Here is a 60,948-nt window from a genome sequence, read left to right on the forward strand (position 1 = left end):
AGTGGGTTAGATGAGCATATTAGCAGGCACTCTTATCCCAGCTAGTCAGGAAGCTGAGATACATTGTGAGTTCAAAGCCAACCTAGGCTACAGATTGAAAGCCTGTTTGGGGGTTGGGGGGGGGGGGGGTGGGAAGTAGATCATAAAGAACCAAGTCGGCAGAGCTGAAGGAAGACTCAAGAAAACATGCTTCGCCGGGCGTGGTGGCTCACGCCTTTAATCCCAGCAGAGGAAGCAGAGGCAGGCGGATTTCTGAGTTTGAGGCCAGCCTGGTCTACAAAGTGAATTCCAGGACAGCCAGGGCTACACAGAGAAACCCTGTCTCGAAAAACCAAAAAAGAAAAGAAGAGAAGAGAAGAGAAGAGAAGAGAAGAGAAGAGAAGAGAAGAGAAGAGAAGAGAAGAGAAGAGAAGAGAAGAGAAGAGAAGAGAAGAGAAGAGAAGAAAGGAAACATGCTTCCGGATTCTCATACCCCAGTTCTATGAATATAAACCAACTTGATCAAACTGTAGAACAACCAAGACTGCCAGTGGAGATACATAACTAGTCAAAATGCCGAGAGCAAGAGACTAAGTAAGTGTTCAGCCCTAAACAGGACACCTGTATCAAAGTCCCCAACATGCCAAAGCTCAGGGAACATTATCAGAAGAGGAGGCATAATGAATGTAAGAGCCGAATGGGGGATGGGGGTGCACAGTGGTTGTGGTTAACTGCGTGAGACCTGCACAGGATAAAGGCAGGCAAAATCCTGGCATCAATGGGGTAGACAATTTCCACCCCTTACTGAGGAGTTACTAAAAGTTGATAGTTGCTGGAGAGAGAATCACTGTTTTTAGAGGATATGGTCTCTCACTAGTAAGATTCCTATGCTCCAGTGCAGCCTCATGCCCATGCCCATGCCCATGCCCATGCCCATGCAGGCAATACTAACTAGACTTAGTGGATTATCACAAGACATGAAGTTGGAAGAGAGACATGTGAGATAGTTGGAGGGGGAAGGGTTTAGATATGATATACTACCATATGCCTATATGAGATTCCCATATTTTAAATAACAAAGGCTGCTTACTGTGGTGCATAACTGTGGAATAACAAGTGTGGCATGCCAGGCTGAGGCATCTACATGGTATGCTAATGGTTTACCTTGTTACTGGGCCTTTCACAGAGCATGAAAGCCTAGGAAGTAAGAAAGGTCAGCCTGTACTTGCCAAGAAATGAATGCCAAACTATGCAAGGTTTCCAGGGTAAGTCTTTATATAGAGAATCAGGAATGTGAAGTGAGATTAGATAAGTCACCAGCCACATCCACCCCACTGAAAGATCGGGGTCCAAGTGTCCTGACTAGTAGACAGTCTAGAAGCCTCTACAAGCTTCGGGGACTCCTACAGCTAAAGCCAGCCTGCAATGGAGTAACAGTTCTTCCAACAAAGGGTGCCTTGCTCTGTGGCTTGGGAGCAAGGTAGAGGCAAGGCTGCGCTCTACAAAAATGCAGCCTGACTTCAGAGCACAGCAGCTTAGCCAATGGACAGGCAAGTGCCCTTGTGTAAGTCTCTTGGTTGCCGGTGAGAAGCTTGAAGCAATCCCTCTAAAATCAGGGACTAGACAAGGCTGTCCACTTTCTCCATACCTATTCAACATTGTACTTGAAGTCCTAGCCAGAGCAATTCGACAACAAAAGGAGATCAAAGGGATACAAATTGGAAAAGATGAAGTCAAAATATCACTTTTTGCAGATGATATGATAGTATATATAAGTGACCCTAAAAATTCCACCAGAGAACTCCTAAGCCTGATAAACAGCTTCGGTGAAGTAGCTGGATATAAAATTAACTCAAACAAATCAATGGCCTTTCTCTACACAAAGAATAAACAGGCTGAGAAAGAAATTAGGGAAACAACACCCTTCTCAATAGTCACAAATAATATAAAATATCTTGGCGTGACTCTAACTAAGGAAGTGAAAGATCTGTATAATAAAAACTTCAAGTCTCTGAAGAAAGAAATTATAGAAGATCTCAGAAGATGGAAAGATCTCCCATGCTCATGGATTGGCAGGATCAACATTGTAAAAATGGCTATCTTGCCAAAAGCAATCTACAGATTCAATGCAATCCCCATCAAAATTCCAACTCAATTCTTCAACGAATTAGAAAGTGCAATCTGCAAATTCATCTGGAATAACAAAAAACCTAGGATAGCAAAAACTCTTCTCAAGGATAAAAGAACCTCTGGTGGAATCACCATGCCGGACCTAAAGCTTTACTACAGAGCAATTGTGATAAAAACTGCATGGTACTGGTATAGTGACAGACAAATAGACCAATGGAATAGAATTGAAGACCCAGAAATGAACCCACACACCTACGGTCACTTGATCTTCGACAAGGGAGCTAAAAACATCCAGTGGAAGAAAGACAGCATTTTCAACAAATGGTGCTGGCACAACTGGTTGTTAACATGTAGAAGAATGCGAATCGATCCATTCCTATCTCCTTGTACTAAGGTCAAGTCTAAGTGGATCAAGGAACTTCACATAAAACCAGAGACACTGAAACTTATAGAGGAGAAAGTGGGGAAAAGCCTTGAAGATATGGGCACAGGGGAAAAATTCCTGAATAGAACAGTAATGGCTTGTGCTGTAAGATCGAGAATTGACAAGTGGGACCTCATGAAACTGCAAAGCTTCTGCAAGGCTAAAGACACCATCAATAAGACAAAAAAACCACCAACAGATTGGGAAAGGATCTTCACCTATCCTAAATCAGATAAGGGACTAATATCCAATATATATAAAGAACTCAAGAAGGTGGACTCCAGAAAGTCAAATAACCCCATTAAAAAATGGGGCTCAGAACTGAACAAAGAATTCTCACCTGAGGAATACCGAATGGCAGAGAAGCACCTGAAAAAATGTTCAACATCCTTAATCATCAGGGAAATGCAAATCAAAACAACCCTGAGATTCCACCTCACACCAGTCAGAATGGCTAAGATCAAAAATTCAGGTGACAGCAGATGCTGTCGAGGATGTGGAGAAAGAGGAACACTCCTCCATTGTTGGTGGGATTGCAAGCTTGTACAACCACTCTGGAAATTAGTTTGGCGGTTCCTCAGAAAATTGGACATAGTACTACCGGAGGATCCAGCAATACCTCTCCTGGGCATATATCCAGAAGATGTCCCAACCGGTAAAAAGGACACATGCTCCACTATGTTCATAGCAGCCCTATTTATAATAGCCAGAAGCTGGAAAGAACCCAGATGTCCCTCAACAGAGGAATGGATACAGAAATTATGGTACATTTACACAATGGAGTACTACTCAGCTATTAAAAAGAATGAATTTATGAAATTCCTAGCCAAATGGATGGACCTGGAGGGCATCATCTTGAGTGAAGTAACACAATCACAAAAGAACTCACACAATATGTATTCACTGATAAGTGGATATTAGCCCAAAACTTAGGATACCCAAGATATGAGATACAATTTGCTAAACGCATGAAACTCAAGAAGAATGAAGACCAAAGTGTGGACACTGTGCACCTTCTTAGAATTGGGAACAAAACACCCAGGAAAGGAGTTACAGAGACAAAGTTCGTAGCTGTGATGAAAGGATGGACCATTTAGAGACTGCCGTATCCAGGGATCCATCCCATAAGCAGCTTCTAAACGCTGACACCATTGCATACACTAGCAAGATTTTGCTGAAAGGACCCAAATATAGCTGTCTCTTGTGAGACGATGCCGGGGCCTAGCAAACACAGGAGTGGATGTTCACAGTCAGCTATTGGATGTATCACAGGGCTCCCAATGGAGAAGCTAGAGAAAGTACCCAAGGAGCTAAAGGGATCTGCAACCCTATTGTTGGAACAACATGATGTACTAACCAGAACCCCGGAGCTCTTGTCTCTAGCTGCATATGTATCGAAAGATGGCCTAGTCGGCCATCAATGGAAAGAGAGGCCCATTGGACTTGCAAACTTTATATGCCCCAATATAGGGGAATGCCAGGGCCAAAAGAATGGGAATGGGTGGGTAGGGAAGTGGGGGGCGCTATGGGGGACTTTTGGGATAACATTGGAAATGTAATTGAGGAAAATATGTAATAAAAATATTAAAAATTAAAAAAAAAAAGTCTCTTGGTTGCCTGATTGCCTCCACTCCATCAGCTGACAAACAGGCTCACAGAGGTTGAATCATCTACTGGTAGCCCTAAGCTCTCTCCTGTGGGTGTCTGAGCTATTTACTGCATTGCACGCCTGATTCCACAATAGTCACAGAGGACTGGGGGCATGAATGAATGTCCTATCAAGGTTTCTCATAGGCAGTGTGGCTGAGCTCCTGTATAGAAGACAAGAATACTTGTATGTGTTCTGAGTCTCCTAACACCTACAGCTCTGAGCAAGAGCAATCTCCTCTACCACATGCCTTTCCTGGATATCCTTAACCTGCTCCATTGTCACCTATGGCACTCTGGGTATCCTTTACAGTCCCCACCACTGGCTGCCTATTTTCTGCACACATTACGTATGGTCTGAGAAGCACACCAGGCAGCCCAGCTGAGACAACAAGGCCAAAACTAAAAGTTTAGTCTGCACATCCTGCCTGCATGCCCCAAGTGTATGCAAATAAGCCACTATTGGCCAAGCAAAGCCTCCACTGCAGGGAGAGGCTTAAGGAATCCCCTCGCCCTGATTTTTCCGGTCGCCCACAGCTTGCCCAAGGACATGCATCTCTGAGTTTGGGGAAGTGCTTCAAATGTCCTCTTATTCTCAGCTGACTTATTCGATGCCCAGATTGTCCCATGGCTGAGAGAAAGCCCTCTCACAGACCTCTCATTCATAACAAGACATGCAAAATACGCTCATCATTGAACAGCCCAAACTGTCTTTTTGGCAGTATCTATCAAGACTAAAGCCTCAGATCAAACCTCACCGCTTTTAGGGATAGATCCTACAGAATTCTTACAGGTGTACTCAAAAACACTTCGTAAGACATTCGCAACATCTGTGATTATGAAAGGGGGAGGGGCGTTATGGTCTGATGGCTCAGCAAGTGAAGGCATTTGCTCCCAAGCCTGATGACCCACATGGTGGAAGGACAGACTGACACTTTTTTTTCTTAAATTTTTTTACTTATTCACTTTACATCCCACTCACTTCCCTCTTCCGATCACCCCCTCCCACAATCTTTCCCCTATCTCCCCTCCCCTTCTCCTCTGAGCAGGTGGGGGACCCCCTGGGTATCCCCAACCCTGGCACTTTAAGTCTCTGTGAAGCTAAGCACTTCCTCTCCCACTGAGGCTAGACAAGGCAGCCCAGCTAGAACATATCCCAGTACAGGAAACAGCTTTTGGGATTGCCCCCATTCCAGTTGTTTGGGACTCACATAAAGACCAAGCCACACAGCTGCTATATATGTTCAGGGAGGCCTAAGTCTAGCCCCCGTGTAAGTTCCTTGGTTGGTGGTTCAATCTCTGAGAGCCCCAAGGCTGACCCTCACTCTGAAGTTGCTCTCTTACCTCTACACATGCAGAGAGCATGAAACATACATGCTTGTGGAGACGCAAGCAAATAATAAATTGTTCAAAGAAGGGTGCTGGAAACGAAACACCCATTAACACATAAGTTAGATAACTATGGCATTCCATACCATGAAGTCAAAAGTGATTTTGTTTAAGATTTCAAAAAAGAGAGACTAGGAAGATGGCTCAGTGGCTAAGGGACTGAAGTTCGGATCCCAGAACCTACCTAAGAGCCAAGCATGCATGGAAGCCTCCTGGAACGCTGGGCCTGGGGAAGCAGAGGCAGGGAGTGCTTCACAACAACCTGACTAGCTAGGCTATCCAGAATCTGCAAAAATGATTCCTGCTCAATTATCAGAGAGGGATGGGAAGAACACTCAGATCAACTTCCAGTCTACACACACATGTGCATACGCACACCTGAATGCCTACACATGTAAATGGGTATACACATGTGCAATGCATGCTATATATTCACACGCCAAAAATAAATGAGGATTAGGGTCCAGGTCAGTGGGAAAGCATTTGCACTAAAAAAATAAATAAGAGTAATTATGATAGAACTGGGTTTAGTGACAGAAGTTCATAAGGTACTTTAAGAAACCAAGGTATCAGCTGGGGGTGGAGCTTTAAAACTAAGTTGCATATTACTCAATGAGCAGAAGGAAAGTCTGAAGGTGACTTATACAACACCAGAAATGAACAACCGAATGGCACACTTAAAAATGGTGAGGATGAAGGGGGTGTGGCCTTTGGTCTCAGCATTTTGAAGGCAGAGCCAAGTGGATCTCTGTGATTTGGAGGCCAGCCTGAGCTCCTGACCAGCCAGGGCTACATAGTTAAAACCGTGTGTGTGTGTGTGTGTGTGTGTGTGTGTGTGTGTGAGAGAGAGAGAGAGAGAGAGAGAGAGAGAGAGAGAGAGAGACCTGAAACCCCAGAGAGAGAGAGAGAGAGAGAGAGAGAGAGAGAGAGACCTGAAACCCCAGCCCCAGTGCCATCTGACAGGGGAGTCACCTGGCCTTGCTGGATTCCAGTACAGCAGAGAAAACAGGACCCCCAGCTTCCATGAGAGATCATGCCTCCAAGAACTAAGAAAGTGACCAAGAACACCCAACACTCTCTTCTGGCCTCCACACACATCTGCTCATGCACACTGCACACCCACATGCACAACAACATGCCTAATGTCACGTTCAACAGTGACATTTGCATAGTTTGCCACATGCACAGTTTGCCAGCTGTGTTTATAAGCTTATGGATAATAAATTCTTTGACTATAAATCAAAGTATAAAAGAAAGGTTTGCTTGTTTCCAGTTGGTTTGGGGGTTTGTTTTGTTTTGTTTTGTTTTTGTTTGTTTGTTTTTTGTTTTTGTTTTTGTTTTTTGAGCCAGGGCTTCTCTGTGCAGCCCTGGCTGTACTGGAACTTGCTCTGTAGACCAGGCTGGTCTCGAACTCACAGAGATCTGCCTGGCTCTGCCTCCTGACAGTACTGGGATTAAAGGCATACACCACCACAATCAGCTCCAAAGGCTTTTCTGGAGAAGAAACTGGTATCCTTGAACAAGGGGAGGAACTGCAGGGCACTGTCCCTTCTCTCTGAATGACCAACAATTCTGTGTCATCTCTACCACACTTGAACAGCGGCTACTGGGTCTGGTTTTGCTCCAATGGATTTATTTCCCATCCCACAGATATCAAGCGCCTTCCTTTTTGGAACCTTAAATAAGCAGGCCAGCCTCGGTTTCTCTCTAGCTGAGAGCTCAACCTACCCTGCTCCTCCTGCAGGCAGAATAGGAGGCACGGTTCTTGTCTATGAAGAGTGTCTCTTTAGAATGGTTTATGGCCAGAAAAGGAGGCAACCAGGTGCCAGAAACCCAGAACCTCCTCCCCTCCCCCTCTTACTGCAAGAACAAACACTCTTGCACCACAGACTCTGGCTAACCAAGGTCTAGGCCTCAACCCCAGAAGAGGTCATGGTTTCTTTGAAAAATAAACCTGTGACTGTGAATTCAGAACCACAGGTTTTATAAACCATGATGAGACTGGGAGAACATGTCTCAGTCTGAAACTTGAGGCCTGGTTACCTCAAGGGACGGGAGCTGTTTTAGCAACCAGAGACTCACAGCTGCCAAGTCTGAGCCATAGGACTAGAGTAGCCCTGACCGGAACTCATCCCCACAACCTTTGTGGATGCTCTGAAGCCCCAGGAACCCGACTCCCTCAGGATTAGAGAGGCTGAGAACAGTTCCTATGTAGCCACACAGGGCCTCAGAGGTGGCAAAGGGGGGAAATTCGTTCCAATATTTCACTTGCAAATCCTAATAGGGGTATAAATTGAGAATAAGAAACTTAGCTGCCCCTGAGATCATGAAAGTTAGGCAAATGAATCCATTTGCATGGCGGCCCTTGTCTCTTAATGATAATTTAGCATACGCAGGTTCGACTGCCCCAGGCCCCCTCCTGAAATCCTACAGGCTTGCTGGGTCTTGACAGATCTCCAGGTCAAAAGCCTTGGGTGGTAAATTTACCTTCCTAGCAATAATTCTCTGTAGAGCTTGCATAGATGCCAAGGTAAGCTTAGCTTAGAGATGCTGTTCTTCAAAATATGAAAGATGAAAAACAAAAAAAAAGGAAAAAAAAAAGCAAAATATGAAAGATGGAAGCTATGGGCATTGACTCCCAAAGGCTTCATAGCTACTGACTACTGGGGATTTCCACGTTAGGGGATGTGGAAAACAGCAGAGAGCCATGGCCTTTTACAAGACATGGTAGTTAAGGAAACCCTCAGAGGCCACTCTCCCCAAACCTTCTAAAAATGGCTCAATTTCATGCAAAGCCAGCTTTTTCTAGTGATTCATAAATCGTCTAAGTAAAAGTGACCTCAGATGAAGGCACACACTCCAGATATTATTATTATTATTAATTATTATCATTATCATTAATGAACTGAAAAACTAATGGGGAAATCCCTACTAAGAGTATGTTCCCAATTTTTGGTTAGGGAGAGCAAACACTTTTAAGAATGAAGAGTCCAGGCTGAAGAAGGGTAAGAGAAGAAATGCTAGAGCCTCCCTCAATGAAAGGGGCAAGCCAGTTGTCAGTGGGCAGGGTCCACAGGGCCAACCAACCATTAAACAAAACTGTGCCACGAACAGCAGTTGTGGAAAACAAGGACAAAACAAAACAAAAACAAACAGAACAAGAGGATTGTGCCTGCCCTCAAGGGAAAGAGAAAGAGCCTCCCTCATTTCGGCCAGAGCACCCTATGATGGTTAACCCCAGGACCATATAAGGAAGCTCTCCCGGGGCTGTTAGCAGCTGCTTCTCTGAAGGCAGCATGGTCTTCCCTCAGACTCCACTGTCACAGGGGCTGGACCCACTGCCAATTCCTCTACACCAAGCCCCTGAGCTGACACACACCAGGTATTGGCTGCAAGGGGGACCAAAGGTGGCATCTTGGCTCACTGGTGGCTGAAAAGTCTTCACCACATCACCGGTAAGCATGTGGCTTGAAGCAAAAGAAATGACACTTGACTTTCAAACTAGAAAACTGTCCATCCCCACGCCCCGCCTTCAAAGCTGGAAGGCCAGCGTCAGCTTCCTGCTGCTCACTCATCGTCTCACTCGGAAAAGGCTGGGGAAGGAGATCACGGAGAACTGGACTGCATAGCCCTCACTGACAGCAACAGTTTGTTTCTCGGGGTCCACGTGTGAGAGCTGAACACACTTGGCTCTGAACAGCTCCCGCAGGGCATGCTGGCTTCACACTCCCATCCCCCTAGGCACAGACAGTGCAGTGCCTGCAAAGTGAACGCACGTTGGCCTGACTCAGTGCAGGGGGTGGGGGATGGGGGAAGGAGGATGACAGTAATAGGCCGGCCCCTGGAGCTGAAGCCTCATGTCCTTTCTAAAGAGCAGCTGTTCTCAAACTCAGTCAGGTCTCCCACCCACAACAGCCAGATGCCTTGTCGAGGCAGATCCAGGAAGGGCTGTGTCGTCCAGGATAGAGGTAGAGGCTGCTCCCCAGACGCAACCCCACACATAACAGGACCCAGTGGTTTGTCTACGCTCACACTGGTGTGGCCACTTTCCCTAACCTCCTTCCTACTTCGAAAACTCTCCACCTACAACTTACCCATTCGGGCTTACACACCTGCTTGCTCTCTCGTCATTCAGAGCCCTCTGTCTTCCTGTCTCCAACCCAGCCAAAAGAAAACCCTAGTTGCTTACCAAATTAACCTGACGGTAGACTTAACCCTCAGCAGAGACCAGAGGAGCAAGACACAGGCCGACCCTAGACCCCTGGCCCTGCTTGGGGGAGCAGTCCCTGGAAGGAGAAGCTATGTTTATACGAAGCTACCCTGGCAGCGTACTACAGAAGACATTAAATCTGTGGTCTCCTGAACCCCCACCACCACACCCACAGGGACTAGTCTATCCTCACAGGGACAGAATCCAGTGTGTTTCCCTTATACCCAGAGGGCTTCCTGTGCACTCTGAAGGAGCCCTAACAGCAGACGCAGGAAACCAAACCCACAGTCACCCAATCAGCTGTGTGGCCTTGGACAAAGTGCATCTCTGCGCCTGAATCTCTTTATAGATAAAGGAAAAGTGGAGCAATACCTCAGAGGACTTATGCTGGGATCAACCCAGCACCAGTACTTCACTCAGTGAGCACCCAAGGGTGTCAAGAATTCCCCTTGACATCTTCTTCAAGTATCCCCAGACCATTCAACCCCAACCTCACACCCAGCTCATTAGAAGCTAGCTGGGTTAGAGAAAGAAGGGCTACCAAGCAGTCATGGGAGCTGACAGACTGGAACAGCTCCTGCTATTCCAGAGCACCCATACCAAGCGATTCACAGTCCCCTGTAACTCCAGCTTCCAGGGGATCAGACACCCTCTTCCAGTATCCACAGACATCTGTGTATATGTGGCCTACACTAATGCTGTCACGTGGAAATGACAACAAAAAGAAAATGTTTACCACCCCCAAGTTAGAGACAGAAGCCCATAGGGGTGGAGCTGGGGGGGTGGGGACAGAGGTGTGGCCAGACCTCCAGCCTTTTTTCAGTCATCTTCCTTGGAAGCCAGTATTAGACCTTGTAAGCTGGACTGAGAAAAGGAAGCAAAATACAGGGGTGATTAATACTGGTGCTCTGAGATGAGGAAGCTGGAAGGCAGTTCTCTGTGTCAGAACACTGGTTCCAAAAGGACACACTCTGTCGTTGGAACAGTGTGTACGTATGTCATTGTCCGCAGTAGGAGTCTGCAATCGGAAGCAAGAGCCACGGGCTTCCAGGCTAGCCCAATCTCATCATACTGGTCCTCAAGGAAATCCCCCAGGCCGTGTAAGAGTGGTCACAGACCAAGAATAGGGGACATACAGAATGGCCGGCTTCAAAGACAGAGACGGGGGCCCAGGTCAAGGAATGCTGGCAAAATAGGATGTGGCCCTGCAGAGATAGTGAGGCTCTACCAGGCTTCTTTCCCATGTAACCAGCAAGTAACGTCACAGCTACAAGGACCTTCTCAAGCCTCTCACTTAGACGGCAGCTTCTGACAGCTTCCTTTCTACCAGCCCCACTTGCTCCCTCACCCTGGACCCATTGCTCTGACTCCCTTGTAAGTACAGACAAAGGGTTCTTTACAACCAAGAGTGCTCGCTGGGTGATTCGACAGTGCTCCAGGTAGGGGAGCGTTCTCGGGTTGAGTAGCAGAGTAAGGATCCCTGATAACTAGGGTGGGTGGCAAGCGCATCTTCCAGAGAGAAGGCTGGTAGAAGACAGAGTGCTCCAGGCCCCCTGGTCCTGTGCTCTAGTCTGAATCGACAGCTGTGAGGTTGTAGGCACAGTGCTTCCTGCTCTGGGTTGGAAACTAGCCACGCTGCCCTGCCTTTCTCCCCTGCCTGAGAACAGAAGTGACAGAGTCAGCAAATCAGCTCCTGCTCTAGGCTCTGCCAAGGAGATTCAGCTATCACAGGGTTTCTGAGGAGATTAGGTCACTCAAAGCACTTTTGTTTCTGCCTGGCCTGTACTGCCCCCTTCTGGACTCTAAGATAATACACCACCCTGTTTTCCTGGCTCCAAAGGAGATGTGCTTATTGACACAAGCCCTCCTCTAAGAGGGGCTATTCCCATGCAGATGTAGCCAGGAGGCTCTCTTCTCCCTTCTCGGGGCACAGGGCTCTGCCACCCATCATAGGAAACACTCCACACACAGGCTGGGAGAACACAAGTAAACGGTCAAGGGCCCAAGCCTCAGAAGAAAAAGAATGAAAAACTTTCAACTATTAAATTTGTTTAGTAAAGACAATTTTGCTCATACAAAACAAGAGTTTACAACAGTCTGAGTGTTGAACACACCATCAAAGACATGGGAGGAGCTGCAGACGCCTGGGCCCTGCCCCAGGCCCAGAGACGCCCAAGAGCCCCTCCTCCACCAACCCCTGAGGGAGACACCCCTCCTCCAGCAGGAGGGGCATGGGGGACCATGGCACAAAGACTCTTCCCCACCTGCTCCTCCTCAATCCTGGGGAGCCCCCACCCAGGTTGAGTAGTTAGAGGGTAAGGTGGCTAGTGGGCAGGGACAGAGTCAAGACATCTTTGGTGCGAAGACTGTCCCATCCACCAGACCACATGGTGGAAATCCAGGAAGACCACACGTGGTCCTGCCCTTGTCAAAGGGAGGTTGGCAGGTACCCCAGAGATCAGGGGAGATGCATGAAATGCAACTGCCTTTCTAGGCATATAACCTTCCCAGGCTCACCCGTGGGAGTGGACAGCCCATTGAGAAATGGCTAAAAATTTCAGAGAACTCAACAAGAGTGGGTTAATCGTGGCAAGAAGGGCAAGCAGAGGCTACTCAGTGGATCAGTGCCTCAGGGATCTGGGACCAGCAGGGAAAGGGGTCCTGAAGGGACCCAGTCCTCCTGGTAGCTGTCAGTGCCCCCGTACCCCTCACTGCCTCCCCTGCCCAGCTAACACAGAGGCCACAATTACCTGGCTCTGGATCTAGACAAGCTACCTAGGCATTTAGGCAGGCTCAGTTCAAGCAGGAGTCCCTGTAGCCCCGCCTTCCCTAGACCCTCCAATGCCCAGTCGCTGGCATGGATCCAGGCATACACACACATGCACACACATGTGCTGCTCTGTTGTGCACACTGGTGATGTCTAAGGGCTTCAGCGGGAGGCAAGAGCCACCTACTGCCACTCCACTGCCTTCTCCCTGGAGCTCCCAGATTCTAGAGCCAGTGGGGACCCCATGTTACAGTGGGAGGCCAGAGGGGACAGATGGGGCAACCTAGGGACATTCCCTATAACAACTTCCACAACACCTGTGGGTAAGCCTCAGCCTTTGTAGATGGGAAAGGACCTGGGGAAGGAATGAGGAGTGGGAAAAAGGACAAGAAGACAGGTTCCATAAAAACTCTACACCAAATTACAGATAAAATGCAAAGGAGCAATGGGCTCAGGAGCACCTCACCCCTCACACATCCTCCAGCTCCCACCTCAGGGGAGCCAGAGCCAAGGGCAGAATAAAGCCGGAGGCATTTCTGGGCGCCACGCAGCCCAAGAGAACAGGAGGCAGCATTGGGCAACTTGTGTCTCTTTGTCTAAAAAATATATTCATGTAGAGTTATTGCTTGTCCTCCAGTGGGTGGGAGGCAGAGCGGCTCAGTGGGCAAGCGTCGCATCCTCCACAGCACGGGCTTTCTTCCGCCTCTTGAGAAGCAGAGGGTTGGATGCGTCTTCTATCTTCTTTATCTTGATCTGCTCATAGTCAACACGCATCGTGGCCAAGGCACTGGTCATCTCCTCCTGGGAGCAGGGAAAGAGGGCAGAGGAGAGACACAAGCAGTGAGGGACAGACAGGCAAGGCAGGAAAAGGGTACAGTGAACGCATATCAGTTGTGGGTCCACACTGCTGACAGACGGCATCATCCCCCAGCACTGGCCACTGTGTAGCTATTCTCTCAGGAGCCCTCTGACAAGCTCACAAAAGGGGAAAGAGTCCTAGGCCAGCCATCCTGTAGGGCCTGCTCCAGTAAAGCCCTGTCTGGGGCTTTAATGCCCTCATCTGAAAACTGAGGGGATAGTACCTGATGCCATTTCAGGACCCACTAGAGAGCCCCAGGGAGAGGAAGGCTCATAGGAAACAGATGGCAGTCTGGCCAGAACCTTTGCCACAAGCCAGTGAAGGTGATGGTTCCCAGTCACCTTTTGGTTGCTATGGAAACACTGGGATGAAGAACACAGATCCAAACTGTCCCTGCCAGGCCAGCACTCCTACTGGGGACTTCCTGTGAACTGCCTTCCCAGTCTCTTCCTCAGTGATCCCTCACCTTGACATCCTCCCATCGTTCCTTGTCCTCCTTCAGGACACGGCTGGTGTGCAGTGGAGTCTGAGGGACCTTCGTAGATTGCTGAGGAGAGAGAAGTGGGATCAAGTGACAGTCGACCATACTGAGCAACAGTCCCTTGCGCCCAGGTCTCCCCAGCCTGCAAAGCTTACCATGATCCAGGGGTGGTTCATGAATTCTGTGATGGTCATTCTCTGGGTGGGCTCTGTTTTTAGCAGATTCCGGATAAGCATCTTCACTATGGGGTGAGGCAGAGGACACAGCAGGTCAAGGGACAGGGCAGTTCAGGGGATCAAGACAGCTCAGGGGACAGGGACAGCTCAGGATCTATACTTTTCCCTGCACTCTCCTGCATGATCAGGCTCAAAGGAGACTAAATGAAGATAGATACCCAAGGAGCAATGGCTCCAAGGACCAGCATTCTGGACAAGCCCTGCACATAACACATGGCTCTGACCATGCCTCAGGCACTTCCCACAGGCAGAAAACACCCCTGAAGGCATAGGAACAGATCCAAGTCCCCAGTTCCAGCACACGTGTGAAAAAGACTGACACCTACACGTGCACACGCTCGCACACACTCACTCTTTCCCCTGTCCCGGAAGGCCAGTTCCTACCTTCTTCTGATACTTCTGACCACTCCGGGTTAGGAAATTCATACTGGCCCATTCGAATACGAGTCTTCATGCCCGGAGAGATGGCAAGGCCGTGATTGGAATAGAAGGGGGGATACCCACACAGCCTAAGGAAGAGAAGGGCAGAGCAGGTGTTATTTAGGAACCCTGCACCACGAATCAGTTAAGAAACAGACTCTGCTTGTAATAGTCCCAGAGAAATCGGACTGCAGGACCCAGGAGTCTAAGTGCCAAGGATGCCACCTAGACGGCTAGCCCATTAGCTAGTTTCTACCACCACTTAGCAACCAGAACCCACCAAGCATCAAGTGAAGCAGGAACTCAGAGAATTCCCAGGGAGTCCCCCATCCAAAGGGAAAATGCTAAAGTCTGCCTCTCCTCTTGTCCTGCAGAGGTAAAAGCTTCCCCAGCTCCCTAACGCACTGCAGCCTAGCAACCATCCCACACACCAGCCCACTTACAAAATATACATGATGACACCCAAGGACCACATGTCACAGGACTTGTCATACTTCTCCGGGCCCAGGACTTCCGGAGCTGCAAAGCAAAGATCACTGTGGGCTGTCCTGGCTCTTTGAATGCTGAGACCTCCCCTGCCTCAGAGTCCTTCATCCCTCATAAAGAAAGAGCGGCAACAGTGGGGGGCGGGGAAAGAAGAGGACCCTCTCCCAGAAGGGACTCTGCAGCTACGAGCTTAGGGTGCGATCACTGCTGAGCCGCTGAGAACCTACAAACATGTGGTACGCACTTAACTTCACGAACATGTCCTGGGAGTGTCTTCGTGGAGTCAGCTGGGACTTTAGTCTGAATCCCAGACTCCACGGAGAAAGCCTGGCTCTTCTCAGGAAGAGTACACAGGTCCCAAGTGCTGCCCTCAGCCCAGCAGAGCCTTTGCATAGCACTCAATCATAGCTTAACCCCGGCAACCCACTCGTGGTGGGGCCCTGTCAGATCTAGTACATCTAGGGACATAAAGACCCAGCATGCCTAGGTCTATGGTCTCCTGAGATGAGCAAAACGAGGGGTGGAGAGAGAGCCTGGGCAAAGACTCAGTCCTTGGGCCTCCCCTAAACTCACCCACATAGTATGGTGTATAACACGGAGTGGTCAAAGAGTTGTGACTGGTGGTTTCCTTGGCAAAGCCAAAATCAGTGAGTTTCAGAATGGCATTGGGCCTTTTGGAAGTATATAAGAGGTTCTCAGGCTGTGGAAAGAGACATGAGTGGATAAGATCCCTGTGGAAATGCTGAGGAACCCAAGTGGGAAGGACTGTGCCTTCCGTTCATCCGCTCAACCACTGCATCCATCCAGCCCCTCTGCATCGGGCAGCGTGAAGGCATCGGCTCCCTGCTACAGAGACTGCCGCGTAGAGCCATGGGGACCGCTGCTGACTCAGAAAGCCATGTGTGGGACGGTGAGGTGCTGATGAGCAGTCAGTCACAGGCTGAGTGCAGCCAAACAGAGTTTCCCTACTAAGTTTGTGGTCCCCTGTCCCAAGCTCCACAAACCACAGACTGGGCTGCAGACCCATCCTACGCTGACAGACCAGGCAGTCAGGGTGCGAGCATGGGGTTTATATAAGCAGGCTTCACCTTGACATCCCGGTGAGCAATGTTGATCGAGTGCAGGTACTGGATGGCCTCGCCGATGCTCTTCATGATCTCTGACGCCTCTGCAGATGAGAGAGAAAACCCAAGCTGGAGGCCTGAAAGCTCAGACCCCAACCTGCTGACGCAGGCCCAGTGTCCCACACCCACCAACTCATCAGACACACAAAGGAGCTAGGAGCTGGCCCTGCCATGGCTAAGGGAAAGAGGCTCATGGCCAGCAGTGAGCCTGAGAAGGCAACACCCTCCACCACTCCTGTGACAGGGTCCTTCAAAGAGCCTACAGTTGCCTCCTGCTGTACACCCAAAGCGATGGCCACAGCAGACCCTCTCTACCTCTTTCTGTGAATGCCTGGTCTCCTCGGTCCTGGATTCGACTAAAGAGCTCTCCACCATCAAGACTGAAAGAAAATAAAAGGTAGAGTGAAAGATCTGTCAACCAGCATGTCACCCCACCCCCACGCACTCCACTGCCCCCAAAGGAAGCCAGATGCTGATGTCCCATGCTTCAAGACCCATAGAGGGCTGTCTGCAGAGGCAGAGGCACCTCGGTGTGGCATTGGGATAGGATGGTCAGAACCCTGCAGGCTACTTACCACTCCATGACAATCAGCAGGCATTTCCTCCCAGCATACAGGTTCTCATAGACATCCACGATGTGCACAATGTGTGGGCACTGGGAGGCCCTCCAGTGCAGCTCCACCTCTCTACGTGCCTTCGGACAGTCCTGGAGCATCTGCAAGGCCAACACCTCCTGAGTGACACAGGGCTACGGGAAACAGCTGGCCCCACCAACACTACAAATCTCTCTCTCTCTCTCTCTCTCTCTCTCTCTCTCTCTCTCTCTCTCCTCTCTCTCTCTCTCTCTCTCTCTCTCTCTCTCTCTCTCTCTCTCTCTCGCCTAAGGTCACTCCCACAGCATCTTCCCCAACTTCTCCCCTTCCAGGACCCTAAGATGACTCTAATCACTCAACACAACACTTCAGCTTGACCCTCCAGAGCCTGAGACAATGCTCATTCCATCCACTAAGAGCATGAAGTCTACAGAAGGGAAGGCAGCAGCAGGTAAGTATTGGAGGACAGTGACCCACGGAGTCAGAACAAAAGGAACCACTTCAAGGAAAGTGAACCACTACAAGGTCATGAAAGGGAGCGACTCCAGAATCCGCAGGGACAGAAACTTCAAACCTATAGCAGACTCAGCCCGGTGGTCTCTGGAGTCAGCCCGATGCTGGTCGGAACCCTGCTGCTTGCCACAGCTGCAGCCTTGAGCCACATTTGTGTCCCTTCCTGTTCCCGGGACCGGGTGTCCAGGAGCATGAAGTCAAGCTAGACCCTCATCAGCCTTAAAAGGCCAGATTCTGGTCAGTCTAAGTCGGCTACTTGTCTCTGCCCTTTAGCTACTGACTAGCTTAAGAACAAGCCTAATGTCCAAATGGCTCAGAAGAACTTTGATGGCAATTTACTGAGAGACAATCACAGAAACAGCACAGGACCAACACTGTCTCCAGCACCTGGCAGCTAGGAGCATGCTGTCACCATGGTCCCAGTAAAGGGTCTGGCCACAGCAGTGCCCTGAGGGAAGCCAGTGAGAGACAGCAGCTCCCAGGATCCCTGGGACATCACCAAGCAGCCTGTTTCCTGCCAGGCACAACCAGGAGACAAGGCAAGAGAGTGGGGATTCAGGGCCAATTGTGGCTCCTCAATGAAACCAGGGAGTGTGACCCTGCTTCCAAAGCAAAACAAATAAATAAATGGAAAATGTTCCTGATTGCTTAAACTCTTTTAGGAGAATTCCACTGTTAGAACCAAAGGCATCCTAACAGACCTCTGCTTTGTACAGTCGAGTAGCCACTTTTGCTCACAGATATGCTATGAGGGTTAAACTGTGCTCAGTAGTAACAAGCTATCATTTTTACTAGAAAGCCTACTCAATGCAGGGCACAGAAGTCAAAATCTGTAAGACAAAGACCCGAAGAGATCTACCCATACGTCACACTCTCCAACAGCTCTGGACATTCTGCAGTCTGAGCTGGCAGGGAAACAGGCCCGAGAGCAGACGGACAGGCAAGCAGCAGGCAGGCGCAGGGGCCTTTGATAAGGTGGAGACTGGGCACTGACTAGAATGAGGCCAATGTGGACAAGCAGGGAGACCAAGAAGAGAGCTGAGGTCTGGGAAGTGGGGTCAGACAGCCAGAGACAAGCTCGGAATCTCCAACAATAACACTAATGTGCTTTCAGGCTATAGTCACGCTGACCCATTTCAGAGAGTAGCCTGCCCAAGGCTAAACTCCTAGGATGACAGCCACAGCCTGCATCAGGCCTGACAGACAAATTCCAAGTCTTTCCACCCTATCACTCAGAGTCTAAGAAACTGTCAGAGGCTGAAACTTCTCAAAGTGGCTTCAAAGAGGCAACTTCTCAAGCAGAAACCCACAAAGAAGACAGCTATCTCCCATGTGCTTTGTGTCACACTGCCACCTTGTGGTCAAATGAGAGCATGGCACAAGCTTGTTGGGGTGGGGGTTCGCGAGGTGTGCATTTTTATTTTCCCATGTTGTAGGAGGAACAGAAAGAGACACTGACCAATTCCATGTGCACATAATAAGTAGTGACTGAACTACTGTAGGCCACACATAGCACTGAACGTCAAAACCAAAACAGACTGACAATCGGAAATGCCAGGCTAGTGCAGCAGGACAGATACCGGAGGCAGGCACTGGAAAGATTCATAATTCACGTCTCTCTTCCATTCTCCACCAGAGTACAGAACGAAAGTAAAAAGAATCCCATGGGGGAACCCACACCCTCACTCTGCCTCCACATCTGAGGGCAGGAGATAGATATCAGAGATGAACAGTCGGGGGAGCTGTTGGGCCCCAAGTTCAGGCCACGATGCCAAAGTAGACAAAATCGTAAAGACAACAGACAGTGCAGGCAAGCATTCTGAGGAAAGTCGATCCGCAGACTGCACACTGGGTTTGGGATCCAGGAACACAGCTGTCTTAGGATCAAACAGGACCCGAACACTGCTATCCACAGCCGGGGTTCGTCCATGGCACTGGGCGGGCCCGGTTCCACCTCACAGACAGGAGTGTTAGGGCCAACATACTCAACAGTTCCAGCTGAAGGGGGGTCATCCCTCCTGGCAAATGCAAGTCCAGTCGTGCCACACCCATACTCCCAGCACTTGTGGCCCGGCAGGAGGAGTTCTCTGCCAGCCTGGGCAATATAGCAAGTCCAAGGCCAGCCTGGGCTAGAGAGACCAGCTCACAAACGCAGCAAAACAAAGCAGCTCTATGTAAGGTTCTCTTCTCTTAAGCTAAAACCAACACTTTCCATACTGGTGCCTTCTCTCCACAGGTGAAATAAAGTTTGATTTCTTTAATCAAATCCCTCCTCTCTCTTCCTTCACCTAGTAGTAAATGTATTTTCAAGCTCTCTCCTCCAGGGAAAATTTCTGGAGTGTGGCAACTGCCTTACTATCTAAACTGTGTCCCCCCTGCACCTCCACAGTGGGACAGGTGGGTGCATGCACTTGCTGCAGGCAGGCCTCTCCCCTCCGGGTGAAGTCAACTGGATAAAGACTAGGAAAAATCTCAATTCTTAGAGAAAACTAAAATTTTACAGGAAAACAAGTAACTGAGATGAAGTTAGGTTTTATCCTCTAGAAACTTGGTTAGGTTGGGCAGATTAGGGATAACTATGAGAAGCACTGATTTTTAAAATACGTATAGAGGAGGTTTTGGTGGGGTTTTGTTTGATAGGGTCTCCTGTATACCCAGTGTTATCAGACCATCACTGGTTATGAATACTAACTGAAGCTATGGAAGCCTTCATAGCAGATGACCATCACTGGTTATGAATACTAACTGAAGCTATGGAAGCCTTCATAGCAGATGACCATCACTGGTTATGAATACTAACTGAAGCTATGGAGGCCTTCATAGCAGATGACCATCACTGGTTATGAATACTAACTGAAGCTATGGAGGCCTTCATAGCAGATGACCATCACTGGTTATGAATACTAATTGAAGCTATGGAAGCCTTCATAGCAGATGACCATCACTGGTTATGAATACTAATTGAAGCTATGGAAGGCCTTCATAGCAGATGACCATCACTGGTTATGAATACTAATTGAAGCTATGGAGGCCTTCATAGCAGATGGGCGGGTGGGCAGGCTAACGTCAAAGGGTGGGGCCACGAGGTGCCACAGACACTTGTAGACAAGTGTAGCATACAGAACACTGGAGAGAAAAAGCAAGAATGCACAAATCTCAAGTATGGCTAAGTAAAGACAGACAAGAGAGGTGGCCTGAGCCATCCAGGCAGAGAGGTGACAGGAAGCTGCTAGCACACCCCAGCAGAGGAAGAGCTGGGCAGCCAGGAGGGTCACATGGGAAAGGTCTCACTCCCACAGTGCAGTGAAGACACTGGAGAACAAAGGGCTCAGGACCTTTGCTCTGGGGGATGGACTTTCCTACAAAGAAGAAAACCACTGCATTGAGAGAAGGTGTACATGGGAGGAACTGAAATCCGTGACACCCATGCTAAGCCTCAAACCAATTCTGTGCCTTGACTCAGCCCTATATGGTGTCTCTGAAATAATCTTGCAGAAAAAGTCGAAAGATGTGTGTTCCAAACTAAGGTGCACAGGCCAAGGAGGCCTGAAAGGCAGGCAGGGGTCAGGATCAGGTCATGGAGCCCACAACCCAGAGAGGAAGTTTTAGGTAGGGTCAGTGAGGGAGGTGTGGGAATTGTGCACAGGATTAAAAACAGGGGCCCTAGACTCTGGTTGTACACCTTTGACTCCCTTACCTGCCCTCCAGGAGATCTTCCATCATGGGGTCTCCTGAAAAGATAGTCTAAGTCAACCCAAAAGCCAAAGAGGAAAGAACAGAGAGGAGCTTGGGCCTGTGGCATGACATGAGGATAATAGGAGCAACAAATAAGCCGCCCCCACATACTTTATACCTCAGAGACCTCACACGCTGGAAACCAGGGAGGGGGGTGTCTCTGAACTCCACTGAAAGCGAGGCTCCTAACCCCTGGTGCCTCCCATCTTCTCATGTGCTGAACAGGCCCATGACAGGCCTGAGGGGGCAGCCTATTAAACACATGTAACAAGGACAAGAATGCACACTAGCAAGACCGGCTTGGCACATGACAGGCACCACATCAGGGTTCTGCTATTATTACTCAGCTGCTATTCCTGTCCATCAGTTCCCCTGAGGTGGGCAGCTGGGATCCCAGGCACACCCACTTCCCTCAGGGGTTATTCATAGCCCTAGACACCAGGCAGTGGGGACCCAGGATATGGTGCAGCCTTGAGTTTCCCTCCACACACCACTTAAAAGGGACAGCTGGAGCGGGGATGTGCCGAGTCCGACTCGGTGCCAAGAGTGATGCACAAGTCCAATTCAGGCCCCAAGTGCGCTGCTGTGTTGTTAAACAAGACCTCTACATTCCCAGGAGGCAGCTGGGGGCCTGGAGGAAAGCCCTGTGTGGGGCACCAACTCACCACTCCCTTAAGCCAGGCCACAGTCCCTCTTTCTGGACCACAAATGCTTCTTTTGTACCACATGGATGCCCCAAAGCATTGCAGGGTAAAAGGAAAGGAGGACCTGGAGCCACTGTAGGCAAGTCTCAGCAACCTCTTTCGTGAACATTCAAGTAGCAGGCATAGCTTAGGGTTGGAGTTCTCCAAATTAAATGTCTAAGTGCTTCCAATGTGTCATCTCACCTGGCTCAACCCATCTGGAAGGGAGCATCCTATTTTATAAATGAGGTCCTCCATTATGGAGTAAACTTTCCATAGGATTCTCCAGCCAGCTGTGGCAGGACTGGAATATGAAACCCCTGTAAGTAGCACTTCCTGCCAGACACCTAGACATACACCTCTGCAGGCTATCTCCTAAGCACTCAGCCCCCAGCAGAGAACCAGCTCACTCTCCCACGGGTGCAGGCTTGAGGTCCCAGTCGTCACCCTTCCCCACCCCAGGAAGTAGAGTAGACTGGATCTGCCCAGCCACTGCCTCACTCACTCCAGCTCCATCCATTCCTATCCTAGCACCATCCGCAGCTCTTCCCAGAGAGAGGTGAAATGCCACACCTCCTCAGTGCTCCACCCCTCCTTCCAGCATGAAGCCTGGAGTGGTGGAGCTTCCACACACAACACAGAGAAGCTAACTTGATTTTAGTTAGATAACTGTAAAACAAGAAAGGCCTGGGCAAGTCACGGAGCTGTGACACCAATACATACTGTCCTTACATTATTTGCTATTTCCAACAGATCCTCAAGGGTCCACACCCGTAAATCCAAGGCTAGAGAGGGTCCTAGGGACGAAACACACAGAATGCCTTCATTCTGAAAAATCTAGAAAAATACAGCATCAGATCCCAACCATGGGAATTAATTATACAGTAAAGAGATATACGCACACACACACACACAAGATGCTGCTTACAGAAGCAGCCACGGTGATGAGGGAGTCTCAACTCCCAGAACCACTGACAGATGCCCACAGGCTAGAAAGACAGACCACAGTTCTCTCTGTGCTCATCCATCCCTGCTCCAGAGCACAAGAGATGACAGCGGATGCGTGTTCATTTAATTAGTCATAGAGATAAAGGAGCATGCCGCCACCTCTGCTAGAGTAGAGCTCAATGGGAGTGGCAGATGAGCCTCCCTAGAGACTGATCTCAACATAACAGCAGCCACGGAGCCTACACTCCTCAGAAGGCAGACAGACAATGCACACGGAAGGACTGCAGCAGCCCTACGTGCTGGTACTTGTACGCATTTCATACATTCTACCAGGAAGTCAAAGTCAACTCTCTCCTTGTTACTGAGTTTTATAACAGAATGGGGCTAAGGCTCTACCCAAAGTAACACTGACAATGAGGAATCCTAGTACCAAAAGCCATAAACACCCTCGCCACACTACCCAGAAGTGACCTCCACTGAGGGTGACTCTCCGTGCTGTGCCCCGCCATGCTCTGGAACCACCAGAAAGGCAGTGGCAAAGGACTGAGGCTCAACAAAAGGTCACCCTGTAAATGACAAATTTTTCAGAGTTGCCACACAGGATGGATAAATGCTAACTGAATCCTAGCAAAGATCACCTGTCCAGCACAAAAACGACTGAAGGTGGTTTAGAGAGACAGAAACAGTGACGGCCAAGTTAAAGGCCTGCTGCAACTCGTACAGAGAGGACTTATGAGAAGAGCCGATAACTGTGCTGGCTGACAAAACTTTCACATCTGAACAAACTCCTAGACTTCCAGAGATTCAGGAAACAAATTCTCACTCAGGACTGAAAGAACTCTGGGAGAAAGCTGGCCATACCTCTCAAACCTATCTCAGATCCAACAGTGGCCCGACAAACGCTTTTCTTTAAGCACCTCGATGGCAGGACGCCTACTAGCACCCAAATGTCTACAAGCAAGGAGGCTGTAAAGATGTGAAGCCAGCTGTGGGCCAGAGCATGGCACTCTCATCAAGAGAACAAGGTGGTCTCTTGGCTGTCACCACTGGGAGAGCACACAAGGATCCTGGTGACACCCCGGCTGTGTTCAACGTCCTCAACTTAAATGAAACTGCATTTGCACTTCATAAGTCAAGACAAGATGCAAACACACCAAACGTTAGTTTAGGTTTATTATAAACGGGAAGTATTACAGGTAACATTTTTCTTCTTTTGTGTATCTCTTAAATTTCTTTTTTAAAAAAAAGGGAAAAGGGGGGGGGGGGAATGATACTAAACAGAATGGCCGACTCCCCTGTGTGTTTCTGTGGTTGTTTTGTTTCTTAAGACAGAAGAAAGTGAAGCTGGTGGGAGCACTCAATGGGTAAAAACAAACACTGTCAAGCCTGACGACCTGAGTTCAATCCCCAGACCCATACGGTGGAGAGAGAGAACAGACTCCCACAGCCACAAGCTATAAATGAGAGAGAGACAGAGACAGAAACAGAGAATATTATGGCCCCGTGGATGCCTACGGTCTCCTTGAAGGAATATTTGTAGTTGACAGTGCTGAGCTGGAGAGATGGTTCACTGTTTGAGAGCACTAGCCTTAAGACTAGAGGCCCTGGGTTCAATTCCCAGTACCTGCATGATGGCTCACAGATATCTCTAACTCCAGCCATGGGGATTCAGCGCCTTCTTCTCATCTCTGAAGGCACTGCACACACATTGTGCACAGACATGGATTCAGAAAAATATTCACATACATAAAATAAAAATAAAATCTCAACAACAACAACAAAGAGTTAACAGTGCTGATGACCAGTCAGTGGGCCCTACAGGAAAGGCAGATTTCCCCACTCCCTTTTTCTACTCTTTATATTTGTCTGATTCCTTAATGTCTGTATGAATTTCTTTTAAAGAGAAGCAGTATTGTAGGCCTTTTATTTGAACCCCTCACCTGACACTGGGGCAGAGTTACGTGCGCTCCACAGGCCAGGCATCCTTCCTTCCAGAGGACAAGAGCAGAGCTGAAAGACAGCATGGGGAGGCAGGAGGAGCCCGCTGCACATGTACACAGGACTGTAAGAAGGCAACAGGACAACTTCCTGGAAAAGGGAGCCAAACTATTGCAGAAGGCAAAATAAACCAGATCCAAGCTCCACTGCCCACAGCTTCCTTCTGAGCTGTGTAGACATGCGCCCTGCCAGTGCAGACAGTCTTCTCGGGAGTCCTGGTTTGAATGAGGAATGACCCCAGAGGCTCGGAGTGTTTGAACACTTGGTCCCCAGCTGGTGCTGCTTCTAGAAAGTGAAATCAGAGTTTGGAGGAACCTTCAGAATGTGCAGCCTTGCTGGAAGAGGTTTATCACTTAAGGTGGCTCTGAAATCGTCCAGTCTCCCCACTTCCTTCTGCTTCCTCGATGCCCACGGACATATCACAGCCAGCTTCCTACCCCTGCAGGCATGACATGCCTTCCTACCATTATGGACTCTAGCCCTCTGAAACCATAAGCCAAATAAACTCTTTAGTTGCTTTTGATGGTAGTTTAGCTGGGAGGTTGAAAGACTAGAAACATAGATGTTCTCTCTGTTCCAATAGATGATTATGATCTAAAGACAAAATGAAGAATTTTCATTTATACTCAAACTATCCTATGCCAGTAACACCTCAGACAAGACAATATTGCTACCTTTAGACCTAAGAGCCCCACAGGATTCAACCTATTGCTGGCTCCACTTACAAAGATGGCAACTGAGGCCCAATGGAGCCACTAGCCCAAAGCCAACCAGGAAGTAAGTGATAAATCTAAGTCAGCCCCACACCAACCTTCAAGTTCTCCCGTGTATGTTTGTAGGCAGTGGTTTGCTTTTTCCCTGAGTTTTAAGGAGTTTGAACATCAGATATTTACTCCTGTTGTCCCTCGTCCATCCTGGTCATCCCCAACTGTGCTTGTTAATCTTACGCCATCTAAGAGGAGGGAACCCAAGCTGAGAAAAGACCTCCGTAAGACTGTGCTGTAGGCAGGCCTGAAGGGCATTTTCTTAACTAGTGATTAGTGAGGCAGGGTCCGGCCCATTGTAGGTGGAGCTGTCCCTAGGCTGGTAGTACTGGGTTCTATAGAAAGCAAAACTGAACAAGCCATGGGGAGCAAGCCAATAAGTAGCACCCCGCCATGGACTCTGCATCAGCTCCTGCCTACTTATGGGTTCCTGTCTGGACTTCCTTTGATGATTCCTTTCTTATGTGGAAGCATAAAAAATAAACCCTTCCCTCTCCAACTTTGGTTTTGGTCACGGTGTTTTATCACAGCAACAGAAACCCTAAGACACTGTCCCTGCAGTGTTCCCAGGCCTGTGCAGTTTCTCATTATCTCACACACAGAGACAGACACACAGACACAGAGCTACTCCATTTCTGAGGCTCAGTGCAAAACCTGACGTAGAGGAGTGACTGGCACTGGGCAGGGTTAACTGATTAAATGGACTGACTGCATCAGCCACAGCTTCCAGTAAGTCACAAGGCATCATTGCCAGAAATCAAGGCAAAGCCGGCTGGAAAGGAGACATGCCAAACTCTTCAAGCTGACCTTGGGCTAAAGTTCAAGGGATAGGAAGGAAAATGACGAATTTTTCAGTATTTAGTAGGTGAGACTTATAAGAATCAGAGGAGATCTTTTTATTTAGAGAAGAAGGAGGTCAGGAGCTCAGTAAGTTAGCTCTGCCACAGCAACGGTCAGGTCCTGAGTCAAATGGGATATGCAACAGCATCTTTTGGACTCCACCTTAGCTGAATAAAGTTCATGGCACACAAATCTAAACAGGTCTAATGGGGAGGGGAGGGGAGGGGAGGGGAGGGGAGGGGAGGGGAGGGGAGGGGAGGGGAGGGGAGGGGAGGGGAGGGGAGGGGATAAGAAAAAGTAGCCCTACAAACTGAGAGTCAATACTCAGGAATTTGTGAACACTCAAACACAACAGCTCGAATGCTGGGTCAAGAGAGACCCAGCAGGTGGAAGTTGTCTGTGTAACACACGGGAGAATGGCTGAGAGAGAGACATGGCCCAGATGCAGGACAGAGCTAATGTCCCAAACACAAGAATACACATGGCAGAGATGATAACTTCTGTTCTAAGAATGGGGCACTTGGTAATGTCTTGTCTCACCTTACTCAGACGACATCCCTCGCCCAGCTGAAGGCAGAAGCAAAAGCACAGCCACTCTATGCTGACTACCCAGGGAAGACATGATGCTTAAACACAGACTGCCCCTAGCAAAAGCAAGAACAAGGCCACCGCACTGGGAGAAAGCAACCTTGTTCAAATTCAGAGGTGGAGAGGGGGTGGGGAGATCTGCAGTTTTAGGCCAGTATTTGAACCACTATTTGGATCCTGAGGGAAAGCTGCAATGGGAAGAAACCCCAAAGGGAATCTGCCTGAAAAGGTACAGCCACACCTCGACAAGTGAATCTAACACAATAACCCAGGACAGAGGAGGCAGGAGGCCCTGACACAAGGATCAGTGCAAGTTTAACTTTTATTTGCCTGATGTAATTTTCATCTTCTAGGCTTACTGACTGTCTGCTACCTGAGGCCTCATCATGGAAGCTTCCAGCCTCTGTACAATCTAACCTAGGCCTAGAATGTTTTCAGCCTCCGAGACTTGCCGCTGAATACGCTCACCCTTTCTACCTTTCTGTACTCTAGCTGACTGGTTCAATTCAGCTATTCTGGCTCAAACTCCTCTACAAGCTGACTGATTCAAACTGGCTTCTCTCAGCCTCTCCTGAATTGCTCTGCTTGATGTCATATTAACTTTGGCGATATGTTCTAATCTACTGGCTCCTTCTCATTCTCTGTCTTTATCTGGGTCTACATTATTCGCGCTCTCTCTCTGCATTCTGCCTCTGTACAACTGCCCCAGTAAAACTGCCTTCCCTCTTCTCTCTGCACTGGTTTCTTAAGTAGCTTCCCTTTCCTCTCTCTTCTCAGAATGATTGGGCATATCTTATCCTCTCAAATCGTTCTGATACATCACTTTGTCTGCCACTCAATTAGACATCACTTTCAAATATGGGTGCTTCCTTCTACAAACCAACTTCACCTTCATGGTTTGGGATTAAAGGTGTATATTAAGGGTGTGTGTGTGTATTCCAGCCAGAAGGATTAAAGGTGTGTGAGAGGGTGAACCACACCACAACTACAAACAGGTTTTTTTCAGTAAATAACACAATTTCAGGGTCCACAATCTGACCAAATATCCTGAAATATTTCCCCCTTCTTGTCTAAGCTAAAACTAGTACACAGATTAACTTTTTACAACAGAAACAATTACCAATCCACAAACTTAACAATCTGGATGTCCTCATGAAGATCTGTTGATGCAATGGTCCTAACTGCAGCTCTGATCATCTATCTTCAGCAAATGTTCACTTCAGAGCAAGGTTTTCCCTCTGATAAATAACTGTCCTTCAGCTGGTGTGTTGAGCCTTTTATGTTGTCTGCTTTCTGTCTTTCTGCGTCTCTTCCCTCCTTGAGTCATTCCATTCATGTGGAAATTTCCATCACTCTGATAGGATCTTTATCGATTTTGATAGAACCAATAGCCTTTCATAGGCAAAACCTCTTCCCCAACTTAACACACTCCCTGAGTTCCACTTTGATGGTAAAACATCTTTAAAGGATACAGGTGGATCTAATTCAGCAGTTGTTTTCTATAATCCAGTGTCTTTCATCTGATCTTATTTCCCCTTTCTATTTACCAAGGTACAATTAGGTCTTTATGAATCCACACATAAACTAGACATTTAGGCACTCGCCTTCAATGCCCAACGCCACACCAGAGAGCCAGGCCTCTTACCCATTGTCAGTGGGCCGTGCATCTTGTTTTGTTGTTGCTTTTTCGAGACAGGGTTTCTCTGTATAGCCCTGGCTGTCCTGAAACTCACTCTGTAGACCAGGCTGGCCTCGAACTCCGAAATCCACCTGCCTCTGCCTCTCAAGTGCTGGGATTAAAGGCGTGCGCCACCACTGCCCGGCTTGGGCCATGTATCTTAAGCCTCAATTGCATTAGGTACCACAGCTTCACAATTAAGCAGTTCCTGTTCTTTTGCATCTCCTGTCTTTTGTCTCTCAAGATTTTGTAGTACCATGGCCAATTTTTCTTGTTGTAGAGCTATTTTTCCAGGAGGAAAAATAGAAGATTGCAATTGAAAGTAGGTAGGGGTTTACCCTGATGGTCACAATTGCAATGAGTACTGTGCTGACTTTTTCAAGTGACATTTCTATCCCCAACTCCTACCCTTGCTCTCAAATGACCTGAAATGGAAGTTCCTGTTTTTTCATGCAGGAAGAGTCTGTCTATATAATTAAAATTGTCTTTTGGGATGGCTGTGATTCTCTCAAGATTTGCTGTCTCCTGCGTTGTTGTCCGGCTTCTGAGCTTCCCGAGCGTCTCCGGGCATCCAGCCCAACGTAAAGACTCGATGCTTCTTCCTCTGGAGAGGATCCCAGGCTACTGTCTCCTCTGCGGCCTTTTGTCAGGCGTCTCCTGGCCTCCCCCTGCAGTGTTCTCAGATGTCTTCTGCCTTCTGCAACATTAGAGGTTCTCTTCTTCTCCAATCAAGTTGGATTTTTCTTCCAACCAAGCTGAATGCCAGATGTAAAATATATCTCTTATTCTACTGGAAAGATGAAAGCAAAACCCTCCCCTACTTGGGTTTTTTTTTTTTTTTTTTTTTGATCAGTCTTTGGCAGAATATCTTTCCTAGGGCAAAATGCAACAGAAAAAGTATCCTTTCCATTGAAATTTTAAAGAATTCTTTTGAAACTAAATATACTTTAGTGGATAAATATACCTGTATTCTCCTTTCTCTTTGCATATATTTTTTCAAGGTTTAAGTGTATTTATTTTTAGATCATAAAGGCCATTCACTTTGAATTTCAGCCTGCCTTTTGCAAGTGGCTTTCAAATTTAAATCACTGTAATTCTTAAGTGCCTGCCTCTGCCTCCCAGATGCTGGGATTCCCCACCTGAATATGAATTCCTTAAACATGGTATGTGGTTTCTCTAGTGTGCAAAGATACTAATTAGAAACTGTATCTGAGTTTTGTCCCATGGTGATGGGATTAAAGGCACACAACACTACCTTGTTCACTGTAACTCTGGAATTTAGAAAAAAACTCTGTTTTCTAGGCTCCAGATCACCTAACAGAGATTTAGAAAACAAGTTTGAACTGTAGTAACCCTTTGAATATCATAAAATACCTTAAATCTCTTACCTGTGGCTTTAAATACCAAACAACAAAAATATTCTTTTTATTTAAAAAGAAAACTCGAAAGCTGAGGTTCAAGATGGTGTGGGCTACATGCAATCTACAGTCTGACATTCGACCATGGAGTTAGGAGACAAGACAGTACGGTAAGTATGCCTCTCGGAAATTATCATTTGAAAATATTATTTATTTTTATTTTTTCATGCCTTATCAGATGAAAGACATGTGTTAGTCTTTATAAGTTAATTTGGACTGAATGACCAAGCTGTTTGATGAACTATCAACTCTCCTATTCAAGAGGTCTCTCCTGTCTGAATCTAAACTTTATCAATTTTGATGGTATCCACAGCTTTTTTCTCCTGTGGAAACAAAGTCAAAACCTCTTCCCGAACGTAATACATATTCCAGTTTCCATTTGCGGTTCACACATCTTTAAAATATACAGGCCTATTTAACTCAGCTTTTCCTACTGTCCAGTGTCTCTCAGCTGATTTACCTCAGCTTTTCCTACTGCCCAGTGTCTGTCCACTGATTTAACTCAGCTTTTCCTACTGTCCAGTGTCTCTGCAGCCCTTGTGCCCTGCTTCTGGCCAGCCTGGACAGTCTGTGACTGCTCCTGATAATGCCTTTTAATATTTTTCTCAGAAATATTCTTTATTTTATGGTTTGTTTCTGAGGTTGGAGGAATGTTAATCTGTTTTTTCCATTGCTGCAACAAATCACATCCCCATAAATTCATGAATACATTAGCAACATGTGGCTTTCATTTTCCTCTGTCCTTCTGGCCCTATACACTCACCCATCTTGCACTTTGTTTTACCTGAGATAAAGTTTCAATCCCTAGAAACTGAATACTTACCTGCTGAAGAGGCCAATCTGGACACCAAGATCTTGGTGAAATTATTGTTACATCTGCTCCTGTGTCTACTAAGCCTTCAATTTCAATGCCATTTATTTGTATTTTTAGCTTTGGTCTCTGATCATTTGTAGCAGTTTGCCAAAATATTTGTTTTCTGGTGTCCCCTGAATTCTTTGTTTTATCCACTGACACTCTTCTGATCTTGAGGATATCCAGAGCAGAATTGTATTTCAAAACAGGCACTAAGTCTTTTAATTGCTCTATGGAAGAGTTTCCCCAACGGTGTCAGGAAATGATTGAATGGAATTTGGTACTGGGGTCTTTGGGAGGCTCCCTAGGGCATTTCCCAATGGCAAAGGGTTACCCTGCCTAGCCCTTGTTGACTTATATTCATTAGTCCAATGCTGGGTTATACCATACCTTCTGCATACTCTAAAATTTAGTCTGAGGCCTTCTTTCTGGATTATCTCTAGAAAAATTATTATTTCTAGAAACACCTTGCCTTTCCAGATGACTTTGCTTTCTACAATTAAAACATCTTCCATTTTGATTTTCCTTTAAAGTTTTTTTTTCTTTTCTTTTTCCTTTTTTTTTTCCGAGACAGGGTTTCTCTGTGTAGTCCTGGCCGTCCTGGAACTCAGAAATCCGCCTGCCTCTGCCTCTGACTCTGCCTCCCAAGTGCTGGGATTAAAGGCGTGCGCCACCACTGCTCAGCCCCTTTAAACTTTTAGGAATTACTTTCCCTATCAGAGTAGCATCATAAATGTGAGCTCTAGTATCACCTAATCACAGGGAAAGTGAGGTACTGAAAGATGGGTCCCAAGACCTAAAAACTGCTAGCAAGAGTGGGTGTCAGCTCAGGAAAAGAGAGCAGAGTGCCTCTGCACGTGAACTAGACACTGCAGCCAAAGTCAAAACTGATCAGGGAGGAAGTGCCCCCCTGTTGGGAACAGAAATTGGGGGGATGTCCATGGCTACTCTGCCCATCTGTTCTAGCACGACGACTCGATGTCAGACTAGAACATGCTAAACATGGGAAAGGAAGCAATCCGCAATCAAGAGTGCTAACACTGTACCCACTAAGAGGTACAGAGTTAGTGCTTGTTTTAAAGTAAGACCAAACACATGACTGTTTTACATGCACCATCTCTGGTAAAGCTCTGGGGCAGATCATCAGCTAGGCCTTCACCATCCAGCCTGGGCTCCCTGAGAAATCACGGCCAGTGACTAGCATTTCTTGTCTCAAAGAGTTACTAAATTATGCTTAGGCCCCCATGGTGGTGCTATTTTGGGAGGTTCTGGACACTTTAAGAGGTTGAAACCTGACTAGAGAAGGCAGGTCACTAAAGGTAAGTCCTTGAGTGGATTCTGTCACCAGCTCCCCATCTTGTTATTTCCCATAAACAGCTCTCTTTTACTACGTTCCTCCAAGCACATGGGGCCACGTTGACTATGGACTGGACTCTCTAAACCCTTCCTCGGATGGTTTTTGTTAAGGTGTTTGGTCATAACAAAGCAAAAGCTAAAAACACTGGTGTTACTCACAATAGGTATCTTCTCCCACAGACCAAGGCAATGTCTGGTCCATTCTTTGGTTCCAAGTTGTAAGTCCCCAATACACGGCACGTGAGAGGTAGTCCATAAAAATCTGCTTGCGGATTAACTCAGAGAGTCCACCCCATGACAAAAACAAGGAATGCCATCCCTGGCTTTGTCTAATATTTTACTACTGAGCTGACTAACAACATCACCGACAACAAGCTTATGAAATCTGCAGTACGGAAAGAACAGACAGAGACGATCAGGCGTGGCCTGGGCAACAGGGTTTCTTGTTTCTGCTTTTGCTTTAAGACGCAGTAGGAGAAAAAATGAGGCAAAAATCACCTCCAAGACCTGTTAGTATTTCCTGAGTCACTACAACAGCAGAGGAGGAAGGAACCTTGTCACAGGAGTCGCTCCAGATACCAGGGAGCAAAGGCTCTGTCTGCCTGCCTAGGGTGGACCCAGCCAGTCTGCCACCATCTGGGCAGTGGCCCCAAGGAGGTTCCTATCGTCAGGCCTCCAGTCCCCTTCCACACAGAATGGGACAATAATGTATCTTCCTCAGGGAGGGGCTAACAAAACTGGGCTTAGATCTGTGCCTCCTGCAGTAAACGTACTTGTTGTTGGTTTTTGTTATTAAGCTATTTCTAAGAAAAACTAAGGGTGTAAAGAATTGTGACTAAAGGCATAGTTCTAAAGTTCATTCAAATACCAACTTCAACCTTGCCTGGCCTTAACCAATGACTTCATTTTCTCAATCTACACTACCCTCAGCCACTTAATGCAGACAGTGATAGTATCTAAATGTGTATCAAATATGTATCAAAATATGCCATAAGTTTCTCCGTTAGAGACAAGGAAGAAACAGAAGCACAAACCTTCCCAGATGGCCTGCCGACCAATAACCAACTGACCGTAAAAAGATTGGTCACTGCTCACAATACTACCATGTGCACGGTGACCTGCGCACTCGGGAGCTCACAGCGAAGTTTGTCCTCCACACAATCACTCAATGCTAATACACCATGGCAGCCGAAAGCTGAGCCACGCTGCCGAGGACTGGTCATTCCATCTGTAGTCGGTGAAACTCATGAACGTTAGAAAATGAAGACCACACAAAACACGTAACTTGGAAGTATGTACACTAGAGATCCATAATGATTAGCTTTAGGAAAAAAGCAACAGCTTGGACCTGTTTTCAAACTAGGCTGACCCTCCCCCCATCAAGACCACTTCATTCTACTTCCTGATCAGCAGGAACAAAAGACTCCAAGGGAACTAAATGTTGCCCCACAAACCTAGCAGAGACCCATCCTCTGGAAAGTGATGGATTGCTTCACGGATGTGCATGTCCTGTGTAGGGGCCACGCTGTCTTCTCTGTATAGTTCCATCTTTAGTGAGTGTGGTACCACCAAACTACACTGATGCTTGCCCCAGGGCACACTTGGCAGTTATCTGGCATAAGTGTTCATTATCACTGCTTTGGGGAGCACACGGCAACTGCATCTAAGCAGTGAAAGCCTTAATGTTGCTCATTCCTACAAAGCCCAGGACAACATCAACTTCGACCCTACCCCCACTCTCCCTGGCCCCTAGCACAACGATGCGTCTAGTCAATAAGACCACAGCTAAGAAAGGCTGGTTTAAACCAGGGTGCCGATAAAGCTAATTTTAGCAGTAGTTTTTTCATCAGCTAGAAGCAGCGATTAAATGAGACAAGAGCAAACAGAATGTGTGCAGCTCCTGTTTTGGGTATCAAGGATTCAATGTGACATCACGCTGAGTATCTTAACAGCAACGTCAGTCAGTCGGATGGGCAGCACTGTGATGGACAATAACTCATCTGGCACGGCACAGCACCACCCACGGTCTGCACTGCACACACACATACCACACCCAGGGTGCCGCAGCTAGGCTCTAGGCCACACAGAGAAAACTATGCCCCTGCTCAGAAGAGGAAAACCACGCTGTGGCAGATCTGAGGACCACAACACAAGAGAAACAGTCCACAAAACTAGAGCAACAGGCCTGAAGAGACAGCCCTCAAAGGGGAGTCAGGGGCCCAAAGCAGACTAAATTCTATGTTTCTCAGTGGCAGCAAGCAGGTCAACAATGATAAAGTCTTATAAGACTGCCATTTTCCTCTTCTGGAAAAAGTTGGGCAGGCTCCAAGGAAAGCCCACTCTCTTGGGGAGAGTAACTCAGCTGAAGAGTGGGCTCGCCCTAATCTCAGACAGTCAGAAGGCAGGGCAGCTGGCCAGGAATAGGCAGCCTCCAGTACCCATGCAATCACACGCCAGCTACTTCCCCGGGAGAGATGAAAACACTAGGCTCACAAGAAAAAGACCTGTGTGGGAAGCTCTTGGAGCTTGAGTCCTCCGTTCTCAAAGCTGGAGACAACCCAAACGCCCATCCACAGGAGAGAAGATAAGCAACTATCGTGCCCACACAATGAAACAGGACTCAGCACAGGGAGTAACAGACCGCCAGCACATGCAACCATGTGGATAAACCTCACACCACAGGTCGTTCACGCATGCACACAGGCATGCACATACATATATACATACATGCATACACACAGGCGCGCACACACACACATACATACAAGAGTGGAGTGGTGTGTGTGTGTGTGTGTTCATCTTGTCAAGGGGTATATATTGGTACCATTGAGAGAGCATGGAGGAATTTACTAAAGTAATAAGCTTTTTGCTATAGAGACTGGGGTTTTATATGGAACCCCTGTTAAGCTTCATCAAATTAAGATTTTTGTATCTCATTGCTATTTAATTTTACCAAAAAAGAGAGAGAGACAGAGACAGAGAGCCGCACACATTAGCAAATACTAGATTCTAGTGCAAATGCATACTGGAAGTACAAGGTGTCATGCGCTGGTGTCTAACCCACTCTGAAGTCCCTGCAAATACGATGAACTGTTCGGACAGGTCAGCTCAGAGTGCAAAGGGTGACAGAACAATATGGTAAATGGCCAATGCAAGAACGAGGTGGCTGAGCAGATAATGTTAACCACACATCATAGTAAGGCAAAAAAGAGAAAGAACAGCCAGGCTCCTGCACCACACGGGACCAAAAGGAGGCTGGAGGTCACAGGAGTAAAGTATACAGGGTGCTCCTTTCAGCCCACAAAAGGGTCACTCAACGTAAGAACTGTGGAAGGCCAGGCTGACCTGGTGACATGCAACTCTAGCCAGCACAGAGCAAATGCAAGGCACTCAGACCTTGGATATTATCAATTCCTACTCCTATGGGACCAGCTGCATCATTATGTGACAGTCAGAAACAAGTCCCACCCATCCTAGCCTGAGCGGAAGAGATCAACGCCCAGTGCAGGGGTGAGAGCATGTTTCTGTCCAGCTTTGACAGCTCAATATTTATAACATCTCTAGAAACCACTTTTCTAGATAAAAACCAAATACACAGATGTCAATCAGACCTCTGCTCATCTCCAGCAGATCAGATCTACACAGGCCAAAAGCAGGAGCCTGCTGCTTCACCAAGGACTCCTCAAGAAGTAGCCTCAAGTCCAAGCAGCCCTGGACCATGGATGCTCCACTCCGCAGGTGAGCCACAGCAAGCATCTGAATCAATAAGTAGATGCCCCCTCCCTTAGCCCCAGCTTTCTGTGTGTGTGTGTGTGTGTGTGTGTGTGTGTGTGTGTCTGTTTCTGGCACAAAGAATATTATGGAAGCCAAAGACAATTAAAGAAATAAATTTTCTGGGTGAAAAAAAAAATCACATATTTTTCAAAAGTCCAGTTTCAATAATTTTAAGATTACCTTCTCTGTCCCCACCCCTGACACAAATCATCTAAATCTGGCCCCACAGATAACATGTGATGGACTTTGCTGAGAGATCAAGAATATGTGGGAAAGCAGAGCAAGCTGGTGTTAACTTAATGCTACAATTAGCTTACTGAGAAACTACAGACAAGTCACTTTCACCGTTTTCTTCCTCGTGTGATCTAAGACATGCCTGGTGCAAGGAGACCCTGTGGGTCTCCCCAGAAAAGCACAGGACACCAGTGAACCCCTCCTGGCTATCAATGCCTAAAACCAGCTAAGATCTCTCTCATCCTCGCCCTTTTGGTTTCCAGGGACCTGAATCATTTGGAGCTTCAGGACTCGGGATCTTAAAAGAGGGAATATGCATTTCAAATAAAAATGTCTCACAAAGCAAAACAACTGCTAGGCCATGGGTATGAGGTAAAAGATAGGTGGAAGCCGGGCGTGGTGGCACACGCCTTTAATCCCAGCACTCGGGAGGCAGAGGCAGGCGGATTTCTGAGTTCGAGGCCAGCCTGGTCTACAAAGTGAGTTCCAGGACAGCCAAGGCTATACAGAGAAACCCTGTCTCGAAAAACCAAAAAAAAAAAAAAAAAGATAGGTGGATGAGTGACAGCTCAGAGGCTATGGTGGTTTAAATGAGAAACGTCCCGTACAGACTCAGGCATTTCAACACAGGGTCCCCAGATGTTGGCACTGTTTGAAGAGATGACAGCCTAGTTGGAGTAGAAAATATTAACTGGGGATCTTTGAGTGTTTAAAAGCCCCACTTCCAGTTTGTCCCCTGCACTTCAAGATATACTCTCTTAGTTCCTGCTCCTGCTAACGTGCCACCTGCTAGCTATCATGCCTCTGTCTGCCATGATGGGTTCTCACCCCTCTGAAACTGTAAGCCAAAATAAACTCTCCTTAAATTGCCTGTGTTTGGCCTTTGTTTGGTCATGATGCTTTATCATGGCAACAAAGTAACCGGTACAGAGGTCAAGACCCCAAAAGAGGAGCCTGCAGATCGAGGAGAAAGTCCCAAGGGAAACCCCTGAGATCCTCATCACACAAAATAGCAGGATGTCATCTAGATCCAGATGGGCCACCGTGCAAGCACGACACTGACACAGGCTAGGCCTAAAGAGGCAACGGTGCTACAATGTCAGCTCTTCCCCAGTACAAGCACACTGCATTCTGACTCAAACCCTAGGACAGTTAAAGGTAATGGCCAGAAGATGATGGACAGGCAGCCACTACAGCATTAGGCTCAGTCACCGCCCTCTTTCCTAGCCTTCAGGGGCTTGGTTAAAGAGCTGACACTGCCTGTCACAACCTGGAAAAAGTGAAGATTTCTAAATACATAAAGCTCCATGAGGGGGATGAGTTTCCATCATGACCAATTCATCTGGAGGATATCTAAAGGTCTTCCCATTAGCAGTGACGCATCCCCAGTTGATTGGGGGAGCCGTCTCACACTCCTCTCATGTGTTCAGGCCTTCTCCACCCCTCAGCCCACCTCTACCTCAGTGAGGAGGTTCCTCTCCTAGCAGAGAACAGTCTTGGGGAGTTGCAGCTCCTGGTCTTTCCAGATGCCCTGGAGGTTTGGAGTCTGCAGGCACAACCCCAGTTGGCAGTAGTGGCTAAGTCCACCACTTCTCATAGCATAGCTGGCCTCCCCAGTCTCTGGACAAGTAGTTAGGACCAGCGTGGGGCCTTTCTCCACAAGGATTGCCACTCCCCCATTTCAGTAACTGGGCCTCTAGTTACATATGAGACCAGAGAACATGCCAGAGCCGAAAATGAAGGACACCCCACTTAGTTCTTGCTGAAGACATACTAACCCCTCTGTAAAAACTCGAATGGGAAAAGGCAGACTAAAAACAATTAAACCAGTACAACAGAGATAGGAAACCTAGCTAAATCATGCTGAGACCTCCCAGCAGTGCCAGCATACAACCCCAGGAAGCAGCTGACTCCTACTTGTGCCTCAGTACAGATTTTCTTAGAAACAATCACACTATGCCTTTAATCCCAGCACTGGGCAGGTGGATCTGGAAGTTCAAGGTCAGCATGGTCTACAGTGTGAGCTCCAGGACAGCCAGGACTGTTACACAAAGTAACTCTGTCTCAAAAACAAAAACGAAGGAAGGAAGGAAGGAAGGAAGGAAGGAAGGAAGGAAGGAAGGAAGGAAGGAGAGAGAGAGAGAGAGAGAGAGAGAGAAATAACCAGACTCCCTACAGGTTGCTCAGGAAGAACACTGAAGCCCTCAACTTCCTCTGGAAACCCTCTTGGCCTAGGTTTGTTCCAGGTAAAGAATCCAGTTAGGCCTTTTCAGAGATTTCTCAGGGCACCTGACATCTACAAATCATTCATTCACCTTCAACCAATACCAACAATGCTCTAAAAACAATTCCAATAAGGACTCTGAAAAAATATAAGAAAGGGCTGGAGAGATGATTCAGTGGTTAAGAGCACTGGCTACTCTTCCACAGGACCTGGGTTCAATTCCCAGCACACAGATGGTAACTCCAGTCCCTGGGGATCTGACACCCTCTTCTGGCCCCCACAGCACCAGGCATGTATGTGGTACTCAGAAAAAAAAAAAAACACACACAGGCAAAACATGATACATATAAAATAGAAAAACATTTATTTTAATTAAAAAGTATTTTTAAACCTCCACAATCCTTAGTCAATCTATCTCAATGTATTTCACAATTCTGAATTTCAGTATGAAGAGTGAAGTGAAAGCCTTTATCTTCTGTTGTTCAAAGCCAGCAAGGAAGAGAGAAAACCTCCAAGTCACCTGCTTCTTCCTAGCTGTTCCCTCAAGGGTCAGTATAGCTGCCTGGCATTGTAGTCAGAAAAGAATGCAGAGAGAGAAAAGCAGGCTAAATCTCACTCCTCCCATGGCCAGGATTAGCAAGCAGCTGCCTAAGGACCCCCAGCCCCTCCTTTCCCTCCTAATACCAAGAAGCTCTGGGCAGCCTGAGCCTCTAACAGGAGTGTCTGCCAACTGCTCATTCACCCCCACACTGCAAACTGCACTTCCCAGGCTCGACAGATGTAGCTGCTATTCATTGCTTCCAAGGCAGGACAAAGCTTCCCCAGAAATACAAAGCAAAAGGGCTTCAGGCAGAGCCACCTTTAACAGAAGCCACCTGCTGGATCCCTCGTCCACCATCCCCCCTCCCGACAGCACACATGCATACATACATACACATGCACACACACAACAAACACACCGCTTTTTCAAACCTCTGCAACAGGTGTTAGCTCAGTTCAGGTGACTGTGAATCACTGGGCAGTTCTTTCAGAGAAGGAGAAGTTATTGTTACTTCTCAGACAGTAGGCCATAAGATGCTAATGATGGAAGAGACAGAGACAGACAGAGAGACAGAGAGACAGAGACAGACACAGAGAGAAACAGACAGAGATAGAGAAGCAGAGCGACAGAGATAGGGAGAAAGCCAGAGAGACAAAGACCTTTGGGTCCAAACCACAAAGCATAACCGACTGCTGCTGAGAACTTCTCAGGCCTTTAATGTGGAACACACACTTGCAGAACAGCTCCCACCCATGGAACCCTCGAGGATTCGCCTTAGAGTTTGGAAAAGTGAGCAGCCCCTTCCTTCATAACACTGCCTACTCCCTAAATTATACCTTCCAGTACGTGGGGTAAAGAACCACCTTGCTTACGGTTCCTTTTCTATGACTTCATCAAGAGGGAAAGGAGCAGGCCAGTGACTGCACATGCACACACACACACACACACACACACACAGCACCTCTGCTATTTGGGTCGAGTAGTGATGACGCTTCTGCAGGAATTATTAAAACCTAGGAAGACAGACAGAATTTACACATTATTCACATCACATCACAGTAGTCTATTTTTACTTTATGTATATGAGTGTTTTGTCTGCATGTCTTGTCTGTAAGTGCAACACATGAACACAATACCCAAGGTGGCCAGAAGGTGTCAGAGCCCCTGGAACTGGAGTTTCAGACAACTGTAAGCTGCCAGGAAACAAACCCAGATCCTCTGCAAGATAACAAGTGACCTTAAGCACTGAGCCAGCTAGTTTTATTCCCTTATGAAGTCTTCCTGCCTCAACCCTCACCAGCCACCTTACACTGTCAGAGCACCTGCATGGCTGGACTCCATGTCCAGACCTATGATGAACGTCATCAACACCATAAGCATCACATGACCTAGGTGAGCTCAGCCACCAGCACCCCTAATTCCAGCAGAGAAACCTGAATGGAGCAGGAGGAAGATCACAGTCCTTGACAGTAAGAATTCCTGGGTACTTCTCATCCAACCATCCTATTGAGAACCACATAAGTAATGGCACACAGACAGGAACACACACTCAGACATAGACAGGAACACACACTCAGGCACAGACAGGGACACACACTCAGACACAGACAGGAACACCCACTCAGACACAGACAGGGACACACACTCAGGCACAGGCAAGGACACACACTCAGACACAGGCAGGGACACACATTCAGACACAGGCAGGGATACACACTCAGACACAGACAGGGACACACACTCAGACACAGACAGGGACACACACTCAGGCACAGACAGGGACACACACTCAGACACAGACAGGGACACCCACTCAGACACAGACAGGGACACACACTCAGGCACAGGCAAGGACACACACTCAGACACAGGCAGGGACACACATTCAGACACAGGCAGGGATACACACTCAGACACAGACAGGGACACACACTCAGACACAGACAGGGACACACACTCAGACACAGACAGGGACACACACTCAGGCACAGCAAGGGCACACACTCAGGCACAGGCAAGGACACACACTCAGGCACAGCAAGGACACACACTCAGGCACAGCAAAGACACACACTCAGACAGGCAGGTCACCACCATTGATCAAAACCTTCATATTCAAATTACACATCTCAATTTTTCTTTCAAACTTGAAAACAGTATTCCTTACTCCCCCAAGGGAAACTATTTACTAAATAGATCCCCACTTTGGGTGTGGCAAACATAGCACTTATACCTTGGGATGGCCCCCTCTTTGTTTTCTTGGGGTGGAAATTTTCTACTTTGCTCACAATGAAGCTGACCTTGAAAGATATCTCCTGCTCTGTGTGGTGGAGCACAAACAGTTACATGCAAAAGTGTGTACACAAACACAGAGAGAGAGAGAGAGAGAGAGAGAGAGAGAGACACTCTCAAATACTACCCAACAGGGAGACCTCACAAGGCAGCTGCTGTTCTCTGAAAGTTCAGACTATTCCTGGCACATGTGTTTCTCAGAACACCGTTGACAGAGCTGCTGGTTGTGGTTAGTGTCTGGGTACCATCAAGAGGCCGGGGAATTCCTCCAGCTCTGTGCATCCTGGAAGGGAGGAAACCCTACATTAGTCCTCCCTCAGTCATCTTGGTTGCAACAGAAGAAAACTCATGGGCCATCACCAAGCAGTACTGAAGGAACACTACAAAAAAATAAAACTGCAGGGCTAGAGAGATGGCTCAGTGGTTAAGAGCACTGGCCACTCTCCCAGAGGGCCTGGGTTGGATTCCCAGCATCCCTATCTGATGGCTCAAATTCATTCAACCAGTTCCAGGGAATCTAACACCCTCTTCTGGCCTCCACAGGCACAAGGCATGTACTTCCACACACGCAGACACAATACCCAAACACATGATAATCATAATAACAACAACAATGTCACTCAACAACATTAGTCCAACCTGGGAGAGAGACACTGAGTTTGAAGGGAATGCTGAGAGCCTTTCTTCCCTACTCCCCAAGCAGTCTCAGCCCAGAGAACAAAATCAAGGTCCCTGCCAGGTGCTGCGAGCACCCATCCCAGACTCCTCCCCATCCACTCTTCTCAAGGCTCTGGAAAGTTTTTAGCTTTACTCATTTCTTTGTCGCTGTAGCTGGACTATGTTAACAGGAGCTGCTGCCGAGCCTGGTGCTAAAATACTTGATTTGAAACTCTTTACTGTTTAAATACCAGCTTTACCTCTGAAGCAGCCGAGCCTCGAGTGCTGCTTGCTGGTTATTGGCTGCTAAACATCACTTTTCCCACTGGAGCTGCTGAGCTGCTGAGTTGCTGGGCGCTGAGGGTGGGATGCTGGTGTGGGACAAAGGCTCCTGCTCTCCTCAGAGCCTCTTCAAAACTCCCAAGAGAACAAAAAAGCAAAAATATGGATTATCTCCTGCCATACCACTGCACCTTGAGGAGTTCTGGGCACTGGGCCTGCATGTGGGAACACCAAACAGCAAGCACAGTACTTGTCCCGTGGAGCCGAGCTACCCGAGAAGAAGTGGGGGTGACAGTAATTCAAGACTGTGCAGACCATGATCAACAGCCACTGACTGGTCCATCTACAGTTGGGTTTGCCTGGAATGGTAGAATTTGGGCAGGTAAGATCTTGTATGAGTCTCAGAAGATGGACAAATCCCCAGTAAGAAGAATGCAGAGGGATAATCATATGGAAGATGTCAAGAGAAAAAGGGGGTCTGCATGTGCAGCAGAGAAGGGGACTGCCTGGAAGACTGGAGGTGCAAAGAGAGATCAAACCCCACTCTTTGTGATGTCAGTTGGGGGCTTTGTGCTTAGGAAGTAGAGGCGTCTACTGAAGATCTCTAAACAGAAGCCATATGGATGGCTGAATCCCTCAAGGTGTCAGAAGGAAGTAGTTGGGCATCCCTGAGGGCACATGCTAGCCACGCAGAGTGACAACAACAGGAGAGGACATGGAGGGGTGAAAGGTACCTGTGGCCATTCCAGCTGGATCCTCCAGGGATGCAGATCTCTCCTCAGTCTCATGGCCAGGCCTGACAGCCAAAAGGATCCTGGGAATGCCATTGCATCCCCCTAGAACCCCTGGCTACTGATGCTCCCTGAAAATGTCCCTGCAGTGTGCTAGCTGGCCTATCTGCTGAGACTAGACACAGACATGGGCTGATGCACTTTTCCATGGGTCTGAGGGAGACTAAGAGGGCCAAAGGATTTTTACAAGATCAAGAGCAAACTTTTTTACTCAACAAACAGAGTTATTACATTATTTTTAATGTGTAAGGTTTTCTTGAAAAAGAATAAAGCCCCTGTCACTAAAGAATTTTTAAAAAATCAGCTAGACAGATGAGTGGTTGCCAGACGTGGGCAATTCTGACTTGGGGATAGTCTAAAAATATACATTCCTAGTCAGGGAGAAAGATGATTAATAATAATAATAATGACATAGCTTATGAGAATGCTATCATATAGGCTAGCAAGGTGGCTCAGCTCAGCATGTAAAGGCACTTTCCATGCAAGCCTGAGGACCAGAGTCTGATCCAGGACTCCATAAAACACAGGACAACAGCCCAGAAAGCTGCATCTTCAATGGTTATCCACAAGTGAATCTGATGGTCAGTTTGGGTTAGGGGCCACAAGACTAGATGAGTATGTCTATGATGAGATGTTATAAAAGATCCTTTCGTATGACTGGTTTCTAGCTGCCCTTCCCCAAGTCCCCTCCGTGTACAGATGAGTCCGGATATAGAATGACTGTATCCAGAAAACGTTCTGTGCGGACAGAATATCCTCTCCCCTCTCATTGTGCTGCATAATCCAGCAGCCAGCAGCCCATTCCTGGGGCACTGCAGATGGAAATAGTGCTTATTTCATTTCAATTTAGATAACTACATCTGAGAACACGAGAGCTGTTCTCATATTGGCCAGCAAGGTTTCTTCAGAATAGGACTTATGTACTCAACTATGGAATCCAGGGGTCAAAATTCTGACCCCACTCCTTCTACTCCTCTCCAGCCTGAAGACAGGATGATTAAGTAAAAAAAAAAAAAACAAAAACAAAAAACAAAAAAACAAAAAACAGCAAGAAAGGAGAAATCTTATGTTCCCAGGGCTTGAAGTTCAAGAAACAAAGACTCTCACCAAGAGGACTTTTACCTTTTTCTCCCTAGGAAGACAATTAATTCAACCTCTGCCCTGGGCAGTTCAACACCCTACCAGTAAGGAGCCCTCATTCCAAAAGAGGCCCCATAACAGCCTTAGAGGACCAAAGCTGGGACCTCAACACTGGTTTGCACTGGAATCCTGGGATTGTGTTGAAGTACAGAAAGCTAAGACAAAGGACATTAATCTGAGCAAAGAAATAAAGGAAGTCAGTTAAGTTCTCAACTTTTCAAGTCTCACAAAGTTTTCATCATGAAAATATATCATCTCTACATTCCCAAATACAACTGGACTCCTGCCCAGCTCCAGCCCAGAGGCCTAAATCAAACATGACCAAATTCCACATTGACATGAGTGATTGTTCAAGCTTTGATCTCTCGGCCTCACACACACTGCTTATGCACACAGTCCACAGCTACCAAGAAGGTGGTTACTGGAGTTGAGAAACAATGGCTGCTTCGACCTTATGAAATACCACATGAGCCCAGACGCAGATGGCAGGGAGGGTGGGCATCAGGGCCCACATCTTCCATTCAAACAGCCCTCAACATCCAAGGAGGGCCAACAACCTTCTGAGAGTGTGAACAGACATGCGGAGAGCACAAACAGGAGCTTTCTCAAGATTTTCAGGCCAAGTCATGGCTACTTCCCTCTCTAGAGACAAGCTGGCCTGCTGCAAGGGCAGGTTCTCAGAGCTTGAGAAGGACAGAAAGTGCAGACAGGAAAGAAAGCCCTAAAAAGACTACATAAGAAAAAGACAGGGAGGTGGAGGCGGACAACGGACAATAAACCATCAAGGACTACACTTTTTTTTTTTTGAAGTTTACTGGAAGATGGGTTTTTTCCCTACTTCTTACTCTATAAAAAGAAAAAAGAGAAAAATGTTGCAACTTCCTTTGTCACAGCACATGCTTAGGAAAAAACCAGGCCTAACCCATTGCTTCACTTTCTAACTGTGTTAACGACTGACCTTCCTTCCGTAGCCCTGCCCTCTGCTCGCCACGTGCTGAGAGGACAGGGCCCGGAACTGCTGGTCCTCCACCTGTATGCCTAGTGGAGGACTTGGAGGCCCAAGGAGGGAGGGAAAACCTCCCCTGCTTCAACTCCAGCCCAGCACTCCTTAGGGCTCTCACTTCTATCCAGCTCTTCAGAACAGTCGATTAACAGAAATCTCTCTCCTTGGTCAAACAAAAAAAAAAATCTGTCTACAGATTTGCCCATACCCTCCAGAGATTGGATCAGGTGTTGTCCACGCAGTGTCCTGAGCTGTACCATGAAATGATCCCACCTCAACACACCCTGTCTTGAGGAGCCACCCATGGGTCTCTGTCTCCTTTCCTGACCACCTGTGGCCCTTTCTCTGCCACCTATCTAGCACCTGCTCCCTGACCTTTCCACTGATTCATTAATAAAACTAAGAAGCAGAGGAAGAGCTAGATTGGAGGGTAGACTGGAGTGGCCATGCTTTTTCTCATTGATTTTATACACTCTGTATAAGACTGTAAACTCCAAAGACAAGGCCCACAAACCACCCTTACCATTATAGCAATTTGTACAAATAAGCACTCACAGATATTAAAAACAGAACACTGGTTGCTAGGTCGCCTATGTTCTGAACTATAATGCGACCATGGAAGAACTCGTCAGAGATAGAACTGGGAACCACAAAAGGACCAGGTTTTACTTAGGCGCTCTCAGAGCCCAGCAAAGCCCTCCATGCTGGCTATCTCAGCACCCAGGATGTCAAAGCAGAGAGACCGTAACTTTGAGGACAGCTCAAGCTACATCGTGAAACCCTGTCTCAAAAAAAGAAAAAGGGGGGAAAAAGGTTAGAGTCAAGCATCCCCATCATCCACTGCTTCTGGCCTCGGCTATTCCTTCTGCCCGATAGACCCTCTTCTACCAAGTACATTGGAGATTCACCCATGATTCACCTCCTCCAGGAACCCTTTCCTAGTATGCCAAGTGAAACTAAAACAGCAGGCCAGAGAGATGGCTCAGCGGTTAAGAGCACTCACTGCTCTTCCAGAGGACCTGGCTCACAACCACCAGTAACTCCAGTCCTAGAGGACCCAACACCCTCTTTGTGGGCACCACATGTACATGGTGCATGGTTATCTAGGCAGACAAGACGTCCATATACATAAAAATAAGTTTTTAAAAATTAATATGAATATAAACAATAGAACATCACACACAAAGAGACAGACAGGTAGACAGGCAGACAGACAGACAGGCAGGCAGGCAGGCAGGCAGAGGAATACTGACTCCTAACTCCCTTTTTATTTTCTACTCTGTGCTCACTAATATCTGACAAGGTATATCATTTAATTAGTGTGCTCCATCTTTTTTCCCTACAGGAATACAAGCCCCCTGCAGATAAGACTGGCTTTGTCTGTTTTATAAGCAGATATGTCCCCAGAAGCTAAAATTATGCTTAGCACTTGGTGTTCAATAACTGCTAATGAGTTAATTATTCTGAACATGTTTCCTTTTCTGTAAAAAACTGACTTACTTTGTGGTACCACTGCAAGGACTAACAAAGTGTGCCCAGCATCAGCTGCATTGTCCCATCCATCACACCTGCTCCATAAGAACTTGTTATTAAACCAAGAACGCCTAGAGCAGCTGAGCTTCCCACAGAGGTCTGAATGACAGAAGGGAGATATGAATCAAAGCCAGCATGTGGCTCTGATGTAGCCAAGGGAGGCTACAGAAGTAGTTCTTGGCACTGCTAATTTTCTTTTTCTTACTTACATCTTATGGAGGTAGGGGGTAAGACACTCACATGCCACAGCACACGTGTAGGGCCTGATGATCAAACTTAGGTCAGGCTTAGCAGGGTACCCAGTGAGCCATCTCACCAAACCTAATTAATTCAGTTATTCTGGATCTGGGGGGTTGGGGAGAATGGAAGCTTACCCTAAGGCAAATCCTACTTAGAAATACAAGATCTGTCGCATACTGCTAAAACAAGAATAAAATACACACACACACACACACACACACACACACACACTACATCTTGGAGCCTCCAACCTCCTCTCATCTCACAGCAGAGATGCAGATGAGGTGTAAACCCAAGGAATAACAAAGATCACTTTCCCATTCCAGGCTAATCCAGACATCTGGGCCCCCTGATGGCCAGTCAGCAGGGAAGACAGGAGGCATCGTGGGGGAAAGCAAACATTTACAAACACTGGGTGAATGAATAAAAATACTACAGCCAAGAGGAGGATAAAATAACCCTGGCCTTCAACAGCGATTGAGAATGGCTCCCTGGGTGGCTCTCTCTACACTTCTTCCCCAGCATCAAGTCACTTTCCCAGCAGTGGTTCGTAGTAACAATGATGGAGAGGCATTCAGTGCACAAGTGTTGCTAAGTCAAGTCTGAGCCTGATTTACAGAGAAACCAAGGGAAATCCAAACATGGCCTAGGACTTGCTCGGGGCCACAATGGTAGGGCTGGAAACCAGGTCTCTTGGGTTCTATCTCCTATGCAAGCTTCAGGACATGGGAAATAAGTAGCCCCATGAGACTGAAAGCTCTGACCTCAGACCCGGCAGTGTGATGTTCACCGCTGGTCTGTCTTGCGACACACAGGCACAAGGCCAGCGGACAGAAAACACTCGGCTGCATCTATGTCCCTGCTGTGGGTCTAGAGCTAGCCAAGAACTGTAGGGGAGTTGGCACACACTTCACATGTATGGCAGGAGGGTCTTCTTCACAGAGAAGACAGTGAGGGTCCCTAGAGCAGCAAGAGGGGAGGGCTAAGCACTAACTCTTGTCATTCTCCTGTGAGGAGTAAGAATCCCACCAAGGGAAACACAAGGTACCTCCTTGAATCAAAAGATCTGAGTGGATGGACAAAGAATCCCCCAGAAGATGACCCTGGAGCAGCCGCCAGGAGACAGCAGGGCCTCATACTGACAGCCAAGGGCTTTACTAGGCCCCCAGCTTAATCTCAGAGCCCAGCCAGCACTGTCCCATCCGAGTGCGACCACTAGTCCAATCCTGAATTTTGTTTTTAATGAGAACATCAAATCACTATGCTGAGATAAGAGGATATGGTTGGTGAGAGGGGTCAGTAGATAAAGGTGTCTGCTGACAAACCTGGTGACTTGAGCTCAGACCAAGGAACAGAGAAGGCGGAAGGAAAGACACCACAGGCACACACATGCATGAATATATACCAAATAAATAAGTGCTTTATAAATTAAAAAAGGAAAAGATTTAAAAAAAAAAAGATGTAGGTTTCCAAGAAATTAACTGCATAATCTAATACTGAAACCAAACATCTTGCCCGTGGAGAAATAAATGCACTTAAGACGTTGAGTAACAGGTAAGGGTCTCTTCCTTTTGACAGTACACTTTCTTCTACGTTTTGTGGGGCAGAAGGAGCAGGAAAGAATTCTAGGGATGGAGCCCAGAGCCCTTTGCATACATGCTAGGCACATGCTCTGCTATGCATACATGCTAGGCACATGCTCTGCTACTGACCGATGCCTCAGCTTCAGGACTCACTTGGATGTGAAAGACTTCATGAAAGATCAGCCTTTGTAGGGTACAGAAAAAGCCAAGGGGGGAAAGAGGCGATGGGAGGGGACAAAGAAGATACAGAGATGGAAGCAAAGGAATGGGAATAGGGGAATGAAACAAGTAAATATTCAAACAGAGGGGCTGATTAGACCCAGACCTGGGAAGCATCTGCCTAAGTCATTGTATCAGGCAGGCAGAAGGAACCCAACAGGGAAGCTGTATGGTCACAGCCTGGCTGGAGACAAACTAATCCGCAAAGCACAGTACCGGGAGAGACCCCCCTCCACGGCTGACCGGTCCCAGCGTTGGCCTCGGTACTTTACTGTCCCCTGCTCCTCGGCATTTCTCTCTATTGCTTCTTGTCTATTTCACCCCAACTCTATCTTATTTCCTTCCAGAGAATCTGAGCCAAGGTGACCCAGTCCTCGACATGAGCAGAGCGTGAGCACCGGGTGAGGAGTGCAACCACTCCTTTCTTTCAGCACAGAGGAAGGGAAAGAGAGCAGAGGGCAGATGAAGCCACTGAGCATCCTGGCCTGCTCTTCGGGACAGCATGATGCTTGTGAGCCTGGAAGTCTGAGAAGGATACCATGTGTTCCACAGGAAGTTAACAAAAGATTACGGTACATTTTGCTCTCTCACTGTGCCTTAGATGCCAGTAAAGGCATGAAATACCCCCTTATTAGACTGGCCTCTCCAATACCATTCCAGGGCACGGGTGGTCCCCACCAGTCTACCTGCATTCCTAGGATGCTCTGAGTTCCTTCCACACAGGTCCTTGGCCATCCTCTGCTCCCTCACTGCAAGAGAGCTCAACAGAAGCTAGGCATGGCCAGCAATCTGCAGACGCTTCCTTTCCTGTCGTACCCCCATGGCTCCTGCAAAGCCTGCTCCTTAGGAGTCTATTAGCTTTCTCCTAAGAATTGGAGGCTAAGGATGAAGGCTTCAATGGGAAAGAGGGAAAGCCTGATATTCTGAAGACAGGGGCCTCTTCTGTCTCAGTTAAGAATAAAACTCTTATCAACTGTATACTCGGCTCCTCCCATCTAGAGGCTAAGGGGCTGGTGTAGAAGAACTGAAGCCCTGGGGACAACAGACCAGAGAAGACAGGTAGTTAACTCCACAGAGGCAGAGGACTTCTCAAGTCCTGTCTCTTGGCTCCTAACACTCATGCCACATACCCTTGCCCCTCAAATATACCTTGATTCCAGGAAACAGACATAGAACATGGATCTGAGCCATGGCTTGTATCAACACCACCTGTCCAAGGACTGCGATGCTCAGATGGAAGTGAAGGAGATATCCTGCCTTTTGTCTGCAACTAAGAGACATCCTACCCACAGCTTCCTCATCTTGCTCCACAGAAGCCCTAGCAGTTAAAAGAAAGAGGATACACTTAGGCGATACCTCTGCCACTGCAGTGAGAAAGTAAAAGGTCTTCTGTCCTTGGTGTCCTTCTTAGGTGGCTAAGCTACAAGGCCCTGGCCCAACTCAGCAAGGAGGTACTCAGAAGGCCAGGGCCCAGTTACTCCTGGAAGTCAATAGAATGAGGTCATACTTCAGGATGTGGTAACATGAGGCCACACACTGTGGGGTGGAGAGTGTAGCTTAGGAATAGGACAAGAAGACAAAGATGCAGCAAACTCAGTCCCAGGCCAGACAGGATTGACACTGAGGGCAGACTCAGACCCACTGGCAAGAGCTAAGAAGCAGGTAAGCATAGCAGAAGGCCTAACCATATAAAAGCTTGCTTGCCTTCCTCTGCCTGGCCCTCTCCTGCCTGGGGAATGGCAAGGCAGCCCCTTGGAGCCTTTGTCTAAGTGAATCAAGATACCTCGCCCTCAGGACAGAGATTTGTCCCACTACCCACCAAGCTCAGGCTGGAAAGGGAAAGGGCACAGAGGAGGGCACAGGTTAAAAATGAGATCAACAGTTCAGCATGTGGCAAGAAGACCTGGGGCAGATACCAGGGCCTGGGTATGAAGAGAGAAGTGCAGCGTAGCCAGTTTATTTTTAGACACTGAGACAGAGGTTGCGTATCAGTCCTGGGCCCGAGGCAGGAGGCCTGGCTGTAAATGGTCAGTGTGGTCTGGAAGGCTCCTAATAACACAGATAGTCAAAATGCCATCAAAGGGACCAACTCAGTCACCTGCCCTGAAGCAGATGGAGGGCAAGAAGCTCCGAGAGAAGAAGCAGGGGTCAGCCAGAGGCATGAGCCAGGAAGAGTCCTCTGGATTCCCTCTCCTTCCCAGGGATAAAAGATGGGTTACCTTTGCTTCCGTCAGAAAGACTCACCTAGGAGCTAAACAAGGCAGGCATCAACAGCAGAGCTCCCTCCTGTCTACTGAGGCAGAAGCTTACACGGATGCCCAGAACTGCTACCTGCAGCCACCACTCTCACCTCCCAGAGGAGTCCAAATTGGCACTAGTCAGGAGATGCCTGAAGCCATCCCTCAAGAATAAGATGCCCTTTCCTGTGACCCTTCTGGAGAGCTCAGGTCCCCAATGATGTAAACATGTAGCTTTTCTGATCTTAAAGGGGAACATCCCATACAAACAGAGGTTGACCTTGAACTAAGGCCCAGGCTCCACCACCTCCCAGCTGGCATACGGAGATGTTTACTGGACCACAGAATAAAGTCTCCAAGAATACGACAATGCCAGAGGCCAAGCCCAACCTCATGATCCCTTTTCCTCTGCCCTCCTCCTCCAAACAAATCAGGACAGCCCAGCACACAGGATCCCATATCCATGCTGAGCCACAGGAAGGAGAAGGCAGTCTCCTCCAGCCGTGCCCTCTCCACTTGCTTCCTTAATGGCCAGCCCTCTCTGAAGACCAGTGGAGCAACACAGAAATCCTACCATCCTCATCAACTCTGGGAATCAGGCCCCATTTACAGGCTCAGAACAACCCCTTGCCCATTACAAGAGACCGTGGCTGAGTGAATGATGTCGAATGCCAAGACAAACACTACCCAGCAGTAACGTTATGGCTACAATTCAGCCATACTTACCCCCAAGTCAGGTGCCCCAATGCAGGACACAGCCTTAAAAACTGATTGCAGTGGCCTACAAAAGTCCCAATGACTTCAAATGACAGAATCTGGGGAAGGAAAACAAGGGATCCCCATCTCCACCCTGTACCCCACTCCGCTGGCATTCTTTAATTTCAAGGCAAGAGCTGACATTGCCTGTCCTCTTGGCTGAGCCGCAAGCTGGAATACTTCCTAAGCTTTTACGTGAGAGAGGTCAGCTGGTCAGTAAAGATTATCAGCTGGCTGGACGCATTACACCTATCAGAGGGCATCCACACTGGCCCAGGTACTGCTAACCATTCAACACAAAGCAAGTCAGCAAGTGTCTCTCCTGACCTTGGTGTCTGGGCTCCTGAATCGTCTCTTCTACGCCTGCACACTGCCAGGGCTTGCCTAGTGACAGCTAGAGCCCAGCTCTCAGTCAAAGCCACACAGTCAGTTAGTAGAGCATCAAACCTAGACTATTGGATAGTCTACTGTGGATTTTTGTTGCTGTTACTGTTTAGTTTTGGGGTTTTTTTTTTACCTTTTTATCTAGCACATAACCCCTAAAAACGGGCCCATCTCTATTTATATTTGAACTTATGTATGAACTTATATACCTCAAAATATAAAATATTAGTGTTAAAGACCCTAAGGGGTATCAGTCCTAGTGATTAGAGAAGACACTTCAGTCTTACTGGTGTAACAGTATCTAGCTGTTCTGACATGACCCCCTTTCTCTACCACTGCCCCCATTTACAAGGGGGGATGTGGGAAAAGCATCTTGTGAGAAGAGCCGGGAGCTGAGTTTGAGGCTGACAGCTCTTCAATACCAGCATCACTTCCTGCTGGCAACCAAACACCCTAAGAAACCCACACCAAGAGCAGGTTCCACAGCATCTGGCTCCATTGCCCACAAGCAAGCAAGATGTTGGGACACACCACAGAGCCTTTCTGTAGGAGCCCAGCCTCTTCCTCAATGGGATGGAGGAGGTGACAAGATGACCAAGAAGTGTCCATTATCACTCAACTATCAAGAGCTGTTGCCATCCCTACAAATAACTCTCCCCTGCCCACTCACCTCCATCCAAGGCAGAGAACCACGCAAAAGATGGCGGGAGGGGAGCACTGAGACCTCACCATGACCCTTGGGAGGGTGTGAAACAGAGGAGGCAGGACAGTGAACACTCTGTACCACAAAACCAGCCAGGGAGAGCAATGGTTCCAAGCAAAGCAGGTCTGCTCTGGCACCTCAAAACTACCTAGACCTAGGTGCTGAGACCTGCCATGCCCTCTGGCACAGACCCCTCCCATCCCTGGCTCCTGGAGAGAACTGGAGGTTGACTCCACCTCCATCCCCAGGATTTGGTTCCTGTTCCCACTGTCACTCCTGCTCCACTGATTACACCCCAATTCCTGTCTCTCTAACCGTGAATGCCTTCATCCTCCTCGGGAAAGAAGCACTTTGTTTCCCAGACCCCCACACACACCAATATGTGGCCCTGAGGCCCCATGAGGGTTTTTCTCCTTACTGCCTCACTTTTAGACACCCAACCATAACTACTTTAACTGCAGAGTTTTCAGATTCCATGAAAGTCCAAAATTCACAAATGAAAAAAGGGCCATTGGAACATTAACTAACCCACTTCTTTCTAATCCTGCATCGAGAGAGACCCAGAGTCCTGCTTCAGTGGAGAGGTTAAGACCACACCAGGATGACGTGATAGCTATGTTCTCTGAAGGCCTTTCTGTCTAAGTCTACAAATCCCAACTTCAATGATGCCTACCTACCTCCCCAAAACAAAACACTTTAAAGCTGATTTGACCCCAAGACAAGTCAGTTTGGTCCTGAGCTTCTAGCCCCACTGCTCCTGGCCTACTTGGTCTCCTGCTCTTCCCCTCAGCTCTAGCCACAGCCAGTTTCAAGACTTCTGGCAGACCCATTCATTCCTCAGAGGCCCAACAAGTTCCCACTGCCACCAGCCAAGGCTTGCCCTGGCAGCAGCAATCCTCCCTCGCAGATGTCTGCCTTTCAGAATCCCTCTATTCCTGGTCACACAACTTAGCCCCCAGTCCAACAATGACTAGTAGTCTTTCCTGTGAGACCCAACAATCTTCTGAGTATTCAAACTGAGGCTGGCAACTGCATTTTCCATTTGATTTTATGCCTGCACTCTGGCAACTTTTATACAAATAGCTATATGCAAAGAATGCTTGCTATATTTGACACTGCTGCCCTAGACGACATTTACAGATCTTGCCTTCTCCAAATAGATTTCTTGACCCCAAACATTTTATAGGGCATTAATGCCTCTACCCTCTAGCCTAACAAACCTATGGTAAAGGCTCCACAAGCTGTCAGCTCCCTGGAACCAAACTGGATGGCATGATCATGAGACTTTCCTTACCTCATGTTTCCACCCAGCAAATGTCAAACTGCGACTGCCCCCTGCCAGTCACGCTATCAGGCCATCTCTCCAGTGAGGACGCAGAATGAGGACATTACTGGAGGGGGGGGCATAGGCAGTGAGAGGGGGCTGGTGTTGCCCTTCAACAATGTCCAGGACAACGGTGAGAGGTTCTAATCTCTCCATCATGTTACCAAAAGCAGCTACGTCACTGTGGCACAACCCAGAGAGAGAGGCACGCTGGAGAAAGGGAAGAAACTACAGGACCTTGCTTCCCCTAGTCTACGCAACGGAAAGGTAAACAGAGATAAGTTATGACAACATCCCGGATTTTGTAAAGCAATAACACGCTTCACCTAATCAGCACTGAACAGCAGAGTGGGACGATAATACGAGCTTTAATTAAATTTGCTCAGCTAATACCTAAGCGTCACCCTGACACAGTAAGGCAGGATGCAGCCGTGTAACCCACATGGAAGACAGACAGATGGACTGAGACTGGGTGTCCCTACCAAAGAAATGACAGAATTCCCTGAAGAGTGATAAATAGGATGACTATCACAAACTCCCTAACGGGGACAGGGGGCCTTGTTATACATCCAAAACTCAAGGACCTGCTGGCTTAAAAGCTGCCTCTCCAACTTGAGCAAATGCAGCTGAAAGGTGGTATATACCATACCCACCACTGTCCTCGGGCCAATAAATGGGGCCAATAGGTCAGACTGAAACAGCAACCGGATACTTGCCTGTCAATACCACTGTAGTTAGAGGCAAAGAGGGGCCTGAGACTAAGAACCAGGTTCAGTTCCCGCCTCGGTCAAGTGAATGGCATGAATTACCACTTGCCTTGGGCGAGTTGTTCCTTCCTTCTGGGCCTTGGTTTCTCATCAACTAAATGAATGTGTTGAAGGGTGATGATCTCTCAACTGGCTTCTAACTGGCTGGAAGTGTGTGCGTGACTCAGAGGCTGGCAAGCAGGGATGAGAAAGCAAGGTGACAGCATCTACCAGAGCATCTAAACATCTGCTTCCCCAAGAAGATAAAGGAAAGCAACAGGACCAGCTGGCTCCTTCATTTATTTATCCTTATTTTGTATGTATGGGTGTTTTGCTTGTGTGTGTGTGTGTGTGTGTGTGTGTGTGTGTGTGTGTATCAAGTGCATACCATGGGCACAGAGGACAGATAGGGTGTCAGAGCCCCTGGAACTAGAATCACAGGTAGGTGTTACCCACCTGAGTCTTCTGCAAAAGAGCTCTGGTTTCACTTAATAGAACAAAGAGCAAAGCCTATGAGCAGCCTTCACTCCCCATCCTTCCTCAGGGCTACAAGACAGCCTTCTAAAACCCCACAGTGCCCGTGCTGGCCACTAGGCAGGGGGTCCATACACTCTATAGAGCACACGTCTCTGCTTAGCACCCAGAGAGATGGATCATCAACCCAGCCTGTTCCACTGTATCCTCCCCTCCCATGCTGCCCATAAAAAAAAAAAAAAAAAAAAAAAAGGCTCCTTGTGTTGAAATCATTTCACTCCTCAGCACCTAAAGTTTTTAAAGTGTAAAATGTAGGAATCTCGGGCTGGAGAGATGGCTCAGCGGTTAAGAGCTCTGACTGCTCTTCCGAAGGTCCTGCGTTCAAACCCCAGCAACCACATGGTAGCTCACAACCATGTGTAATGAGATCTGACGCCCTCTTCTGGTGTGTCTGAAGACAGCTACAGTGTACTTACATATAATAAATAAATAAATCTTTAAACAACACAACCACAACAACAAAAAAGACGTAGGAATCTCGGTGGTGCATGTCACTGAAACAGGATTTCTTTTAACCAGATTCCCTCGTGGCTGGATTATGTCTCAGCCAATATTTGGGTATGCAAATGCTGTTGACACGGCTGCCACTCTCCAAACATCTTGGCTCTCCGTTCTTCCTCTACTACTAAATCTCAACACAAAGATGTACTCGAAATCTGCAATTTGCCAGCTGAGTCAGCCGTAGCTCCAGGAGCAGGAGCAGGCTGCTTTCGTCAAAACAGACTGAGTCCCGTAGTCACCCACTTCTGACTAGAGAAGGGGAAGCATGAAGACTGCTTAATACGCGGCTAGGCTCCTTCCTTTCAAAACTATTCAAAGGAGAAAAGTACACGAACTTCTGTCGACTATACCAGCAATCTGAATTGACAGCCAAGAGCACTTCAGAGGACTGTGTGTGTATTCAAACAGAATAGGAAGGGGTGAAGCAGGGTTTTTTGTTGTGAAGTCTTTATACTGTGTTCCAACTATGCAGGAGAATGAACAGCTAGTAGCCCCAGTCTGCTGATGGGTAAAGGCAGATGGCATCGCAGAGGAGAGAGAAATCTTTCCGGGAAAGAACACCTGTCACTTCCTCAACAATACAGTTAACTGTGGTCAAACTGTTCCCTTGCCTCCAGTCCCCAAGGTCAGAGCCACCGTTCAACCCAATCAACTCCTTTCCTCGATTAGCTAACTCCCCAAGAGCTTATAGTTTGTTCGCTTGTTTTTTTTTTAATGTGATGTAGAAGATGAAAACAGCAAAACATCGTAAAAACTGAACTTATTCTCCCCCTACAAAGTACCAGGTTTTGGTCCCATTGACCGTGTATGACAACGGTCTCACGCATAACTCAATCTATCTGTACTCTATAATAGCTGAAACAAAGCAAGTTGTGTGGGCTGAAGGGGAAGAGAAAAATATAACACAGGAAGTAGTTAGCTCCTCCAATCATTGAGACACCCCAGGAGAAAGAAACCTGACAAGTGACCTTTAGAGATATGGTGTAACCTGAAACCCTTGAGAGAAGAAAACTTTGCAGTGACCCTGAATGACAGCCTCCCCTGCTTCACTCGGACCTTTTGAAATCCCCATTCTCCACTACCACCGACAGAAGCAGAGACGGGTAGACCCACAGAGATTAAGAGTGGGTTTCCCAAATGCAGGAATAGTATTTCCTGCCTTTGAGTCTCCGGCTACCAGGGACCAGTGTACCAGCACTGGGCCAAGCCTGGCTTACAGACAAGGTTTCCTACGGTGAGGGAGCAATGGAAACAGCGCGGCGCAGCCTAAGGGGCAGCGCAGGCCAGGCGCCGGCGGTTCCAGACGATCGCGGGGCACGGAGGCGGGGTCCCCAGTCTCCAGTGCCGCGCCGCGCCGCGCCGACGCGCCCCACCGCTGCGCGCCGACCTCGCGAGGCCGAGGAGAGCGAAGTCACATTCCGGCTCCCAAATAAGGAGTAGGGTTAAGGAAACCTCAGAGAGCGAACTTCTCCAAACCGACCGACCAACCAGCTCAATGAGTAAAGGGCCTTTTGTGCCCGCAGAAAGGAAGGAGGGAGGGAGGATGAGGCCACCGTGTCCTCGGCGCCGGGGAAAGCGAGCAGAGGCCGTCCGGGACCCAAGAGTGGCCACCCGGCTAGATCCCATTCACACCCCAACATGGCAGTCCCCGTGAGTCCTCTCGGGTGCCGGCCACTCGCGGGGTGACCGGAAGCTGCACCGGATCTCAGCGCGATCCCGGCGGCCCAGACTTACCTTTAGGGCGAATTTTTGCTGGGTTCTCTTGTCGAAGATCCGCAGCACCTTCCCGTTGATGCCCAGGCCAAGCACTTGGCTGGTGACCTTGTAGTCGTCGGTGATGGCGTTCTTTCGGATCTGCAGGCCCGACTTGACGTGGAACTGGGGGAACGGCGGCGGCGGCTGGGCCGGGGCTGGCGGTGGCGGGCTGGGGAACGGCGCCGGCGGAGTCTGGCCGGGAGAGCCCGACAGCATGGTGCCTGGCGACTCACGCGCAGAGGCAGGGGCCGCGGCCGCCCCCTCCTCCGGCTCGGGCCCGGGTCCCCGCCACGCCCCGCCCGGCGGCGAAGTTTGCTCCGGGCTGGAGCCGGCTGCCCCGCCCCGGCCCGGCTCCAGGCTCGGCAGGTCGCGGGGCCCCGTGGGTCCCGCTGTGCGCCGCGGGCGCCCACCAGCCCTGCTCCCTCCCCCCGGAGACGTGTGCTCCGGGGAACGCGGGACGGCAGGGCCCGGCCGGAGGAATCGCCGCGCCGAGAAGTACCAGCCCGGGGGCGGCGGCCGCGTCACAGGCTGCTCGGCGTCCTGGGCTAGTCCTTAAAGGGGAGGATCGAGGGTGGGGCTTGAGGGGGAGGCGTGGACATGGGGGAGGGGTGGGCCTTAAAGGGGAGGAAGTCCAGTGGCGGGAGAGCTTAGGGACTGCGAGCAAGCGGACTTGTGGAGAGCATCGAGATATCCTAGTTCTTAAATAGGGCCGAGCAGAGGGGAAAGGGAGGAGGGCAAAAGAAAAGCTGCTGGATAGTTCAAACAAAACCCTCACTCCTCCAGCTGCTTGGATCTAGAAGACAGGTCATCGGAGAATTGGAGGAGGAGATGTATTTTGAAAGAAACGGATAATTAATAAGAATCTTTCTACGTGGACCCTGTGGGTGGGGGGTGAGGGGTACCCGGGCAGAGCGAGAATCCGGGGGCCAGGGGTGGGGGAGTAACTGAGACTGTTTAGCCTAGGATCAGGTGTCAGGCAATAGTAACAATTTCCTTAACATACTTGTGAGTTTTCCTTTTTTTTTCTCTCATGGACTTACTGGTTTTCAGTGAGAAGAATGTACTACTGTGATACCACGAACAATTTAATTATTATGAATTTGAACATATTTTTTATGTAAACCCAAAATGACCCAAGATAGGAAAGGAATTGGGCACTCAAGTCTCCTGTTATCCCGGCTATATGCAGGAGACTGAAGCAGGAGGATAACAAGTCAACAGGGCCAGCCTGAATAACAAAGACAGACTCTGTCTTAAAATACCCACAAACTTCATGTCTCTCTGGGAGGTACACTTATATATTTGTGTTCTTAATTCATTGCGATGATTATAGAGCAAGGGGAAGGGCTGGGGAATGGTTCTAGGGTTGGGGAAATGGTCCCTGAGGCTATAGCCAATAAGTAGTCCTGAAGCAACCTAGTTCTAATACAAATCTCTGAGGAAAATGGGACTAACTGGCCTGTAGCACTGCTGAGATCCACAAGGGTTTGACTGTTACAGCAGTTAAGAAATGAGACAAAGGAACAAAATAGATACAAAGCTCTGGTTTACTTACTAATACAGACAAATTAAAGATGAGACCTGACCCATGGCCACGCAAAGTCTTTAATATGTCCCAACAAAACTCTGGAGATGAGACAGTGCCCTGAGAAAAGGGCATTGGAGACGTAGCCCAGGATGGCAAGGCTCATTTGCTGCTCCCTGTTTAGATTTCCGGAAGATACTTGTTCCAAGGAAGACAGAGATGAACAGGTGGAGGACTGTAGTCCCCCTCTTGAGATCCAACTCACTATGGACCAAGGAGTGCTTTTTCAGTACTCAATACTTCTCGATCATCCGTGTGGTTATAATTCTAACGGGGGGGGGGGGGGCGGGGGGAGATAGATGCAGTAGTTGGGTTAGCAGTGTGGCAGATACAGACCTGGGAATAGAAGGCAGACTGGCTCTCCTCAATCTGCAGCTGGGTAGATTCCTTCCACACTGAAGACAGAGCTACACAACTTGAGGCCGTGGAGATGCAGGGACAGAGAAAGGAAGGAATCTGGGGATGAGGAGGTGGAAGGTCTCATTGGCTCCTGTGGAAAGGGTTCCCACCCTGACTGCCTCAGTTCTGTATTGCCCCCATGTACCCACAGAAGGTCTTTGGGACCTCTTGTTGGCATTTAGCCATCACCTCTTTCTTTCCAGAGGCTGGAAAGAGAATGAGCTATTCAGAGGCAGCAAGGCACCATGCAAAACTACAAACTAGAAATGAACAGAATCCGATTGTCCTAAGAAGGTGTGAGAGGGGCTGGAGAGATGGCTCAGCAATTAAGAGCACTGAGGTCCTGAGTTCAATTCCCAGCAATCACATGGTGGCTCACAACCATCTGTAATGAGATCTGACACTCTCTTCCAGTGTGTCTGAAGACAGCTACAGTGTACTTACATATAATAATAAATAAATAAATCTGAAGAGGGGGAGGGGGAGGAGGAAGAGGAAGAAGACAATTCCCTGGGCAGCATACTGGGCTCCTCAGAAGGAGCCACTGACAATGGGCCTTTAGTCAATGATGACCCTGAACTAGGGAGGAGAGCTCCAGAGCTGAGACAGTCTCCTGGACACCTGGCCAGAGGAGATAACAAGGCCAGAGCTGAGCTGGTCTCTGGAATTCAAGATCTCACCAAATATAATGAAACTCAAATAGTGACCGATCAAACGTGTACTAATAGTACTGCTTTGCCCCTCCCAATCATATTAGAGGCCACTAGAGGTTAGCTAATCCTTCTGGAAAATTCTCCTAGCCCTGCATAAAAGGGGGCCTGCAAGCCCCTCAGGTCCTCACTATTTTGATGAATTGTCGACCGCTGCATGCTGATAATTTCTGCCTTTGCATACTATTTGAGTTTGGGGTCTTCCTTCAGCAATTCTTGGACCCTAACAGGTGCCTTACTCTTAGGGAGAATGAGAAAAAGCCTAACATTTCTATTTACAGCTGAGGAGAAATTAAATGTGATGGAATCCATGAGAACTCTTCATAAAGCATACAGCATCAATTCTCATGAAATATAAAACAGCACCATTCCTCAAGCATTGCTTCCTTGTTCCCTGCTCTGTTCCCATTGCCTAGCGACCTCTTCCTGACACTGAGCAGCCTTCCTATGGAAGGGGAATTCTGGGAAGATGCCTAAACCTGAGGTCTTAGGAATAATGGATCACAGAAGTCCAGTGGGGTGTTTCTCCTGGAGTTACAAAGGTCAGATGGAGCTAGAGAGCACACAGGACAGCCAGAACACATAGCACACACACACACACACACACACAAAAGTACATTCATGTGAACACAGCTCCAAAGGACAAGGCATGGAACAGTATAAATGAATACTCAATGGATA

The 60,948-nt window shown here is 48.1% G+C and overlaps 1 protein-coding gene and 1 pseudogene across 2 annotated transcripts; both read right to left on the reverse strand.

Annotated features, from left to right (window-relative positions):
• Positions 1 to 11,811: 11,811 nt before the first annotated feature.
• Mapkapk2 (MAPK activated protein kinase 2) lies at positions 11,812 to 58,113 on the reverse strand. 2 transcript variants are annotated; one of them, XM_029476461.2, is made up of 11 exons: positions 51,597 to 51,799; positions 20,957 to 20,990; positions 16,729 to 16,868; positions 16,469 to 16,533; positions 16,118 to 16,197; positions 15,603 to 15,729; positions 14,987 to 15,062; positions 14,508 to 14,632; positions 14,043 to 14,128; positions 13,873 to 13,953; positions 11,812 to 13,348 (listed from the first exon to the last, which is right to left on the reverse strand). In XM_029476461.2, the coding sequence occupies exons 1-11, from the start codon at positions 51,740 to 51,742 to the stop codon at positions 13,205 to 13,207; spliced, it is 1,104 nt and encodes a 367-aa protein (XP_029332321.1). In that variant the 5' UTR covers positions 51,743 to 51,799; the 3' UTR covers positions 11,812 to 13,204. The 2 variants fall into 2 exon arrangements, with proteins under 2 accessions (XP_029332321.1, XP_021019029.1); XM_021163370.3 differs by lacking the exons at positions 20,957 to 20,990; positions 51,597 to 51,799 and adding an exon at positions 57,553 to 58,113.
• On the reverse strand, positions 33,597 to 33,697 carry LOC115032392 (U6 spliceosomal RNA; annotated as a pseudogene).
• Positions 58,114 to 60,948: the final 2,835 nt, after the last annotated feature.

This window comes from Mus caroli, unplaced genomic scaffold, assembly GCF_978045245.1.
Source record: "Mus caroli unplaced genomic scaffold, Mus_caroli_1 scaffold_1, whole genome shotgun sequence".
Lineage (NCBI taxonomy): Eukaryota > Metazoa > Chordata > Mammalia > Rodentia > Muridae > Mus > Mus caroli.

Bases quoted from the DNA above. Each gene is read 5' to 3' on its own strand.
- Mapkapk2 (XM_021163370.3), bottom strand. From the start codon at position 57,789: ATGCTGTCGGGCTCTCCCGGCCAGACTCCGCCGGCGCCGTTCCCCAGC. The intron at 16,869-57,552 runs GTAAGTCTGGGC...TTGGCCTTGCAG, and splicing joins AGCAAAAATTCGCCCTAAAG to ATGCTCCAGGACTGTCCGAA. The intron at 13,349-13,872 runs GTGAGGGATCAC...CCCTGCTCCCAG, and splicing joins AACGATGGGAGGATGTCAAG to GAGGAGATGACCAGTGCCTT.